Source organism: Coregonus lavaretus (assembly GCF_964263955.1).
Source record: "Coregonus lavaretus genome assembly, chromosome: 25".
Classification (NCBI taxonomy): Eukaryota; Metazoa; Chordata; class Actinopteri; order Salmoniformes; family Salmonidae; genus Coregonus; species Coregonus lavaretus.
The window spans coordinates 16,595,035-16,650,637 of NC_140012.1; the positions used below are offsets into that span (position 1 = coordinate 16,595,035).

Genomic DNA, 55,603 nt, shown 5'->3' on the forward strand with positions numbered 1-55,603 from the left:
CAATCATATGTTATATATTTCTCATTCTGTAATATACAGTATGTTGGAATGTATTTAAAATGTATACTTAAAAAATTAAATATTTGGCCATTTTTAAATATTTGTATCCTAAAACATTTACCAAAAAATATATCCAGATAAACAGAGAGCTCAGTAAAGCAGTAGAGGGCTACTGCAGAGCAAACAGGAGTTGCTCTACACTAGTGCTGATCGATTAACTGACATTTAGCATATTTTTCATTTTTTAAACAACTAATTGACCTGTGATTCAATTATTTGAATTCCATTGTGTTCTTTTTTTCTGTAAGCTCATTGCGCAGTTTCTCTAGAGATAAATCAGATCAAGCCCGAACTGCGATGTAGCAGGGAGTTTGGCACAGAAAATGTGGTAATTAACTACAATGACCGGTCTGTGTTACTTTTACACCTGCTATGTAAAAGAGACTGAAGATCTAAGTGATTGATCGTTTTTATTCAGCAGTCATAAAAGTATGCCTTATTTACTATGAAGAACTACTAAAATTGTGATTTTGTCAGACAGCATAGGCAGCAGCTTTATAGAGATGAGATGACTTGGAATTAAATAATACATTAATTAAATAAAACAAATGTAATATACAGAACTTAAACATTTTGTAAAGTAATGTGAATAAATTATGGTTAATAAGTGCTAAGCAGTAATGGGCTGTCACTACCATCATGGGACTTTTATTAATTGTTTTATTCTGTTACATAATTCAACCCACATAATGCATAGTGCATTTAATGTTTAATGTTTCTTTTTTTTTTTTTATAATCGAACCAAAACCGAACCGACCACTAATCGCTTAGCACTACTCTACACTTAACCCTGCTAAGCACATCATGACTTTCGGGCATATAGTTAATATTAAAAGCTCCCTTTCTGTGTGGTTCCTGATTGTGCAAGGTGTTACCAGGCAACTGGCTAACACAGCTTCCCCTAAACGCCTTCACGTTTTTTAGGAAAGTAGTCATGCTGCCTGTGCTGTGAGTTGTCCAGCCCGGAGTGCTTACACAAACTGGGCGTTTCAGAGTCAGGGTTTTTTCTGGTTAAGGGAGTTGTACTCCAGTCCAGTAGGTGGCGGTAACGCAACAAATTGGATGCCACCCGCCGTTAAACCTCATTGAAGAAGAAGAAGAAGAAGAAGAAGGGTGATCGAAAGATGAACGGAGGTCCACACTCCAGTCCAGTTGGTGGTGGTAATGCACCTTAAAGTTGGTTGCCAACCGCTATATAAAGTCAAAAGAAGAAGAAGAAGAAGCCTAACGAAGGCGAGAACTAGAAACTCACTCGGTTTACCCTTTTATCTGTGGATTAATTGTCGGAGTAGAGGACCTTGTGCATTTCAGGTAAAATAACAACCCAATGTCTATATCCCAGGACAAATTAGCTAGCAACAGCAACAATACATATTTAGGTTTTCGACCTGTCCCAAAGTTAATATAGTTGGTTCAGAGTTCGTTTTGATATTTCAACCTGCGTGTCCTGATCGCGTCTGGTATGGGTGGACAGAATCAACATGCGCGCGATGGCGGAAGCACGCGCGGTCCCGTCAGCAGTTAGGGTGGAGAAGTCCCAAGGATCCCCAGTAGCTGTAACCAGAAAAGAAGCGACGCTTCTGACGTAATTATCTGGAGAAGTGGCGCCAATGCAATTTATGGGCGTTTGATCCTTTTGCTAATGTAAACCAGATGAAGAGACAACCACCACCCTCCCTCAAAGGCAGATTTGTAAATACAGTTGCCACACCCTGTAAGCATACCCTCCCGAGTTCTTCGAATGGCTTGCATGGAAGTTACCTCTCCCGCGCTTCAAATAAAGTTGCCTCAATTTGCCTGTTTGTTCATTTCTTACGAGGAATAGCGTAGCATACGTATTTTCGTATCGAGGTTGTTCATTCGGCAACATAGACACAGTAGCAACAAGGTAAAACGTTATTTGCTGCAAATTATTCCACAGAGGGTGAAACATTTGCCTACACATTTTAAACGTATTTAACTCATAACGGAATTTGCGTTCTCAGCTATACTGTATTAATACAATAACAATATCAGACATGGTTAGTCGTTGACGCGGTGTGTTTATTAAATACTAACAGGAATGCCCTTTTAACTGGTATTTTAACGTATAATTGTGGCTTTGTCTTCCAACATAGAAGTCTCATGTCCTCCTGAACGAGAGCGCGTGTTAAGTGTGAACATTCTGTGGTCCTGTGTGTTGTGTGCATAAATCTGTTGAATGGGTGACGAATTTTAGTCACTCTACATTATGAATATTATACTTTTACTATTATAAATGGTTTTTTTTAAAAGTTAGAATATTATAATAGTATAATTTGTTATAGCTACAATTTGTTTCTGCTTTGAGTCATCACACTATTTAACAGATTACATACATTCTAGAATATACTTGATTGTTTGAGGGGGAACATACAGCCTAATACAGTACCAGGGTTTTTCTTTATTTATTAAAACTATTTTCTACATTGTAGAATGATAGTGAAGAAATCAAAACTATGAAATAACACATATGGAATCATGTAGTAACCAAAAAAGTGTTAAACAAATCAAAATATATTATATATTTGAGATTCTTCAAATAGCCACCCTTTGCCTTGATGACAGCTTTGCCCACTCTTGGCATTCTCTCAACCAGCTTCACCTGGAATGCATTTCCAACTGTCTTGAAGGAGTTCCCACATATGCTGAGCACTTGTTGGCTGCTTTTCCTTCACTCTGCGGTCCGACTCATCCCAAACCATCTCAATTGGGTTGAGGTCGGGGGATTGTAGAGACCAGGTCATCTGATGCAGCACTCCATCACTCTCCTTCTTGGTAAAATAGCCCTTACACAGCCTGGAGGTGTGTTGGGTCATTGTTCTGTTGAAAAACAAATGATAGTCCCACTAAGCGCAAACCAGATGGGATGGTGTATCGCTGCAGAATGCTGTGGTAGCCATGCTGGTTAAGTGTGCCTTGAATTCTAAATAAATCACAGACAGTGTCACCAGCAAAGCACCCCCACACCATAACACCTCCTCCTCCATGCTTTACGGTGGGAAATACACATGCAGAGATCATCCATTCACCCACACCGCGTCTCACAAAGCCACAGCGGTTGGAACCAAAAATCTCAAATTTGGACTCCAGACCAAAGGACACATTTCCACTGGTCTAATGTCCATTGCTCATGTTTCTTGGCCCAAGCAAGTCTCTTCTTGTTATTGGTGTCCTTTCATTGTGGTTTCTTTGCAGCAATTCAACCAAGAAGGCCTGATTCACACAGTCTCCTCTGAACAGTTGATGTTGAGATGTGTCTGTTACTTGAACTCTGTGAAGCATTTATTTGGGCTGCAATTACTGAGGCTGGTAACTCTAATTAATTTATCCTCTGCAGCAGAGGTAACTCTGGGTCTTCCATTCCTGTGGTGGTCCTCATGAGAGCCAGTTTCATCATAGCGCTTGATGGTTTTTGCGACTGCACTGAAGTAACTTTCAAAGTTCTTAAAATGTTCCGTATTGACTGACCTTCATGTCTTAAAGTAATGATGGACTGTTGTTTCTCTTTGCTTATTTGAGCTGTTCTTGCCATAATATGGACTTGTTATTTTACCAAATAGGGCTATCTTCTGTATACCCTGTATACCCCCCTACCTTGTCACAAGACAACTGATTGGGTCAAATGCATTAAGAAGGAAAGAAAATCCACAAATTAACTTTTAAGAAGGCACACCTGTTAATTGAAATGCATTCCAGGTGACTACCTCATGAAGCTGGTTGAGAGAATGCCAAGAGTGTGCAAAGCTGTCATCAAGGCGAAGGGTGGCTATTTGAAGAATCTCAAATATTTGTTTAACACTATTTTGGTTACTACATGATTCCATATGTGTTATTTCATAGTTTCGATGTCTTCACTATTATTCTACAATGTAAAAATAAAGAAAAACTCTTGAATGAGTAGGTGTGTCCAAACTTTTGACTGGTAGTGAATGTCAAAGTAATGGAAATTAGTTTGAATATTTATCCAAATGTTTTTACATTTTTCTCCCATTTTAGCGCAAAAAGTCACTGCATCAAACAGCTGCAAATTCAATCGCAACCCCATGGTCGGATGGATTAACCTCTAGATAAACCTGACTGGATACTCCAGGTGTGGGCAGCACCCAATGTGCTCACCAGGTGATGTGTGACTTCAGGAGGGCTCTGGATTTGTTAGACCAAGTCGTGAACACCTCTGGACTCTACCACCTTTGTTTCTCCCTCTGTTTGCAGCAAGTACGGCACAGGGACTGACATGAAGAAAGTGGCCCAGTGGTCAACGGAGGACGTGCTCCTGTGGCTGACCGATGAGGGAATGCAGGAATACTCAGAGGCCTTACGCCACCTGGATGGCCAGGGCCTCCTGCAGCTCTCTAAGGCGGACTTCCAGACGGCCCCTCTGGCCCTTGTCACCTCAGACGGAGGCAGACAGCTCCTGGACAAGATGGAGACTCTCAGGATAGAGCACCACATTGAAGCACATAAAAACGGGCATGCCAACGGACACGCCATCTTGGCTGTCAACAGTGAGGTTAATGGGAACAAGCCCAAGAGGAACGGTGTGGTCAATGAGTTCCACAAGGAGCGGGTCCAGATCCCCATGCCTGAGATCACCCACTCTCCGTTTCCTGAGGAATGGGGAAAGACAGGCGTGGCATTCGTCTACGCCATAATCTGCTTCATCTTTACCACCATCATGATCTCCGTGGTCCACGAACGCGTGCCTGCCAAGGAGGCCACTCCACCCCTGCCAGACAAGTTCTTTGACTTTTTCGGCAGAGTAGACTGGGCCTTTTCTATATGCGAAATCAACGGCATGATACTGGTCGTCCTGTGGCTTCTACAGTGGGCACTGTTAAAATATAGGTAAATGACCAAGATATACTACAAAAATTGATAACGACTTGAATTATAACATCCATAACTTATTGATTGATCCACTCCATGTTAAAGTATGTTTTGAAGTGTTTTAGGCTGTGACAGTCATGACATTTTGTCAGCCGGTTATTTTCATGCAGATGACTGCCGGTCTCATAGTAATTACCCATTAATTAATATCAACAAGTTTAGCATCTCCAGGCCTCCACGTATAGGCCTACAAGCCACATACAAACCGCTGATGCGCACCTTTGGAACATCTACATTACTGTATGTTATCTGGCTATGCACCATGCCATAGGCTGTAAGCTAGTTAATTTAGCACTGTTTGAGGAGCATGCAGCCTCTCGCTGCATGAAAGGTTATATTCCGCCCAAACTCTGTGTGCCATGGCCTCTCCAACCCTATTCCTGCAGCTACCCAGTGCTTAATTTGTGAAACCAAGTGAAATCTGTTCGGGAACATTGATAGTAACATGGTTTCAAAGCTAAACATATTTGATTAAACTGTTGACAGCCCCTCTCTCTGTGCGCTCGAGAAAGGAGGAGATGGAAATGCATCGTGGTGAGATTCTGTAGCTAAAGGTAATGTCAGCCTATTACTAGGCTATTAAAAATCAAATACAAATTCACTATAATTGTAGGCTAACTCTGTAAGCCGCCCTACACAATCAATGAACCAACAGCATCGCCTAGGCCTATATGTTCTCTCCCAGACTCATTGATAGAACGTTTGGAGTGTAGCATACAGTAAGGCAACCAGTCCATCCAGTATGCATAATAATACAGTCCACACTCAAAGACGGTTACTATAATTTGTTTAATTTTGGAGACTAGGCTAGACCAATCTTAAGTATGCGGTAGGCTATTAGGCTATGTATTGTATAACAGCACAGTAATTATTTTAATTGTATGGTTTTTTCGGGCTTGGGCTCATATAGGCCTATGCATATTCATAAGCTCTAATATGCATGTGGGTGTTTTGAGTTCATCATCACCTTAGAATGCGCTGTCCATTTAGTTGTGTTAGGCTTTGAAACAACATACACAACAACCATGCTTTCCACTCAGTTTCAACCTGTTGTTGAACTTCTTCAAATTGATCAATCACAGTAAGGTTTGTTTTAAAAAGCATGATACTGTTTTGATTATAAGTTTTTGATGTGATTTTTGATTGCGTTTGTATTGATTTCATAGTGATTAGAGGGACAATAGAGCGCTGTGTACCATTTGGGTACTACCAACGCATGTCCAAAGTACATAATAGGATATAACCGTGACTCATCGGTCATGTGGAATTTTACTGCGGCCATGACTCTTGACTGCCGGTGTGGCGGTAATACGGTCACCGCAACAGCCATAGTAGTGTGCTGGTTAAGCACTCCAGCAAGTCTTGATTCTTAATGTACAACTTTCTCATCCTCAGGTCCATCGTTGGTCGGCGGTTCTTCTTTATCGTTGGCACACTCTACCTATACAGGTGTATCACCATGTACATCACCACACTCCCCGTGCCAGGGATGCATTTCAAGTGCTCTCCTAAGGTACTTACCACCTCTCCCATTATTCCTTTATGCAAAAACATAGCATACTAAGTGACATGACTGTGTAGTAGCCTTATGTCTTAAAGAGAGAGGAACTGCACCCGCTGATTTGGCCTAATTCTTTTGGCTTGTTCCTCAAGAAATGCTTGCGGCAATGACAGAAGCCAAACGTGAGTTGGGTTGAGGGTGTGGTTTGATGTGGGTGTTTCTTGAGTGTGTCCATTTCACCATCAAGACACAACCGTATGTCAGAACCTTGACCGCATCTGTTTTCCCCCACTCAATCACAACAAACCAATATCCTGCAGGTTGAGTTCAAAACTACAGGTAGATGTATGGTGAGGTGCCGGAGGAAGCTTTGAATAGGGCAGTAGCCTACAGCATAATATGAGAAGAATGCAATTGCTGAATTTAGGTAGATATTCTAAAGTAAGTGTTTTGATAACTTTCAAATGTAGTAATACCATAGAAGCAGTGTTCTGCTAATATAGCAATGTGCACCTTTCATTGTCATTCCTAGCAGATACAGATACTGTGCCTATCGGCATTTTGTCTGGTGGTAATGGGGCTACCTTGGCAACATGTCAGAGTGGTCATACCTTCCTGTGAGGTGTCCCATATACAACAACAGGAGTTCCCTGATCCTGGTGCAGAATACTCAGGGTTTCTCCCTCCCTATATTGGCTGATACCATCAATTCAATAATAAAAAAACTCAATACAAGTGAAAGTTGTCTAGTAAAATGTTAATGCAGAGTGCCTGGTCTCTTCATTCAGAGACGTCAGTATCAAGCCTGTCTGTCGGTCAGGACTCAATCACATCTTCTTGCAAGTCTCCAAGTTATGGCTCCATAGATGCATCTGTGAACATATACACACATATTCACTGTTCTATTACTAATGGCAGTTAGGAGAGGTGATATCTGACAAACAAACATATACTATGTTGAAGTTTGAACAGGTCAGACTAAACCTACCTGATTCTGGCGCCGCATTAATGGGCATGACAGCGTAGATCAGCTTCTGGCCCATGACAGCGCACATCAGCTCCTGGCCCCTCATCAAAGACACTGGTCGGTCACACACACAGAGCACTGAGTACGTTATCGATGGTGGTTATGATTAGCCTGGTGGAACCAACCTGATTGCTGCATTCACCTTTCTATTTCACATGATATGTGAAGTGAAATAGAATGGTTAAAGCAGCGATCAGGCTGGTTCCACCAGGCTAGGTTATGAAGGTGAATTGGGTCAAAACTCTAATCTGTTTTGACCTTTGACCAGGTCAAATGTCACCAACCTGATTCAAGTGTCCTCCCTGTTCCATTTATAGGAATGCTCACAGTGAGGGCATGTTTGTGTGATGCTGAGGGTCCCCTTGCTGGTCTTCTCTATGTTGCATGTTCTGCTGCAAATTGGATATCTCTCGAACAATTGCTCAGGAGTATTTCAGTATTTCTGTCTGTAATAAAGCCCTTTTGTAGAGAAATAACTCATTCTGATTGGCTGGGCCTGGCTCCCCAGGGGGTTGGCCTGGCTCCCAAGTGGATGGGCCTATGCCCTCCCAGCCCCACCCATGGCTGCTCCCCTGCCCAGTCATGTGAAATCCATAGATTAGGACCTAATGAATTTATTTCAATTGACTGATTTCCGTATATGAACTGTAACTCACAAAATGTTTTAAATTGTTGCATGTTGCGTTTTATATTTTTGTTCTGAATAGTTATCTAGCTAGCTAGCTAAGCTAATGTCAACTAGCCTGCCTCGCTAGCTAACGTTAGCTAGCCTGCCTCAAATCGAACAGTAATCTGCTCCACTCGGTCATGTTGGCAGCATGGTGAATCGTTCAGAAACAAGTTTAGAGCAAAGTTAGAGTGGTCAATCAAATCTCCTATGCGGAGGCGATTAAAAAAGTTGAAAAAACAAGTGACGCTAGTGAAGATATAGTAGTGGATGCACCACAGCCTGTAGTAAATGTTTGCTGCCAGTCAAAAGATACCTTGTGTGTTAAAAAGGTGAATTTTGTGGGGTTCATTGCCACAGTTATAAACATTACGGCTCAAGTCTCATTCAAGTCTCAAAGAAGTCAAAGAAACTGGACATTATTGTGGGTGCAGCAGAAACGTTTTTGGGACTTAAGTATTTTACAAGGGGCGCCGGAAGACTTGCAAGGGGCGCCGGAAGACGGCCCGCCCTCCCAGGCTCTTCTTGAGCCTGTGTAGGGATCAGATCGGTTTTATTTTTAACAGAACAGTTGTTTGGTAGTTTGTACATTTTGGGGGGTAACTTGTTTCCGTCCCGCACAATAGGCGGCGGGATGCACACTAAATTGTGCGAATGCCAATATACCATAGAATAATTGTAAATGCCTACTGCTTGCAAAATATGTATTTTCAACTATAGAAAATGGATTTTGCAGGACAAGGATTGTCCTGACTTTTAATAATGCCCGTGAAAGGCTTCGCCTTGCTTTTCTGCTTGGCTGTCAAGTTTCACCATCCAATTATTTCAGATCTATAGGAGGGCAAGTTTCACTATGGCACAACTGTGGCGATATGTTGACACGTGAGAGTTATTAGAATATGGCAAATATTAGTCAATTATTGCATTCTATCCATGCTGGCTTTCACAAACTACCTGAGACATGAAACAGATAGGTGGGATGACATAGGCTACAGGCTGTCGCCATTTTATTAGGCCTAATGCGCAATTTGCCTAAATGGGTAATGGAAACACTTCAACCACTTCATTTCTATTAGACACTGTAGGTTAGTTTTTTTGTTTCTAGCAATTTTTATCTACACAAGATAGTTAAATGGAAATGCACCATAGCATGCAATTGTCGCATTTATTTAACAATTTCACTGAACAAGTGAAACATAGCTAGTGCCGGTTAAAAAATAACTGGAGATGTTCTCACATTAAACAACAACAGACAATGTATGCCTCTTTGGAGGGTTTATTTTTGTTTGGCAACGTTGGTCACGTTTTAGTCGACAGCATTTGTCAATATGACTTAGACTCATTTCTTCAGCAGTTTCGCCTCAGCCATGCTATAGTAAAAGCTGATATACTGTATGCCCTCCCATTAAGACATCAATGTATCTGCAGCCAACATTTAGAATGGTTTCGAGACTCAAAGGCTGGAACATTTATTTGACTGCACATGACGACTTCGCCTACTGTGGCTAACCTCAATGTTCCCCACCATTAGCACATCTGTTCAGTGATATCATGAAGCAGTGGTGTGGTGTTTCAGTGTGTGTACCTCATGAGAGTCCCCCCCCCCCCCCCTAAAGTTTGTGTGAGTCAGACAGTATAGGCCTAGTGAACACAGTAGGGTTGAGGCCAGGATATGCATCACCTCAGCCCAGCACAGGTCAGGAATGGTGTCCCCTCCACAGTCTAAACTCTCAGAGGAAACCATACGTTATCAGTCTGAATGGGCCCGCTCGCCTGTTTCTGACAGCGCCAAATTTCCTGTGAATCTAACTAAAATCAGCAATACTTTTCCAACTGTTGGAACCGTTTGGCTAGGGGCCAGCGTCACTGATTGGAGGCCTTCTTTCAAGTTAGTCTCATCACATATGATCAGCTTCTAATCGGCAGAACAGGTTTGATTGATTGATTTGAATTTATTTGACAATTTGTCAAATACATACATAAGGGCGCTCCAGCCGATGACGCCTCCACATACAATTTAAGAAAGTCATCAAGGATAACACAATAAAGCTTAACAGCTTATTTCCATTGTGTTCCTTTTGAAGAGGGAAGGGGGAACGGGGAATGCAAGGTTAGGCGGCAATTGTAATGGCAACAGACAAAAATTGTTGTTTGTTTCATAACATGAGATAATTAGTACAATTTCCTTCCCTAATAAACAACTATGGGCAGGTACATCTCCCTTGTCTCACATGCCCTTAATATATAAAACAATCAATACCGAATATATACAGGGCAATCACAATATAATTAACAACAGGCACCAAAAGGCAGACCATATGCGATCCCAGGGATTTCCCTCTTAGCCACGTACTATAATCTTATACTTTTGAGACATGCTACTATTTAGCCATTTTTTCATTGAGAACTTGAAACTACCTATGGCGGTTATACATTTCTAATTCTTCGGAAGACTATTTCAAAGAATGGCAGCTGAGTATAAAAAGGTTTATTTCCCCATACCACTTTTAAATCTAAAAGGAACAACGTCAGTTTCACTCCTTCTAGTGGAATAGTTATGGTTATCCCTTACTAAGTTAAAGTAGTTACGTAGGTACCTGGGGACCATACTGTGGACAATCTTGTGTACAAGACGCAATTTAATCTGAGCGACTCTCTCTTCCACTTTGAGCCATCTAAGGCTTTCAAAGTGGGAATAGTCAAGATGCGTAAGTGCTGGAAGTTTAAGAATAATCCTTACTAATTTGTTCTGAAATGTCTGCAATTTATTTTGTATTATCTTGGGGTCACTATTGTACCAGGAAGAGCATGCATAGTCAAAGTGGCACTGAACAAGAGCCCCTGCCAATGCCCCCATTGCGTTCTTATCCATATATTTGAAGGTTCTTGCGAGAAACCTAATTTTATGGTTGACTTTGGAGATAAGATTTTGTGCCATGCTCTCCCCTGTCAGATGTTTGTCTAGCACACATCCAAGATACTTAAGAGTATTTTGCTGCGACTACTATGTCACCTACTACCACCTTAAAATCATTGAATTTCCTCAGTTTCACCTTGGACCCGAACAAGATGGACTGTTTTTCCAAAGTGAAGTGACAGCTTATTGTCATATAGCCATTTACTGACATTCAGAAGTTCAGCACTGAGGGCTTTCTCAACCACCATTTTGTCTTCGTGGGAAACCAACAGTGCAGAATCATCTGCATATAGGAAAAGGTCACATGTACAGACAGATTTCAGATCATTTATATACAATAGAAAGAAATGTGGACCCAGCACACTCTCTTGGGGTACCCTGCAGTTCAAGATTTTGGGTTTAGACAGGGTCCAATCAACATCCACCATCTGTTTTCTTCCTAGCAGGTAAGAGCTAACCCATTTTACTGCTAAGTTGTTAAAGCCAATGGCTCTTAGTTTGATTAACAGAATCTCATGATCCACTGTATCGAACGCCTTTTGAAGATCTAACATAACCATACCACAAAATGTACCTCATCTGATCCTTATGTGGTCAGTTAGATATAGTAGGCAAGTGTCGGTGGAATGGGATTTCCTAAAGCCAGATTGGAGCTCATAGAATAGGTTATGTAAGGAAATATAACTGTAAATCTGCTTGAACATAATCCTTTTCATTGAGAGGCCGATAGTTTCCATGATCTAACGTATTCCCTTTTTTATATAAAGGTATGACCCTTCCCAGTTTTAGTTCACTGGGAAAACACCCAGTTCAATAGACAGATTTACAATGTGAGTTACACAGGGGGTGATAATTACCGCAGCATACCTTTGAAATCTAGCAGGAATGTTGTCAAGGCCAGTTGCTTTGGAATAGTCAAGTTCTTTCAGCTTCTTAAGGACAGTTGACTCAGACACCTTTTCAAATGAAAAAGCATCTACTCGAATCCCCTGCTGTGAGTAAAACTGCTGGACATGACTCTCCCCATAGCAACCCGATTGACAAGGTAACTTGCTAATTAATGTATTAGCTATAGTTGTAAAATAGCTATTCAGACTGTTTGCAACCATGGACTTGTCTGATGTAACCTTTCCTCCAATGTCCAAGCTAAGATTTCGAGCTTTGGTCTTTAATTTGTTACTATAACCTAACAGCTTCAGACACTTCCATCATTTACTCGGATTGTTCCTATTTTCAACTATTTTGTCATTAAAATAATATTTCTTGGCCTTCTGTATCATCCGGTTGACCTCATTTCTTAATTTCTTAAAATCTATAAATATATCATCTGTCCTGGATTTCCTGAACTCCAGAAAGCATTCATTTCTACGCTTAATTTCCTTTAAAATGTTATTGTTTATCAATGGTTCTGTTCTTTGCTTAATTCTAACATTTGGTACTGGAGCCTGCTTATCTACAGCATCTAAAAACAATGATTTCAAATTGCTCCAGGCATTTTCCACCTCATTGCATTTCAGTACAGCAGACCAGTCCAATTTGCTCAAACAATTAACAAAAATATCTGCACTATAATTCTTCATAGACCTAATTTTTATTAAGGAATGACGATTAAAAACTGTTTTCTGAACCTTCCTACAATAGAAAATGATGGAATGATCACTGAGCCCATAGTGTACAACCCCACTGTTTGATATCCTTTAACAGAGTTAGTTCAGTTCACGCTGCTGACAGTAGGCTAACACTTCCCCTTTGGCCCCTTACACAGACACAAATGTTGTTACTGTATTGTTGTTGAATAAGTCTGATTATGTACTTATGGCTTTCTGGAGCACACTAACTTCACACACTTTTGTGATGTTTTTTTCTGTTGTAGCTGTTTGGTGACTGGGAGTCCCAAATGAGCAGAGTGATGAAGATGATTGCAGGAGGAGGCCTGACCATCACTGGCTCCCACCACATGTGTGGAGACTACCTTTACAGTGGCCACACAGTCATGCTGACACTCACCTATCTCTTCATTAAAGAGTGTAAGTAGGCTACGCAACACTACTGCATAGCCTCTCTTAGTAAAAACCTGTCTGTAATGTTTATTTTGGGGCAACAGAGACACCTGGTGGTATATTAAAAGAACTATTAAATCTGATATCTGACTGTTGAAAAAACATGTTTGATTGGTCACATTAAATAAAAGGTATTTCCTATGTTTCTCACAGATTCCCCAAAAAAGTTCTGGTGGTACCACTGGATCTGCTGGCTGCTCTGTGCTGTGGGACTCTTCTGCATTCTCCTGGCTCATGACCACTACTCCATAGACGTGGTGGTGGCTTACTTCATCACCACACGCCTATTCTGGTGGTACCACACCATGGCCAACCAGCAAGTAAGTCTATATTTGGTCACACTTACCAGTGGAATAACCAATTTAATTACCCTGTAATAGACTAGTATTACTTGTATGTTCAACGTGGATCAACAATTATGGAATGGTGTTATTCCATTTTATTTGTTTCACAGACGCTAAAGGCATCATCGCAGAGCAACTTTTTCTCAAGGGTGTGGTGGTACCGATTTTTCCAGTACCTTGAACAGAATGTCACAGGCATCGTCCCTCGGAACTACCAGATGCCACTGTCATGGCGACCGGCCCAGTGGAGTCAAGTGAAGTACAGCCGGATCGACACTGAGTGCCCGTGACAGGAGGAAGAGACACCTCCCAGAAGGACATGGTGGTAGGACTCTTAACGACACTGCTCAAAGTGCCATATCTAATCACAAGAAGATGCCCTATCAATCAAACTCTGAAGTTGTTCCATTTCCCTTTAGCATTCTCCTGTAACGCACACTCCAGTCCAACTGGCTAGCACTGTGACCAACCATAATTTCAGCCAAAACATTTCACATTGGAAAAAATTCATTTTATCATCTACTCTGAAAGCTATAAGGGTTTCCAGTGGGTGGATTGAAAGCATTTCATTGGCAGGTCAAGATCTAGTTCAGCTAACAATAGGACATGTAAGTCTATAGGTCAATGCCAATATCTCCCTCTGTAATTGTTACACATACTCTGTTGCTGAAATTGAATGAAATAATCATGTTTGTCACGGCAATTGGGCTGTTCCAAATGTTTGGTCTTTCATGCTAAAATGTTTTACCAAGTTTTGGTTCAAAGACGTGCTGTAGTGTTGAGAACTGACCTGTCATGAAGCAGGAGGCACCTTTTGTAGTGCAAACCATTTTTAAAGTATATAACCAACGTGGTCTCGTAGCATTTCGTATTATTCTGTATGTAAATCCGAGACACTCCATTTAGTATGGGCCCTCCTGTAGCTCAGTTGGTAGAGCATGGCGCTTGCAACGCCAGGGTTGTGGGTTCGATTCCCACGGGGGGGGCAGTATGAAAAATGTATGCACTCACTAACTGTGAGTCGCTCTGGATAAGAGCGTCTGCTAAATGACTAAAATGTAAAATGTAAATGTATGATATTTTACGTTTCGTATGGTATGTATTATTTTGTGGATGTTCAGCATCCATTTCTTATTGTGTTCCGAATTACAATTCGTATGATATGTTATGAATTGCCATTCGTAAAATATGTTACGAATTTACAAAATGTATGATATGTTACGAATTCCAATTTGTTGTGGATTCCAATAACGTTAGCTAGGTGGCTAGGTTGCTAACGCTAACGTTAGCTAGGCTAGTGGTTAAGGTTTGGGATAGGGTTAGGAGTTAGGTTAAAGGGTTAGGGGAAGGGTTAGCTAAAAGGGTTAGGGGAAAGGTTAGCTAGCATACTAATAATTGCAAAGTAGCTAAAAAGTAGTAAGTAGTTGAAAAGTTGCTAATTAGCTAGAATGCTAAAGTTGTCCGTGATGAGACTAAAACACGCAATGCTAGACGTTTGCGTTATACGCCCATCCATCCACCCCGACCAACCACCCTCCTTTCGTTTTTCCTTAAGTAACCTTCTATCTTATGTAACCATACCAAACGTAACATATCATACTCATTTCAGTGTCCCAGATTGACATTTACTATGTTACGTCTAGTCTATGAGACTAGTCTGATATAACAGATTTATTTTTCAAACTAATGCTTTAGATTCCTACAGTTGGGAGACAAAAGAGAGTGAAAAGGAGATAAGAATTAGTAACGATGTTCCTCAGTGCCTTTCTTGTTATGATTGTATAGTAAGTGTACCAGTGTCCTCACTAATGTATTTATGTTGAATTAAATGACCGTTTTGAAGTTATACATCAGTATTTAGACTTGAACAGAAAGGACGGTGCTTGAATGATCCTGACGCTGATCACCGAAATAGCACACACACTTGAACAATTATGACTCCATTACATTTTCTCCCTGTTTCTGAATGTAAATAATAATGTACTTATTTTAATCCTGTCAGTGTCTTTCCAAGGCAATCATGTTTGCAAAAAGAAATCCTGACTAATTTCTTACTTATATTCTATTGATTTATTTATTACATTGATTATTGCTTGTGTTTTTCTCTGTTAGAGGAATATTAGATTCCCTATGTCATGTAATTTCTTGCCTATTATGCCAAATAGCTGCATTGTGTGGGCTGTCCCTTGACCAAATTGTAGGTCAGTGATGGAGAGAGAGGTTAACACAGTAAGGTTTTATCAAGGGGTCATGACAATGTCTCTGCTTACTGATGAAGACTGACCCAAATGCCCCTCTCCTCAAATGAAATGTATACCTCAGAACTGTCCTGTTAACCACCCAATGAGAAGAGCTGATTGTGGTGTAACCATGGGAGAAATTAATCCGATAGGAAATAAATAATATTTAGCACACCTTCATCTGTGATTGTTTTAGTTATGTACTGAAGAAGTGATCTTTCTCTACTCAGTTTGGTCACGTGTATAATATTATTTCACTCTGTAATCAACCATATGCATCTATGACCTTTTGGAATGAAAAATACTTCCAAGTGATATCTAATAGTTATGTAACAAAGCCACCCTTGGACAAGGCTGAGATGTATTTTATTGTACTGTTGTTTTCAATACAGGCTGTAAAACAATATCAGTCATGTTACCTTTGTTCCAGGACTCTACACTATAACCTTGTCGGTCTATTAGACACCGTTCCATTTGTGTTGTCCTTTTCTCCTGAAGATATTGAGCCGTCGCTCAAGGAGCGTGTAAACAATATGTGAGTATGACATGCGTTTACCATGTTGCTTTGCTACGTTGAAATTGGATTCTTATGTATGGGTAATGGCATTTTCTACTCAATGACAAACAAACATTATGCTCTCGTGGTGTGCTATGACATGTCATTCTGCAGTGAACTAGAAATTATTCTACTATTGACTTGTTATCTTGGAATATCATTCAATGTTAGAAAGAATTTGAGCTTCAACAGTTGTGATTGCTTTGGGAATGTTGTCAACTTAGACAGTTTACACTTTCTGTCCAGTTGCAAAATGCATCCATGCAAAAACATAATGAAATTATGTAGCATTAACTGATTTTATTACATCAAGGACTTACGTTTTTCAATAACAATTTATTTCTTCTATTTGCTCTAATTTGCTAATACAAGCGTATCATTAGTGTGCATCTGTCAAGGTTTAAGCTGAATGACTTTCATTCATGAAACACTTCTCACATGTCCAAGAAGTGCTTTTATTAACACCATGTCTGTTATGCTCAGTGTTGGGCCATGGCTAGGAGGAAAACCGTGTGCTGTGGCCTGAGCACCCTCGAGGTCACCCTCATGGTCCTGTTTGTGGTCATGACCGCAGTATCTGTGGGGCTCATCTCAGTCATGGCCATCCACTGGGAAGACCGATCACGTAAGAGTTGATCTCCGTTTGTCTCCTTTTGCACATGTGGGTAGTAGTTATTTTAGTGCTTGATAGCAGGGGTTTATCATGTGGTTTATTTATGAATACGAGTAAACGTTCCTGCACACATGACTGCCAAAAATGTAATCTTCATTCAGTTTATTTCTAATAGTCCAATTCAGAAGGATTTGTTTATTTTTGATGGTATGAACAACTGATGTGTAATGTTTTTTGACTACAGAGGAACCAGAGCCTACAGTCAGTCCTACTGCAGGACCACATGAGAACCCATACCTCATAGGGGTGGGTAGAGCAGACTGCACCGGACCCCCTGGGGATGTCCCCCTGGTGAGTGGCAATGGTCCTTCAGGACTCCGAAACGGAAGTTTATTTATTTTTGTATTTTCTTGACTATTTCACAGAGTCATGGATGCTTCTTGCATTACACTAGTGGCATCTCTTGTATGCTCACAAATCATTGTTATAGAGATGTGGCCGAGATTGACCCATCCACATTGAGAAATACCTGATAAGAATCTGTGATAGCATTTATAATGAGACAATGAGATGAGATCTGTGATAGGAAGTCATCATTTTTAGTTGTTTACAGTTTGCAGGTACAATGCATTAAACCAGGGAAGTTAACGGTATATCTTTATTCCAGATGGGCTATGCGAACTTGGAGCAGACTGCTGCGGGGATCCACACCCGCCTCTTCAGTAGGGCCTTTATTGTGGATGATGGGAGTAAGAGGGTGGTGTTTGTGACCGCTGACATCGGCATGATCTCTCAGAGGCTACGGCTGGAGGTGAGTTCCAGTATACCGAAACACACACACACACACACACACACGTTAAGCTCGATCAGCTTTCAGAATCATGGAGGAGGCTGACGGAAATGGAGAACGCAAATGCACTGTAAAACACACACAAAAAATGCATACGTTTGAAGAAGTAGTCAGTGTTGTCTCATCCAATGCAATGTGTTTTAGGTGCTGAAGGAACTTGAGGTGAAATATGGTAACCTGTACAGACAGGACAATGTGATTCTGAGTGCCACCCACACACACTCTGGTCTGGGTGGGTACTTCCAATACACCCTCTTCATGATCACTAGTAAAGGTTACATCAAACCCTCCATCAAAGCCATCGTCAATGGAATTGTCAAGGTGCCTGTCCCTATGTCACTCTTGACTGCAGTATATAAATCCATATATCTTACTGCCTCAATTTGACTATATTGATAATGTTTTATGCATTACACTACTTGAGTTACATTATTTTGCTATACATGGTATCTAATACAATAAAATGGATGAACTAGTGAAAATGGGTAGGAGTTTGCGGTTTGACAATAAAACCTTTATGTCTCCACTTAGAGCATTGATATAGCACACAGGAATATAAAACCTGGGAGAATCTACATGAGCAAAGGAGAGCTTGAGGAGAGCAACCTAAACAGAAGTCCTCACTCCTACCTCAACAACCCTGCAGAGGAGAGGAACAAGTATGTTTGTACCATTTATTTTATACAGTAGCTCACAAAGTATAAATACAGGATATACAGTGGGGAAAAAAAGTATTTAGTCAGCCACCAATTGTGCAAGTTCTCCCACTTACAAAGATGAGAGAGGCCTGTAATTTTCATCATAGGTACACGTCAACTATGACAGACAAAATGAGAAAAAAAAATCCAGAAAATCACATTGTAGGATTTTTTATGAATTTATTTGCAAATTATGGTGGAAAATAAGTATTTGGTCAATAACAAAAGTTTCTCAATACTTTGTTATATACCCTTTGTTGGCAATGACACAGGTCAAACGTTTTCTGTAAGTCTTCACAAGGTTTTCACACACTGTTGCTGGTATTTTGGCCCATTCCTCCATGCAGATCTCCTCTAGAGCAGTGATGTTTTGGGGCTGTCGCTGGGCAACACGGACTTTCAACTCCCTCCAAAGATTTTCTATTGGGTTGAGATCTGGAGACTGGCTAGGCCACTCCAGGACCTTGAAATGCTTCTTACGAAGCCACTCCTTTGTTGCCCGGGCGGTGTGTTTGGGATCATTGTCATGCTGAAAGACCCAGCCACGTTTCATCTTCAATGCCCTTGCTGATGGAAGGAGGTTTTCACTCAAAATCTCACGATACATGGCCCCATTCATTCTTTCCTTTACACGGATCAGTCGTCCTGGTCCCTTTGCAGAAAAACAGCCCCAAAGCATGATGTTTCCACCCCCATGCTTCACAGTAGGTATGGTGTTCTTTGGATGCAACTCAGCATTCTTTGTCCTCCAAACACGACGAGTTGAGTTTTTAACAAAAAGTTATATTTTGGTTTCATCTGACCATATGACATTCTCCCAATCCTCTTCTGGATCATCCAAATGCACTCTAGCAAACTTCAGACGGGCCTGGACATGTACTGGCTTAAGCAGGGGGACACGTCTGGCACTGCAGGATTTGAGTCCCTGGCGGCGTAGTGTGTTACTGATGGTAGGCTTTGTTACTTTGTTCCCAGCTCTCTGCAGGTCATTCACTAGGTCCCCCCGTGTGGTTCTGGGATTTTTGCTCACCGTTCTTGTGATCATTTTGACCCCACGGGGTGAGATCTTGCGTGGAGCCCCAGATCGAGGGAGATTATCAGTGTGTATGTCTTCCATTTCCTAATAATTGCTCCCACAGTTGATTTCTTCAAACCAAGCTGCTTACCTATTGCAGATTCAGTCTTCCCAGCCTGGTGCAGGTCTACAATTTTGTTTCTGGTGTCCTTTGACAGCTCTTTGGTCTTGGCCATAGTGGAGTTTGGAGTGTGACTGTTTGAGGTTGTGGACAGGTGTCTTTTATACTGATAACAAGTTCAAACAGGTGCCATTAATACAGGTAACGAGTGGAGGACAGAGGAGCCTCTTAAAGAAGAAGTTACAGGTCTGTGAGAGCCAGAAATCTTGCTTGTTTGTAGGTGACCAAATACTTATTTTCCACCATAATTTGCAAATAAATTCATAAAAAATCCTACAATGTGATTTTCTGGATTTTTTTTCTTCTCAATTTGTCTGTCATAGTTGACGTGTACCTATGATGAAAATTACAGGCCTCTCTCATCTTTTTAAGTGGGAGAACTTGCACAATTGGTGGCTGACTAAATACTTTTTTTCCCCACTGTAGCTTATAGACCAGGCTTGGTCATATTCATGAATGTTTCAGAAATTGGTTTGTATTGAAGACTCCCAATCATACAACCTTTTACAGGTATAAATCCAACACAGACAAGCAGGTCACGCTTCTGAAGTTCACAGACCTGGATGGAGATGGTATGGGCATGCTCAGGTAAATGGAAACACATTTCCACCTCTTATGTGCATCATACAAACCCAACCAGTGGCCCGTTGGTGTCAACATCTAGCTATAATGACTTATGAGAATGGCAGTGAGATGTCCTCTGTCTTCGAGGCCCTCTGACCCATTGGTTCTTTGGCATTCACATTTATCAGACACATTGACATATGGCCCCTTCACTTTTAGCTGGTTCGCTGTCCATGCTGTCAGTATGAACTACACCAATCAGATGGTCAGCAGTGATAACGTGGGCTATGCCTCTTACCTACTGGAGCAGGAGAAAAACATTAACTTCTTGCCTGGAGAGGTGAGGTTTCATTATCCTTATCTAAACAACATTTTAATATTTAGGATAATAGATATGTGTGGTGGCTGTTGGATGTTTCCCCAGTGCAACTACAGAATGATTGAATGTGCGTGTTGGGAGAGTGACTCAAGAGTCTGTTGAGAGTTGTGGTGTAACAAATAAATAGAGCCAATCTAAACGTTATTTTTCTGTGATGTTGCACTGAATGTGTAACAAACTTGGCTTCTGTAATTAAATCATGTTAATGTAATTTTCCATTATGCAAGTTGATGAAACCTTGCTCTCCACAGTCACTCAAGAGCTGAGCTTTGATTTCTTTCTTACTTTAACAAAAACAAATCTTTCAGACTGCTTACAGATGCAAAACCTGGCTTTGATAAGCTAAATTGGGGTATTAGTTCTTTAGAGCTGGGAACATTTCAAGTATTGATTAATGAAGTGATGTTGGAAACTTAAATTCATGGGACATGAAAACAAAATAAATATGTATATGAAATATATTACGTATATTACATTATGTGTAATATATGGAAGATATATGTGACGGATACCTTACTCCATTTGACACTGTCTTGTTCCAGGGGCCGTTTGTGGCAGCCTTTGCCTCCTCTAACCTGGGAGACGCCAGCCCAAACATCAGAGGGCCATTCTGTGCCAACACTGGACTCTCCTGTGATTACCTCAACAGCTCCTGTCCCATCGGAGGGGTGTGTACGGCAGACACAAAACAATAGCAGTACACCATGGAATACTGTAGCAGACATTTACTGAACAGCATCAAAAACACTACAGCTCCAACCTGTGTACACCACCTCTTTTGTGATGTTTTCCAGACAAAAATGTGTATTGCGCTGGGTCCAGCAGGATCTGACATGTTCAACAACACCAAGATCATAGGAGAGAACATTTACAAAAGGGCAAAGGTAAGACATCTTACCAGTCACTATGAGTGATATGCCCATTTTAATTCCATGGTCTGTGAAACAACTTTGCCTCACTGAGAAACCAGTTACGTGGATAGATGTTTATCTTCTTCATCAAGAGATTAGTTGAGTTGGTCATCCATATCTAGGTAGCCTAAAGGTCAGGAGCGTTGGCCAGAAACCGAAAGGTTGCTGGTTCGAATCCCTGAGCCGACTAGGTGAAAAATCTGTCTGTGCACTTGAGCAAGGCACTTAACGCTAATTGTCCCTGTAAGTAGCTCTGGATAAGAGCGTTTGCTAAATGACTAAACTGTAAGTGACTGTTATATTGTTGTTTGCCCCCTAAAGGATCTGTATGGTAAGGCCAGTCAGGAGGTGCGTGGGCCCCTCCATGCAGCCCATCAGTGGGTGAACATGACTGATGTGACCGTCCAACTAAACTCTACACACACAGTGAGAAACCCTAACCTTAACCTCTGCACCTGTAAGACCACACAGGGAGCCAAACCGAAGAGTGTGTCACAAGTAACAAAGTATGCCCTCGATTCAACTTCTCACCTCTGCCTCACTCTTTATCTTAAAACACTGAGATGATGTTCTTGGCATTTACTTTTATGGTGCCTTGCTTTATCAACATCAGAGATAATGCTGGAAGTACTTTCAAGGATAATATAATTCCTTGATGTCGACTGCAGTGTGATATAACTGAAAAATCTGCCGATGTGCCCTAGAGCAAGACACTTGACCCTAATTGCTCCAGGGTCGCTGTTGATAACGGCAGACACTGGCTGTGACCCCACTCTCTGAGGGTGTCTCAGGAAGAGTTGGGATATGCAAAAAATACATTTCCAATTCACACATGCGTATTAATACACACTTGTACATGTATGAAATAGGACAAATATAAGCACCCACCTAATTATTATTATTATTATTACTATTATTACTATTATTATTATTATAACTGTAGAAGTTTGACCCAGTTGATTTTGATACAGTATGCATTGAATTTTGTGGTTCTGACCAAGCTTGTCTCACAATCAGGGCAGAACCTGTAAACCAGCCCTGGGCCACAGCTTCGCCGCAGGGACTACAGACGGAGGAGGTGACCTCAATTTCACACAAGGTTAGAAACCCTTCTCTGCTTTTCATTGTCCATTATACACTGAGTGTAGGAACACATGCTCTTTCTATGTCATAGACTGACCCGGTGAATCCAGGTGAACACTATGGTCCCTTATTGATGTCACTTGTTAAATCCACTTCAATCAGTGTAGATGAAGGGGAGGAGAAGGATTTTTAAGCCTTGAGACAATTGAGACATGGATTGTGTATGTGTGCTATTCAGAGGGTGAATGGGCAAAACAAAGGATTTAAGTGCAGAACCCAACAGTTTCCCGTGTGTATCAAGAATGGTCCATCACCCAAAGGACATCCAGCCAACTTGACACAACTGTGGGAAGCATTGGAGTCAACATGGGCCAGCATCCCTGTGGAATGCTTTCGACACCTTGTAGAGTCCATTCCCTGACGAATTGAGGCTGTTCTGAGGTCAAAAGGGGGTGCATTAGGTGTTCATAATGTTTTGTACACTCAATGTATATTTCTGTACTATATTTAGATAATTGTCATGTAGATAACCACTCCTCAATGTACTGAATTGTTCTGAAATGTACATGCTGTATGTATCCAGGGGCTGTTGAGGGTGACCCATTTTGGGACGGCATTAGAGATGCACTGCTTGGAGCTCCCTCCAATGAGACACAGGACTGCCACCAACCCAAACCTATTCTCTTCAGCACTGGAGAGGTGAGCACGGTTCTCTTTCTGCCTTTTTCCATTGCAGACCCAGTGCGACCTGAGACTTTCCATGGGCTTGAACTGTGGTGTTAGACTAGGGAAATTGTGTTTCCATAGCTAGGGCTGTGTCAGTGTACTGTACATTATGTAAATGATGTAAAATGTAAATGTAAATGTCACCAGCGGTGAGATGTGACTGGAACCGTGTCGTTCTCTCTGCCTTAGATGACCTGGCCCCTCCCCTGGCACCCAAGCATTGTGGACGTCCAGATGATCACCATAGGACCTGTGGCCATTGTGGCTATCCCTGGAGAAATGACGTGAGTTTCCACTACAGTGTGTACGTGTGTGGGGGTATTTGACCCTAATAGACCCTAATTTGATTTTCCTCACTATGCTGTCATGGAAAATGTGATTAAGCAACAGTGAGTTGGACTTGAGATGGAACAGGTCGTGACTCTGTGGTCGCTGGTCACGCATTCAGGCGCACATTGAAAGAACAATGCAAATCAACCTTGTTTTGGAGAGAACACAGCACAAAACAGACAGGCCGCAGTGTTTGTTTAGCTGACGTGTTAAAAGACATTGATTGAATTCTGTTTACACGTGTGTTGCAGCACGATGTCAGGAAGGAGGATAAGAGAGGCAGTCAAGCAGGTGAGAATCAAATATCACAAACACACTGCATGCATGTACACCCACTCATTAAGGCAAATATTCTGTTAGCATTTTTTATGTTTTAAATGTTCATGGCTGTCATACAAATCACATTTTATCAAATCACATGCTTCGTAAAAAACAGGTGTGGACTGACAGTGAATTGCTTACTTACAGCCCTCCCCATCAATGCAGAGAGAAAGAAAATAGAGAAATAATAGAAAAGTAAAACACGTAATAATAAAAGTAATAATAGATACACAATAAGTAACGATACCTTGGCTATAGACAAGGGGTACTAGTACCGAGTCGATGTGCAGGGGTACGAGGTAATTGAGGTAGATATGTACATATACAGTTGAAGTCGGAAGTTTACATACACTTAGGTTGAAGTCATTAAAACTTGTTTTTCAACCACTCCACACATTTCTTGTTAACAAACTATAGTTTTGGCAAGTTGGTTAGGACATCTACTTTGTGCATGACACAAGTAATTTTTCCAACAATTGTTTACAGACAGATTATTTCACTTATAATTTACTGTATCACAATTCCAGTGGGTCAGAAGTTTACATACACTAAGTTGACGGTGCCTTTAAACAGCTTGGACAATTCCAGAAAATGATGTCATGGATTTAGAAGCTTCTGATAGGCTAATTGACATCATTTGAGTCAATTGGAGGTGTACCTGTGGATGTATTTCAAGGCCTACCTTCAAACTCAGTGCCTCTTTGCTTGACATCATGGGAAAATCAAAAGAAATCAGCCAAGACCTCAGAAAAAAAATGGTAGACCTCCACAAGTCTGGTTAATCCTTGGGAGCAATTTCCAAATGCCTGAAGGTACCACGTTCATCTGTACAAACAATAGTACGCAAGTATAAACACCATGGGACCACGCAGCCGTCATACCGCTCAGGAAGGAGACGCGTTCTGTCTCCTAGAGATGAATTACTTTAGTGCGAAAAGTGCAAATCAATCCCAGAACAACAGCAAAGGACCTTGTGAAGATGCTGTAGGAAACAGGTACCAAAGTATCTATATCTACAGTAAAACGAGTCCTATATCGACATAACCTGAAAGGCCGCTCAGCAAGGAAGAAGCCACTGCTCCAAAACCGCCATAAAAAAGACAGAGTATGGTTTGCAACTGCACATGGGGACAAAGGTTGTACTTTTTGGAGAAATGTCCTCTGGTCTGATGAAACAAAAATAGAATTGTTTGGCTATAATGACCATCGTTATGTTTGGAGGAAAAAGGGGAAGGTTTGCAAGCCGAAGAACACCATCCCAACCGTGAAGCCCGGTGGTGGCAGCATCATGCTGTGGGGGTGCTTTGCTGCAGGAGGGACTGGTGCACTTCACAAAATAGATGGCATCATGAGGAAGGAAGATTATGTGGATATATTGAAGCATCTCAAGACTTCAGTCAGGAAGTTCAAGCTTGGTCGCAAATGGGTTTTCCAAATGAACAATAACCCCAAGCATACTTCCAAAGTTGTGGCAAAATGGCTTAAGGACAACAAAGTCAAGGTATTGGAGTGGCCATCACAAAGCCCTGACCTAAATCCTATAGAACATTTGTGGGTAGAACTGAAAAAGCGTGTGCGAGCAAGGAGGCCTACAAACCTGACTCAATTACACCAGCTCTGTCAGGAGGAATGGGCGAAAATTCACCCAACTTATTGTGGGAAGCTTGTGGAAGACTACACGAAACGTTTGACCCAAGTTAAACAATTTAAAGGCAATACTACCAAATACTAATTGAGTGTATGTCATTTCTGACCCACTGGGAATGTGATGAAAGAAATAAAAGCTGAAATAAATCATTCTCTACTATTATTCTGACATTTCACATTCTTAAAATAAAGTGCTGATCCTAACTGACCTAAGACAGGGAATTTTTACTAGGATTAAATGTCAGGAATTGTGAAAAACTGAGTTTAAATGTATTTGGCTAAGGTGTATGTAAACTTCCGACTTCAACTGTAACTAGGAATAAAGTAACAGATAGTAAACAGCAGTGGCGGACAGTGCCGTTTAAGATTTGGGAGGCCAATTTTAGTTTTTTTGATCTTGGCCTTATTTCTATTACAGCATATTGGATGACTGTCATTCATATTCCATTCACCCAGCTCAATGTAACAGCGATAGGTTTAAGCTACTACATGATACTCACATTTTCCCTATACCCATCATAAGGTTGCTACAACCTAGCCTATGAATGAAAGTTTACAACGTAGGTGCAGATCGAGAGATAATTTTTTGTAATCAAGGTGTCAGACAGTGGCACATTCAATACCGCCTTGCACATTCTTGCCTGCATCTAGCTGATCTAGGGTGTAATCATTAGTCCAAACAGTTGCAAACAAGTGTATTGGAAAGATTCTGGTATGTTTATCCCCATTTCGTTCCGTTTGCTTCTGTTTAAGAAACGTTTTTTATTCAACAGAATTGGAGGAATGAATACACCCCTGATCACCAGCAAACACATTTCACTTTCATAGCAGCCACATACTGTTTGCATGATCATTTTGCTCGTTGTATAATTCCTTCTTGCATCTAAGCGCTCTTCTCCTCTCACCTTTTCGCTTGTGGACTTCATTGCACAACACAACAGCTATCTGTGACCAGGTGAAAAAACCTTTCCAAGCCAAACCTTCATACCATAACCGCTACACAAAGCCTACATCGTTGTCCCCATATTAGCTAACATCATAGTCAACATAGCTACTAGAACTAACGCATTAGTAAACCTGCTACAATCATGCAGTACAGTGTACAGCAAGCAGTTTAGTAGTTACACCGGTGGGCCGCGGTGGAAATAAATGAATAAAACCAAAAGCTAACCTTGACTTGGAAGAGTTCCAGTGTTGAATAGCCATAGCCAGCTTGCTAACATAGCATCCCACTCTGTTTGAGCCGGGTGATTTAGTAGGCGAAAGTGAAAAAAATCCTAAGATATATATATATATATATATATATATATATATATATATATATATATAGCTATCTCTCTCTCTCTCGCTTCTCCTTCATTTTTGAAGAAATGTAATTTGTTCAAAACTGTTCAACTATTGTCTTTCTCTCTCTTTGGGTCAACTACTCACCACATTTTATGCACTGCAGTGCTAGCTAGCTGTAGCTTATGCTTTCAGTACTAGATTAATTCTCTAATACTTTGATTGCGTGGACAACATGTCAGTTTATGCTGCAAGAGCTCTGATAGGTTGGAGGACGTCCTCCGGAAGTTGTCATAATTACTGTGTAAGTCTATGGAAGGGGGTGAGAACCATGAGCCTCCTAGGTTTTGAATTGAAGTCAATGTACCCAGAGGAGGACGGAAACTAGCTGTCCTCCGGCTACACCATGGTGCTACCCCAGAGAGTGCTGTTGAGGCTACTGTAGACCTTCATTGCAAAAGGTGTGTTTTAATAAATTATTTGGTGAATATATTTAGTATAGTTTTATCTATTTTTATTTTTTATGAAATTCACTGAGGGGGATGGTCCTCCCCTTGCTCCTCTGGGGAGCCTCCACTGGTAAACAGTAGCAGCAGCGTATGTGACACTGGTGAGTCAAACAAGTTAGTGCAAAAAGGGTAAATGCAGATAGGGTCAATGCAGAACTAACGATTTAAAAGTCTTATGGCTTGGGGGTAGAAGCTGTTTAGGGTCCTCTTGGTTCCAGACTTGGTGCATCAGTACCGCTTGCCATGCGGTAGCAGACAGAACAGTCTATGACTTGGGTGGCTGGAGTCTTCGACAATTTTTATGGCCTTCCTCTGACACCGCCTGGTATAGAGGTCCTGAGGATCTGAGGGCCAATGCCAAATCTTTTCAGCCTCTTGAGGGGGAAGAGGCATTGTTGTGCCCTCTTCATGACTGTGTTGGTGTGTTTGGACCATGATGAGTCCTTAGTGATGTGGACACCCGCTCCACTTCAGCCCCATCGATGTGAATTACATGATGCTTGTGAATGTGTTTGTTGATCAGGAACTGGAGGCCCAGGGAACATTCAGTAATGCAGAGGTGGTCATCGCTGGCCTGTGCAACATCTACACTCATTACATCACCACCTATGAGGAGTACCAGGTACGAGAGAACAAGCGATTTTGAGTGGTACCTGATCTGATCACAAAAGGGCCCATAGTCACTGATTAGTATTGTTTTCCACAGATCCAGCGTTATGAAGGAGGGTCCACCATCTACGGGCCTCATACGCTTTCTGCATACATCCAGAAGTTTAGAGGCCTGGCCAAGGCCATTGCAGAGGTGAGGACCACATACTGTACAGTACATGTACCGGCTCCTGTTACAGTGAATGTCCTTTTCCAGCTGACTATATTTCAACCTCCTATGCTCACAGGGTAAAGAGCAGGAGCTGCCCAAGGGTCCTGAGCCCCCTTTCTTCAAGGAGAGTCAGCTGTTCAGCTTGCTTCCTGCTGCGGCTGTAGACAAAAAGCCAGTCAACACCACGTTTGGAGAGGTTTTAGAGCAAGTGGACCCAGAGTACAGGGTTGTAAGTCTGACTTGGTCAAAAGGCTATGAGCTGATGTTTTTTTTACTTGTTTACAACATCAATGCTGAATCTCCTCAGCATATGAATGTAGTTCAAGGGATGTTCATGTATTCCTGTAGGGGGATGTTGCTTCTGTTACATTTGTTGCAGGGAATCCAAGACACTCAGGAGACATGGTGAGAGCGCAACCTTACACTTAACTAGTATCATTGATGGTATTATACTTCTTCATATACCTTGGTTGTATAGTATGTAGCACATCACTGATGACACCACTGATACCATGTCATTTCAGAGAGACAAGACCTTTGTCACTGTGGAAAAGTATCACAACAGCACAGCAAACTGGGACGTCGTTCACACAGATGCATCTTGGGAGACAAGGTAGAGCCTTTCCTGTTCATTCAAATTCCTAATTTCAGACGCACAGTATATCGGACACAATCCATTTTATTAGCAGCGCCTGGAAAAATATCTGTTCGGTTTGATTATTTTATCTGACAAGCACAGAATGCTTATTTGGCATTATTCACATCAGGCCTTATCTCTCAAGGACCTCTCATTGATAAAGTTGTGATGAGCCAGCACCTTGTAGCTGATTATCACCACAGCTTAACACACAGGCTGCTATTAAAGGGATATTGCGAGATTCTGGCATTTAAGCCATTATTCTACTTACCCAGTCAGATTAACTCGTGGATACCATTTTAATGTCTCTGCGTGCAGTATGAAGGAAGTTAGCGGTAGTTTCCGAGCCAATGCTAACTAGTGTTAGCGCAACGACTGGAAGTCTACAGGTACGCTAGCATTGCTATTGTACCTGTAGACTTCCAGTCATTGTGCTAATGCAAGTTAGCATTGGCTTAGTTGTCTCGTGAAACTACCACTAACTTCCTTCATAATGCACGCAGAGACATAAAAATGGTATCCACAAGTTCATCTGACTCTGGGTAAGTAGAACAAGGTTTTAAATGCCAGAATCTCGCAGTACCCCTTTAAACACAGGCTCAAATCCAGGTTGAAAATGACACTCAAGATGCGTCTAAAGAAATCATAAGGATGTAGACAGTGTATTTAAATTGACAGAGATTATTGATGGCCGAGTAGGTCGTTCATTGGCACAGTTCGGCTACGATGTTAATTGCAAGCATAACAAGTATTTTTGAGAGGAGCATTGGTAGGTTGTGCAGTATGGTTGCTTGGGGGTGGTCTTTAGAGCTTGTATAGCCCAAGGAATAGTGAATGGAAGGTGACACTGATCCCTCATGTGCCTTGTGTTCTTGTTTTCTTCTTTTCTCTCTCTTCTCTTGTCTTGTAATTTCTCCTTCTCTACACTCCTCTTGTCCCCTTTCCCAATAGGTTTCACTGGGTAAAGAATGGAGCGGAGAGCAACGCTACCATTGAGTGGCACATCCCTCTGTCAGCCCAGGCTGGCTCCTACAGGATCCGACACTTTGGACACTACAAACAGCGGAAGGGAATCCTAGAGACTGTGATCACAGCGTATGAGGGTGTTTCAGATGTCTTCAGAGTCTCCAAAATAACGTATTATTACTAACCACTGATCATTGAATACGACTAGACCAGCAGTTGAAATACGGCAGATTATAGTGTACACTTCTAGTGGCCCTGATATGATATGATATGATAATGAGTATGAAAAATGTATGCACTCACTAACTGTAAGTCGCTCTGGATAAGAGCATCTGCTAAATGACTAAAATGTAAATGTAAATAACGATTGTATGTTCTCTATTTCAATGCAATACAATGCATGTACAGTACTAAAGCACTAAACAAGTCCCATGCTTCAAAACACAACCAGCTTTTGGGTTGACGTGCAAAAAGCCCATGTGCCAAATGGGGACTACACTCAACAGGGTGTGAGGGAAAATACGTGTGGTTTTGAATCCCGGGCAGCTTTAGTGCTATTCTATATCTCATCTCCCATGGAAGTTAAAATAATTTGTTTATGATCAGTTTATTCACATGTTTTTAGCATGTAATTATGTGCAGTCCTAATTTTTTATATAATTAAATTATTGAAGTATTGTGGCACTTTTCTTAGTTATATGTAAAAAATTAAGTTGTAATAAAGTGAAGAAAGCAATTCTCAAAATGCAATTTGTTTATTTATCATGGGCAATTACAGTTCATGACACGTTATAATTACCCAAGCAGTACCACATGTAGTTTCACAAAAGTGTACCCATTTCTCCTTACATTTCAGATTTGTATTTTTCACCCCTTTACGATTTGCTTTTATGGGATTTAAGATAAATTACTGAGGCACAGAGATTTTGAAATATCCAAAAACAATATAACTATACAAATAGTGTTGGATTTCTGGTATAAAAATATGTTCTAAGTGCTATACACACTTTAATACTGTCACTGCTTAGGCATTTTCATATTTATCAGTGTTGTTTTGTGCCCTGATAAGTGTGTTCACACTTCCAATGTCCATGTTCACAGGCCTAGGTTGGGTGTGAAGTAATAAGGAAAATAAGCAAAATAGAATGACATCAATCTCTGTCCAAGATGATTGTCCATAGCTAACACTCCAATGTAAAATCAGACATTTTGACAATAAATATCCCATGACTAAAACAGACACGTTTGCACAGACTTCCATAGACAACAAAACCTTAAAATATTAAAATAGGCAGTTCAGCTTCACAGCTTGGGGATGGTTTTCATTTTCTGCACACTATAACATCGGAAAAGAGAGGGAAACAAATTCTGTGTGTGCGTTTGTAAATACTGACACACAAATAGCACAAAATAAATAAACCCACGCCAGTGTTTTTAGTCTAACAATGTACAACTGTGCAACAACATCAAAAGGCACTTGCAGCACATGTAGGTAGAAATTAAAGGTCACCATTGAAACTATGGCAGAAATGGTATCCCTGACATTTGCAAACTCTATTTCTATCAATGATTTATGAGGAAATGTAAAGAAGACTTTTAGGGAAAATTGAATAAACTTGAAAGGGACACCACAACCTCTATTGGGTCAAAGGAAACCACTAGTCCATCACTATGAACCAGCAGCTGTGTCATAAAAATAATGAGTTGAAAAAAGACTTGGCTGTCAATATAATGATAAACTACATCATAAACAATCTACTTCTGACAATTTGCTAACTCTATAACATTTAATTGTGGTCCTCTACCACTAAATAGATCAACACAATCAAATGACATTTACATAATGGATACTACATAGTTTTACACAGTCTGAGAATGTATATACTAAGAAAGAATGCTGGTGACTGAGATGAAGATCCAGGATGGCCCTAGAATTTAGAACACTCCATAACCGTCTCCACGGGTTGCCACGGCGAAGGCCGGATATCCCTCGTAGGTAGCGTATGCTGTCAGGTCCTGGCCCAGGGCGACAGCCTGTTTGAGCTGGGAGGCAGCTACTGAGGCTGAGGTGTTCGCTATTGTGTAACCTGCAGATCAGGAGAAAGGACGTGGATTGAATGACCATTCAAATTAATAAGTTTAAGTTGTTTCATCTCATATCTTGCTGTTATTGTGTGTATGATAAATGTTTTCTAGAACCTATCACAAACTCGCACTTGCCAGCATATGTAATTAATGAACTGCCTTTTGGTTTGGTTAGTATTTGTAGTGTATACCTTTATGTGGTTCTAGGCTAGCGACCTACTGTAGAGAAAGGGTTGGATGATGGTTAGTCTTATGGACCTTTACAACATACCTGGGAATGCAGCTGCTGCTGCAGAGGAAGCCTCAGCGCCTTCTGTCTGCAGCCCCAGGGTCTGCAGGGCATGCTCCGCAGCATGAACCTTGGCCTCATCCATAGCTGTACACAGCTTGGCTGGGGTGAACGGATGCCTGGAGGAAGGAAAGAAGGGAGGAAGAAAAGGGAGAGTAGGTTAAAGGAGAAGTTGATGTTGTAAATGCAAATAGCATGTAATAGAAGTGCCCAGCCACTCTTTTTGCGTTTTCCACTTGGTTTTGAGAAACCTACCCCACTAGCGATAGACTTCCTCATGCTTATTCAGCAGTTGTGTCATTACGAACTTCATCCACAACGTTATATTCCATGTTGTGTGACTCGAGCTATAGCCTACCTTTCCGTGTGCGCGGGCTACACGGAAGAAGTATCGCTTGAGTCGCACACACAACATGCATAACATGGAATATAACGTTGCGGATAAAGTTCGGAATGACACAATTTCATGTGTACAACATCTAAAGACCTGCATCACTATACTGAGACCGTTGCTGTTTCTAAAGGGTCAATATCTGGGTGTTTTTGGAGTCTGTGTTAATGTTTTATCTGTGTCCTTGCAACTGCTTAACGAGCATGAGGAAGTTTATCGCTGGTGGATTACGTTTCTCAAAACCAAGTGAAATCGCAAAGAAAGTGCCTGGGCACTTCTGTAACAAGCCATTTACATCCAAAATACAGATTTGGTTAAAAAAAGTGAACTTCTCCTTTAAAAGGTTACGTTATCCAAAGGGGTCCTTCGATATAGGAAGCCACTACTGAAAACGTAACGGATGTGTGTACAGTAGACTCCAAAGTGGCTGTGTTTCTTACACATTAGGGTATTGGTTGGCCAGAGCCGGAATGGTGACTTTGTAGAGGAACAGTTGCCTTTGATCAAGTCCGATGGCAGAGTGAAGCTGGTAAACTGGCTGCCCCCAGTTGTTCTTCTGACACACGTCCTCCAAGATCTAGAAGATGATGCATGAATCAATACATATCCATAGATCAATCAATGATATGACATTGTTGTTCTGCAACATTCAATTATTGAGTGAGCAGAATTCTGAATATGTTATTTAGGGCTAATAAGTAAGTGTGTGTGTGTGTGTCTTTTTGTTGTTCCTCATTATGCAGTTCTCATGCATTGCCTCGTCTGGGAGGTGTGTACCTGTGGCGCATGTTTGATACCGGGAGGCTTCATAGACACAGGGTTCATGGGCGTGAGCTCCATGCCCGGCAGCAGGTCAAAGAGCTTGTCGTCGGGGCGCTTGTCTGTCTTTAGCTGGTAGGTGGCACAGCCTCGGCCTACACCTGCATAGGCAAGGTATCCGCGACCACCCATCCCGCGCACCCCCGCTGCCCCTACAGGTACATTCATGTAAATTTCTAGGAATGCAAGAAGGCATTAAATCAAATCAAATCACCAGAAATCACCTGGGGGTCCATCAAGACTACGTAAACACTGATTATGGTGTCATCCAGGCCGGCACAGTACAGTGATTCTCATTTTCACTGCTTAAAGCTGTGGCGTTATTTTGATTTTTTGGTAGTCATTCAATGGTTCCATTTTCGACACGTTCAATTCCCCCCAAATCCAACTTGATTGAATGTTTGCACTTGTCACACTAGACTGTAATATGCAGCCATGGAGAGCACATTTTGAATGACAGTCAGACATCCTAAATCTCATACTACTATAAATAAATCAGGACAGCATAATAGTGCTAAATGCATGAAAATTGATAACTTATCTCTATTAGGAGATCAAACATAGACATTAATGAAATAACATATACTGTATCATTGCAAAATGTGGATTTGGCTCCAGACTTGTTTAACATTTGAATCAAGTATTTTATAGCATGCTGTGATTCAAACGATTCATTGCAATTTAGACCAAAGCAATTTCAGTTTAATCTTTCAGTGAAGTGTTGATGTTGGAAGATACCCATCGAGGCTGGTTGGATTTGGATATCTCAAGTGATTATATCAGATACCATTGATCAAATCAGGTACTCAAAGACAAAGATTGGTAGATTAATGGCCATATCTATCTGTGTCTCACTGATAGGCTATGGAGAGGAAGCAGAGAGAGGGTACCCACCTCTAACCGATGGTGTGCGCACGAGGCCACGGCCACCCACATGCCCCTTGGCACTGGGGAAGCGGAACTGATTAGGAATTGCAGCATATGCCTGTGGGGCGTAGAACACGGGGGCCCCCAGGTAGGCTGCTGAGGGGTCATACACCTGGCTCAGTGTGTAGGCGTACTCCCCCTGGAGCAGGGCCCCACCTCGGCCACCTGTACCTCGGGTGTAGCGCACGTAGCTGTCCTTATCCACCGGCTTGGCCAGGGTCACCTCCACGGGAGAGCCATCCACCAGCTAGGGGAGGAGTTGACATTTAGGAACTATTCAGTGTAGAGGATGGTTGTGTGGCTGGATCATGCATTGTTGTGTGATATTGCTTGGTTCTGATGGCTCAGTGGCTGGAGCCTGATACTGATGTGAGTTTGATTCCCACATGAGTTGCATGTATTGAATATGTGTTAACTGGGAGTCACTTTAGATAAAAGCATGTGTCATCATGACATTACATGTCCTGGGATAGACCAGTGCGAGAGAGAGGCCAGTGAGAGAGATCGTGTTAGAGATCACACCTTTCCATTCACTGCGTCCATGGCGCTTAACGCGTCCTCTCTCTGGGTGAAATGGACAAAGGCGTAGTCTCTGATCTTCTTCACTCTCTCCACAGCACCTGTGGATCATTAACATACATCCGCATATTAACCCCATTACAACACACAGTCACATACAGAAACTCGTCGTTGAACCCAGATGTGACACACTATCCGGCTGTACTGTAACTGAACCTGCCTGGTTTGATACTGTTGAACTCCTTCTCAATGGTCTCTTCTGTGGTAGCCAGCATCAAGTTCCTCACATAGAGAATTTTCACCGTTGCCATGGTGTCCTCGTCCACTTCCACTTCAGGCTCCGCCCAGTCCACGGCGATGGCGTGTCCCCACAGCTGGATCCTCCCTGGGGAAGAAGATCAGGAAGTTCAACTCTTCAGCCAATCAGCCCACCCAAAGTCAAAAGATCCAAATTAGTTTTCATAGGCAAAAGTCTCAAAGTCATCATGATCCAGTATTATATACTATATCCTTCCATAGGGTTATGTTACAATGATGTTGTTTTTAGACTGACTGTGATTCTCAGTACTATGACTGTTAATAGTATAAAATAAGGGTCCAGTACCTGGCAGTAGTTTCCTTCTGGCCATGGCTGCAGCGCGGTGACTGTCGTACTCCACAAAGGCGAAGCCCCTGTTCTTGGTCTTGTCCGCAGCACTGGGGTAAACAATCACCTCCAACACCCCATCTGTCACTTTCTTCATCTCCATCAGGATCTCCTCTCTCTTCTTGGATTTGGGGATACCCCCCACAAACAGACGACAGTTGTCCACACTGGCACATACGCCTAGGAGCCTTCCGTTCCTGGAGGATAACCGGATTGAATTGAATGGAAAGATTGATTTAGTTTGTCAACAATACACACAATTAAATCAGATATTGTTGCTGTATGATGATGAAGAGAGTGTTGGTAGTCCTGCAATGAGTTTTCCATGACTCAGGCACAGGTTTCTGGTAGCTGACCGTAAGGCTACACAGGGCTTTTTCTCCATTTCATTTAATTGTGTCATGATTGCTTACCTGATCTCATAGTTATTGAGCTGTTTCATGGCGGTCTTGGCTTCATTTTTGGTGGTGAAGGTAACAAATGCATATCCCCGATTATTGCCATTGAAGTCCATCATCATCCGAACCTCATAGATCTTCCCAAACTGTGAACAGAAAGGGGATTTATTTGAAAACAAGGACATACAACAGGTTACACTTTGGGAACTGTTATAATTGGGCAAACATCTCTTACTTTAATTGGGCAAACATCTCTTACTTTCTCACAGAGGGGGACCAGCTCATCCTCGAAGAGGTCCCTGGGTAGCTTCCCCACAAAGATCTCACTGCCCCTCTCTGGGGGATGGCCTTCCCAGCCTGGAGGGGGCCCACCGTACCTCCTCTGACCATTCTCCTGTGGAAACAACCGGAATGAGTAACCAGTGGTACAGGGCTTGTAAGGATATCCTACCACTTTAAAGCCCTTTGTAACGCAGGTTTCATTCCGAATTAGAGATTTGAGCATTCATATAGAAATCTCCCTGATATCTTCATTTGGTATGATCTTGTAGTTGTGCACAAATTTCCCACACAATCCACATAACAATAAAGTATGAGCTGTAGAATCCCCAACCAAATTAATTTGCCAGGGACCAGACTGCAGCAAAAACAGACAAAGGGATCCAGTTGTTTGTCTCTTCCACCACAGGGTGGTGCCCCATTATCACTTGTCATGACCGAGGCCAAGCGAAAGAGCTCACACACACATAAATAGGTTTGAAACTGATGGAGAGGCATTGGCTTTTATCAGAGCCACACATTACACATAAACTCCATAAAGAAGGATGACTTTTGTGTGGGGGCCATATGATAGTATCCAACACTGCATTGGTCATAGACTGGATAAAGCACTAAATGCTTGGGGTCTGGTTCCTACCTGAAATAATTGATATCCTGTGCGCTGAATGAGTGCACGCAGCGACACCTCTTTCTGCATGCCCGTCAGTCCATCCCCGGATTTTTGATTAGATTCCATTGAGAGCGATTGGCAGCAATAAATCAGCAAAATTAGGGGTGCTCACTGAAATTACATCACAGTTCAGAACACATCAGTGACATCGCTAAACAACCCATACATTACCTGACTGAACTGGAGCTCAACAGGTCAACAAATCACACTGTTACCATGCCTTCTTTTGCTACTATTTTTACTTTTTTGGCATAAACTCTTGAACTGCTTCAAATCAAATTTTATTTGTCACATACACGTGTTTAGCAGATGTTATTGGGGGTGTAGCGAAATGCTTGTTCAGACCTTCAGTAATGTATCACATTTGCTCATAAATACACTTTGGCCTTTACAGAATGAGCAGGTATGATTTAGGCTGATTAGCACCTCCAACATGTACTCAGTTGTTATGCACTAATGCCATTGCTCCATGTTATGACAACATGTAGAGAGAAGCCTATTTCATTCAGTTCCTGGTCAAGGACAGCTATGTAATTATTAACAGAACTCAGCCAACCACAGGAACAGCAGACCACCGCTGAGGCCCCTTTTGTCTCAATCTATTCCACCCACCACCCTACACATCTTCCCCACTCTCTCACACTCATGTACTGTCACATAAGAAATACATGAAGTGTTTATGCAACAGCTTTGAATAAGGGTCCCTTAATCAATCCTTTGATTTTCAATGGCCAATCACAAGACACAAGACGCCCAACGCTAGCACACTATAGGCTACTTCAAGATAATCCCCTTTTGTTGGTAAGAGGTTGATTAAATCAGCAGGAAGATACAGTAAACAGACAACTGAGTGTTGCAATCATTTCCATTCTGATTGAGAGGCCTTTCTTTGTTTCTTTCCACACATATGGATCAAAGAGAGAGGTGCTGCTTGTGACGACAAGGCCCCACTCCTCCAGATCAGAAGGGGTCAAAGGGTACGTGAGGGGTGACGGCCACTCAAACGATCTTCAAACGTTCTCAAGTGCTAATCATGACGGAAATGATGATATCATGCACACACTGTCTTCTTCACCTTGAAATGTTTCCAAATATAGTCAAACCTACCTCTCCTTTCAGAAAGTGAATTCTGCCAACACACACAAGCCCACAGATGGCTTTGTTTTCACTGTTCACTCCTCATCACTCTCCTCAACGGCTGTCCGGGAAGGCTTTGTTGTAAATGTCAAGACGCCAGGCAAAATAAGAAATACTGGAGTTGACCTGCTCCCGGGTCGAGCACCATCATTCACGACAGTCAAGCCAGATGTGATATGGTTTCACTCTCTCATTTCAGATTGTTTGTTCACAATGTCATCAGTAACAATACTGGGACCCAAGTCATGTATTTTCATCTGTGAATTCAATATTAGCTGCCATTATGATACTCTCCAAGCCTGTGTCTAGAGAGATGAGTTATTGCGGAATCATTCACTAGCAGAACATTAGCGTAGGCAGCCAGCCATGGCAACATCACTCTTCTATTCCCCGACCAAGAAACACCCTCAATGAATCTCTACTGTCAAAGATGAGGTATTGGGTTACGCGGGTGCCACTTTAAGCCTAAGTAAACACCTGGGGAGGAAAACGGACTTTAGGTTCTATTTCTGTTCCGGGTGGCTTGGAGAGAAGGCGTTGTTAGGAGGGTAGGCCCTTAGTGGACATAATACTACAGGACTCCATTACTCTCTCTCTCTCTGTCTGGGGTTCTCTTCATGATAGCCTGGTTACCGTTTGCGTAAACAAGATAACTAGACGGAGGCTTATCTGGCGGTGATCAGTACCTGCTTTTTGGAGCTTTGTTGACTGAGGCTAAATACACACAGGGCTGAAGGCCACTGGGTTGGCTGCTGTTGCTGCTGGAAAAATGAGTCCGAAAAGATTTATAATACAAATTATATAAAATAGTTCAGACTTATGTCCCTTTTGGAGTCATTAGTCACACGTTTTATGAATTATCTTTCCTTTCAAGAAGAGCCCCTTTAAAGTTTATTTGGTCACTTGACTAAGGTTCCATATGTTTATTGGCATCTGGCCTACATACCATACCTTACGGTGTATTTCATAGGATTAGATTTCAGTTGAAAGAGCTACTGTTAATCAGTTTGTCTTATATGAAACTGTAAGCACCCTACTGTGACTACTACGCCCTTACTGTCATAGAATCAACAATTGACAAATACAAATGATTGACCGGCTACAAAAGTATAAACGACTGAATTAAAATGACTATTTTAAACAAGGCTCTTCCCCGTCTTCAACATCAACACAATTAACAGAAAATGACAACCCACTGGGCACACACTGGTTGAATCAAAGTTGTTTCCACATAATTTCAATGAAATTACATTGAATCAACATGGAATAGGCATTGAATTGATGTCTGTGCCCAGCGGGAACCAACCATCTACATGAAACCATCTGACCATGCCCCCCTCCCTCTGCTTTCTTACCTTGACCGTGTCCTCAGAACCATACAAGTCACCCAACACAACATTTGACCACAGGTGATCAGTTAGATCTGTCACATGAAAAGCATCCCCAGTGCTAAGAGAGCAGATCTCCAAGGGGAGATTTTTTACAAGACTCCAAAGCAGCAGACACACATGAAGGAAGAGTTAGGGAGCTAAGCTTACCTGAGCAATTCCAGAGATCACCACCCAGAAGACTCAGTCCTTCATTCTGGTGAATTTAGCAACGTGTTACTGGGGTGATTCTGTAATCACATCATATCAAACTCCAAAGGTCCACTGTCCCGCAGCTGCTTTATGAGCCTGCGGGGTTAAACTTTAACCAGCCCTATCTCTCTCTCTGCCTCTCTGCCTGCAGAGAGAGGAGCCCTTTGACCAGGCACAACAAGATCATGGTGCTCTCACCCAGACACAGTCTCACTGCTCACTTAAATAAACACCACATTATATACTTTCAAGTCAATATTACTATTTTTAGTAATATTAAATCACAGTATTAACCTTAAACTTTTGACTTAAGAATATGTGTTTTTCTGTTTAAGAGATAGGGCCACAATTACATGGGTGTAAAGTAAAGTAAATGACTGGGTAGTACTCTGATAGCGAGAGCTATTTATTCTGTTATTATGTGTCATCAAAAAGAATAACATCAAAGTGACACATTATCCTCCATTTGTCAGTGAAAGACCTGCAGGTAAACAAGCTACTGAGATGCCATGTTGTCGTGCCACGGAGTTTGCTGTTTCATCTTGTTTGTTTGTGTGACATATCACCTACATTCAACAGGCAGGCAGAGTCTTCCTGCTTGGTACACTTTTACCCTCTCAGGGTTTTTACCAGGTGTTTCTCTGTCTAGCTGTTCACATCAACACCACTAATCAGAGTTGGCCTCCTAGCTGGGATGAATAAGAGGTAGGGGAGACCGGGGATGATTGTAACACGGGATAGTTGTAACACTCAATATCTCCAATCAGGAACTAGCTAAAATCATGTGACTCATTGCACATGCTCAGTTTAGTCTTCAACCCTCATGTGAAGAAGCAAGAGCCTGTGACAAACTGAGGTAAGAAAGTAATTTTTTGGCCACATTTGTTTTTGTGATGGCATCTCCTGCTTTGTAGTTAGAGTCACCAAACTTATTTCAGGTTTATACCCAGTTTGTGTAGATATATTTGATGTAAGTTAGCAATGCTAATGTTTGAAGCTAGCTAATGGCTACAAGGGTCAGGGTTAGATGTAACAAGCCTAATGAGGTCTGGGTGCAGTCCTGGGAATGCAAATGATGGGCCCACCAAGACTGTACCCCAGGACTACCATACCACTGTCACAACTGTGACTCTGATTGAGTGAACATGTCCAACATTCACACACACACACACCACCGCTTTATCTCGCTCAAATTCCCTCACACACACACACACACACACACACACACACACACACACACACACACACACACACACACACCACAAACATTCAGTTGTTTAGTTCAGATGTTGTTAAGTTGTCAGATGGTGTTGTTTAGTTGAGAAGGGACAGTTAATGGAGTGTAAAAATAATAAACATTTTATGATTTGTATTATGAATTTATAACAAAATGTTTAACATGGCAATATTGTTCTCATGTTCTCAATAAAGGCTTTCAATATCTTGTTGCATGTCATGATTTAAGCATTTTTTCAAACGTTTACATTTCACCCCAAGCCCTGTTACAACTGACCTGGGAGGTGAGGTAAATTGTAACATTTCACTCCTTGCATTTGAGACAAACTCACACCTTGTCTTTTGGATTTAGAGCGATAATACCAATACCAATATCACATTTTTAATGTAGTAGCTCAAACAATCTCTGAGAAATCGACAAAAAATGTGTTACAACCATCACCGGTCTCCCCTAATATCATGTCACATAACCCAGGTTTTGGTAAACAATATGTAATTATAAGAGACCTATCATTCGAGCCAAACCTTGGTATCCATATTTGGCCTAAACAATTGTGAATTTAATGAAACATTGGCAGTGCCTTTGAGCTATGTTTTGTGCATAATTGCTTTTGCCTATTTCTTTCCACTGGCAGACAGTTTTCCTTTTTTTTTTTTCAGCACAAATAATTGGTTTGTGTTTCACAAGGCTGTGTGCCACTCATTCCATTACTGATGTGTGAAATAAATTGTTAATGTCAGTGTTATCCTGTAGACATGGAAAAACATTGCATGTCACATTGTTTGTCCAGACCTCCAGCAGTCTGTCACGTCTTATCGACTCTCTAGCGCCACTGAGTGGTTGAACAGATAAACCCATAAGCAGTGAGTGGTGGTACCTTTACTGGTGGTTCACTTGAACCAAAAAGTGAGAAAGCTGGCTTAAACATTTCCCCAGCATTACCTCATTTAATCGGAATTAAGTAATAATGAGGCAGCCTTGCGAGAAATTTGGCCCCTTCTGTAGATCCCAGATCCCATCTGTCCTTTGGAGTGTCTGTTGTTTTCCACTTGGTGTTACTGAGCATTTGTCTCTGTAGGGATGTGGCATTATTATTCTGGGTGACCTCCTCTAGCGCCATGCTCATTCAAACAGAAAACCACCACAAGGACATCTCTGACCAGGCATTGTTTATCAACTCAACCGTGTAGTTAGACGTCTTCTAACATCCATGAAGGCTGTGTACATCTCAGCATTTCATACACTCAGGAAAACATCAACATTTAGATACTATGAATTCTGTATACAGTAATTGTTAATGTCCTCAGAAAAAAGGCCTTGCACTCAATTTCTGCCGTGTGTTTCATCCATCTTTTGTTTGATGTTACAGATATACCAAAATGGAGCCATCCATCACAGGGCAGAGCTGATATCAAAGGAAGTGGCATGGGAGGAAGTCAACAGGATGTTAGATGACAGCTTCCTGTTTATTAAGGTACTGTGTGACAGATGGTTATAATGGTTCCCTCCTGGCCTGTCACAATACAACAGAACACTGCGTGTCTGTATGTCCCAGTGAAGCAAATCTACTGGGCATCTCGGCTCTGACACACGGAAAACAAATCAGTCATTCCAGAGTGTCCCTACCTTGGAAAATGTTTCCTGCATATAAACATCATAGATAAGAAACAGGGTTGGCTTGCAGTGTGACTCTCTGGCAGTGATAAAAAATAAAATAAAATAAAATTGCCAATCACTTATCTGACGGACACTTAATCACTGTTATCTGATGGTGTGAGGAAAACAGGTCACATTAATCAACCTGTGAGGAAACTCTGAGACTAACAAGGGGTAAGGTGTATTTAATCAAGTTTGTCCAGCATGTGATCAGCCCTTAGTTTTTAAAAAAACATTCATTAATCACTTATCTCGTAACATAAAGCACTGCTGTGTTGTTGCACTGTGTAAATGCATTTTGACATTTTGCATTCATAAGTGGTGTCCAGTCTGAGGGGGTTGTTGGAGGGTGTCCCTGGACTGGTATCAGCTGCTCTGGGTGATAGCTGGAATGACAACCTGGCACTAAAACACTGACATGGAGAAATCCACCGTGGCCGAATGGAGCAATTTGCCACATTCTCTCAGTCAGCTCTATCCTCTTTGGTCAAAGATAGCTTGATTTATGAGGTTTTTAAAGCCCATGGTGTGTGGGACAGACTGATGACTTCGGGTCAGAAAGCAGACATTTACATTACATTTTACATTTTAGTCATTTAGCAGACGCTCTTATCCAGAGCGACTTACAGGAGCAATTAGGGTTAAGTGCCTTGCTCAAGGGCACATCGACAGATTTTTCACCTAGTCGGCTCGGGGATTAGAACCAGCGACCTTTCGGTTACTGGCACAACGCTCTTACCCACTAAGCTACCTGCCGCCCCAGACAGACGGGATTAAATAACTCAGGATGAACAACATTTGTTATGATGTGGTGGAGCATCTTTATTGTAATTTGGTAGAATAATGAGGTTAGTTTGAGACAATTACATTTGTTTGAACCCAAAGTTAGAGGAGATTTGTATTTATTAGGGATCACCATAGGCTGCTGTCAAGGCAGCATCTACTCTTCCTGGGGTCCAAACCCATTAAGGCACTTACAGTACATCACACATAAAACAAAATATAAAACAGTACATCATATAACATTATTACACCACTACATATCTACAAGACAAAATGTATAATACTACCATATAACAATATTACAATGTACACTACCGTTCAAAAGTTTGGGGTCACTTAGAAATGTCCTTGTTTTCGAAAGAAAATATATTTTTGTCCATTAAAACAACAACAAATTGATCAGAAATACAGAATAGACATTGTTAATGTTGTAAATGGCTATTGTAGCTGTAAACGGCTGATTTTTAATGAAATATCTACATAGGTGTACAGAGGCCCATTATCAGCAACCATCAGTCCTGTGTTCCAATGGCACGTTGTGTTTGCTAATCCAAGTTTATCATTTTAAAAGGCGAATTGATCATTAGAAAACCCTTTTGCAATTATGTTAGCACAGCTGAAAACGGTTGTGCTGATTAAAGACTAGTTGAGTATCTGGAGCATCAGCAATTGTGGGTTCGATTACAGGCTCAAAATGTCTAGAAACAAATAACTTTGTTCTGAAACTCGTCAGTCTATTCTTGTTCTGAGAAATGAAGGCTATTCCATGCGAGAAATTGCAAAGAAACTGAAGATCTCGTACAACGCTGTGTACTACTCCCTTCACAGAACAGCGCAAACTGGCTCTAACCAGAATAGAAAGAGGAGTGGGAGGCCCCGGTGCACAACTGAGCAAGAGGACAAATACATTAGAGTGTCTAGTTTGAGAAACAGACGCCTCACAGTTCCTCAACTGGCAGCTTCATTAAATAGTACCTGCAAAACACCAGTCTCAACGTCATCAGTGAAGAGGCGACTCCGGGATGCTGACCTTCTAGGCAGAGTTGCAAAGAAAAAGACATATCTCAGACTGGCCAAAAAAATGAAAAGATTAAGATGGGCAGTCTGAGATATGGCTTTTTCTTTCAATCTCATGGGCATGCATTATAATCTTGCTACCTATTTATGTTAGATAATGCCTACAAAACAATTATAATTGTATTCAAAATGTATCAGTGTCATGCTAGGTACAGTGCTTCAAGCGTAGGTTCAAGGCATCAAGTGTCACAACAACTTGTCTAAAAGTATCAGCAACCAATTAGTCCCCCATTGTGCTCAGCAATATAGGGACACTGAGGTAGCTTCCTATATTGATCTTCCTCCGCATCTTTCTATTTCTGCTCCTTGAGGCATCTCTGAATATTAATGTGCTCTTCTAAAAAGGCAGTGAGAGGAAGGCTGGTCTTTTATGTGATGTTTATTGACTGGAGGAGGCCGCTGTGGTGATATGAAACAGTTCTCCTCTCTCTCTCAATTCAATTAAATTTCAATTTAAGGGCTTTATTGGCATGGGAAACGTATGTTAACATTGCCAAAGCAAGTGAAGTAGATAGTAAACAAAAGTGAAATAAACAATAAATATTAACAGTAAACATTACACTCAGAAGTTCCAAAAGAATAAAGACATTTCAAATGTCATATTATGTATATATACAGTGTTGACTCTCTCTCTCTCGCTCTCTCTCTCTCTTTCTCTCTCTCGCGCTCTCTCGCTCTCTTATCCCTGTCCTCTGAGAAAGAGGAGACAAGCATACTGTAAGCTACAAAACCACTTTTTTTTTTTATTGGGATGAATCTGCCTCTCAGAGTGAGTCAGTGAAATAGGAGGATGATGAAATGCTTTTGATGCCTTAGGCAGTATCTCACTGCTGAGCAGCTGAAGCAGTGGTAGAGGAGAGGATGGTTGCTAATTGCACTAGAAGTCTGGTTCTCAATTACTGCAGTAAAACGACATGGGTACTAATGGGTCATAGGTGATAGTGTGTGAGTATATTGCACACCAGAAGGGCTGTCATTTAAGTAAATAAATTATACATGACATGACATAATGGTTGGCTGCTACTTATCCTATAATGGTTCTTCGATGGGGGAGGGACAAACTGTGTGCTTGGAAATCTGTCTAACTCTATTGTTATTATCATACCTACTGGTAGAGAGCTCTATGCAGACATAAACATGAGATATTATCTAATCATCAGATATTATCTACAAACACTGTAATATTTTGTACTGAGGACCTATCAATGCAGTTCAAACTCCAATAATCAAAAACAGGTGACTCAAAAACAGACTGAAAAAAGCAGCATGGTCAAAATATAGAAAGCAAGCCAGTAGCCTATAAGTAGTTTGATAAAAGTGTTGAGTATCTTTCTTCAAAAAGCCTTCATACGTACAGTACAAACTATAGGGTTGTTCTTTCTTGCTGCACTTCTCAGACAAAAGTCAATTGTAGGCTGAGTAGGGTCCTAATGACTCCAAAGTAGCCGCAGCACTGTTGAATGGGCAGTAGTGGAATAGATCACATGGGAGGTCGCCCAGCCCTTCCTCTCAATAGAGCGTGTGTAGAGTATATTATAGGAAGGAGAGACAGGGTGGCACCATTACTGAGCTCTGACTGACTGAACACTGTGATGTGAGTCTGGGCTCAGAGTGGCACACCCTTCTTTATCACACACACACAGATGGACAAGGTATTACTGTATGTAACAATGCAAATACAGTATGTGCACAATGCACATATTGTTTCAGTTTTGTGATTCATGTCTTCCCATTGATAATTCAACAGTGACGCCTTATATAATATAGAATAGAGCTTAATCTTTATAAGGTTGGTGAGGACTAAAATGAAAGTCATGATAATAATTTATGCATGCAATTATGATTACCATTATGAAAGGGAAAACATGACTCAGCATAATAATAATGTATTACATGAATCATCAAGCATATCAGTAACCCCTGTAAAGTATTCAATATGTAAATCTTTGTTTGTTATGTAAAAAATCGGAAAACTCCTAATTCAGCAGCTGCTCCAAGAGTTGATCTCTATTTTTCAAGCGATAATCATTTCTCCCTCAGAATTTCTCCAAATTCATCTTACATTTTATGGCTGCCAGCCCAATATTCGTATTTTATTCGCCGGCCCCCCTCTCTCCTAGAGAGCTGCACACTGCAGCTTATCCTCCCTGACAGTTTCTTATTGCCACATCTAAAATAATATGATACAAGTGCTCTGACCTTTTCAGCTGTGCCCCATTCTTTACATGCAGACAGAAAGAGTGAGAGGGACAAAGAAAAGAGAGAGCGAGAGAGAGAGACAGGGACACAGGAAGAGGGAGAGAGAATGAGAAGGGCATACACACAAGAAAGAAGGAAAGAGAAAGATAGAGGGTAAGAGAGATAAGAGCCAGATAAGGAAGAGAAAAATAAATGGAGATAGAGAAATTGAGGCAGAAAGACAGTGGTAGATGGAGAACTAAGGGAGGGAGGATCTAATTTTATACAAAACCCCATCATCAGGATAGGTCGCTGATGGTTTCAGGCACAGTTTGTTGTCTTATAGGCTCATTGCAGTAAAATACGTGTTTTCCTGTGTTTTCAGATATATTTCCACATTGCGAGGTTGGAATAATACTGTGAAAATGTGAAAATTATAGTGCAAGAGCTGTTTGAAAAGTCTGCCTGAAATGTCTGCCTGTTTTGGTGTGATGGAGTTTTGGCCTGCCTGGTGACATCATCAGACGGTAAATTAGTGAATTGACCAAGAAAGAGAGTTCCAAACCTCTCTGCCAATAACAGCTCGTTTTCAGTTTTCCCCTCCCCACTCAGACCACTCCCAGACAGTCATAGCAAAATTCTTAGCTAAAAAGCTATTGTTGCTTATTTTTATTGAAAACAATCACAGTAGGGTACTTAATTGTTACCCAGAACTGATTTGATATTGAGGACCCTTTTTTACTGCCTGTAGCTCAGGACATGCATATTCTTACATTTACATTTTAGTCATTTAGCAGACGCTCTTATCCAGAGCGACTTACAGTTAGTGAGTGAGTGCATACATTATATTATTTTCATACTGGCCCCCTGTGGGAAACAAACCCACAACCCTGGCATTGCAAATGCCATGCTCTACCAACTGAGCTACATCCCTGCCAGCCATTCCCTCCCCTACCCTGGGCCAATTGTGCACCGCCCCACGGGTCTCCTGGTCGCGGCCGGCTATGACAGAGCCTGGATTCAAACCAAGATCTCTAGTGGCACAGTTAGCACTGCAATGCAGGGCCTTAGACCACTGCGCCACTCGGGAGTTCTTCATACCATTTGAAAGGCAACACTTTAAAGTTTGTGTAAATGTGAAATTAATGTAGGATAATATAACACATTAGACCTGGTAAAATATAATACAAACAAAAAAACATGCGTGTTCTATTTTTTGTTTTGTTCCATCATCTTTGAAATGCAAGAGAAAGGCCACAATATAATATTGCCGTTTAGGCGCAATTTAGATGTTGGCCACTAGATGGCAGCAGTGTGTGTACAAAGTTTCAGATTGTTCCAGTGAAGCATTGCAATACTGGACTATTTTGTGTCAAGTCTGCCCAAATGTGCCGAAATGGTCAATTGATACATTTTCAAGTACATAACTATAGAGAACATACAAAAATGATATGGTAATACAAAATGTAAGTTTACACACTCCCAGGAATGTCATACATGACGGATCATTAGCTTATACACTAACTTTCACACATCTATGTCACGATCGTCGTACGGAATAGACCAAGGCGCAGCGTGATGAACGAACATGTTTATTTATCTATAGTGATAAATACTGACAATGAACAAAACAACAAACGACTCGTAACGTCCTAGGTAACATAGACCAACACGGAACAAGAACCCACAAACACAAAGGGAAAAACAGACAGTTTAAATATGGCTCCCAATCAGAGACAACCAGCCACAGCTGACACTTGTTGCCTCTGATTGGGAGTCACTCAGGCCAACATAGAAATAAACACACTAGAACTCCCAACATAGAATTACACCACATAGAACGAACACACCCTGGCTCAACATATAGAGTCCCAGCGCCAGGGTGTGACAGTACCCCCCCCCCCTAAAGGCGCGGACTGCGACCGCGCCTCAACCAGAGCAAAACAGGGGAGGGCTGGGTGGGCATTCCTCCTCGGCGGCGGTTCTGGCTCCGGGCTTGCCCACCACCCTCCAATAATCCCCCCATAACGCCCCTGGTCCGGTCTGGCCCCGCTGGCTGGAGCTGAACTGGACGTAGTATGAGCGGATAGCTTCAGCTCCGTTGTGGAGCAGTTGACTGGTACCTGATTAGGCACCGGTGACCCAGGCACGGGTTGTGCCGGACTGATGACGCGCACCCCTGGCTTGGTGCGTGAGGCAGGAACGGACCGGACCGGGCTGACGATGCGCACCCCTGGCTTGGTGTGTGGAGCAGCAACGGGCCGGACCGGGCTGACGATACGCACACCTGGCTTGGTGCGTGGAGCCGGAACGGGCCTCACCGGACTGACGACTTGCACCCCTGGCTTGGTGCGAGTAGCAGGAACGGGCTGGACCAGGCTGACGACTCGCACCCCTGGCCTGGTGCGTGGAGCCGGAACGGGCCTCACCGGACTGACGACTCGCACCCCTGGCTTGGTGCGTGGAGCCGGAACGAGCCTCACCGGACTGACGACTCGCACCCCTGGCTTGGTGCGAGTAGCAGGAACGGGCTGGACCAGGCTGACGACTCGCACCCCTGGCTTGGTGCGAGTAGCAGGTACGGGCTGGACCAGGCTGACGACTCGCACCCCTGGCTTGGTGCGAGTGGCAGGAACAGGCCGGGCCGGGCTGGCGACGCGCACCGTAGGCTTGGTGCGAGTGGCAGGAACAGGCCGGGCCGGGCTGGCGACACGCACCGTAGGCTTGGTGCGAGTGGCAGGAACAGGCCGGGCCGGGCTGGCGACGCGCACCGTAGGCTTGGTGCGAGTGGCAGGAACAGGCCGGGCCGGGCTGGCGACGCGCACCGTAGGCTTGGTGCGAGTGGCAGGAACAGGCCGGGCCGGGCTGGCGACGCGCACCGTAGGCTTGGTGCGAGTGGCAGGAACAGGCCGGGCCGGGCTGGCGACGCACACCGTAGGCTTGGTGCGAGGGGCAGGAACAGGCCGGACCGGGCTGGCGACGCACACCGTAGGCTTGGTGCGAGGGGCAGGAACAGGCCGGACCGGGCTGGCGACGCACACCGTAGGCTTGGTGCGAGGGGCAGGAACAGGCCGGGCCGGGCTGGCGACGCGCACCGTAGGCTTGGTGCGAGAGGCAGGAACAGGCCGGGCCGGGCTGGCGATGCGCACCGTACACTTGGTGCGAGGGGCCGTAACAGGCCGGACCGTACTGGGGACACACACCACTGGCTCTACCCCGGGATCTGGAACGGGCCGGACCGGACTGGTAACACACCCCAGTACCTCTCGCCGTGCCTCTAAACCTTCCTTCCCTACTTTGACCAGTGGCCCCCGTAACCTGGTGGCCTTCTGAATACGCCCCTTTTCTGCCTCCGTCAGCCCCGTCGTCCATGCCGTGTGCCCCCCCCTAAATTTTTTTTGGGGTTGCCTCTCGTCCGTCCGACGACGATACAGATTACGCCGTTGCTCCTCTCTCCGTCGCGCCTCTACCGTCTCACACCATGGCTGGCGATCCATCCCGGCCAGGATTTCCTCCCAGGTCCAGGACCCCTGCCCGTCCAAAATCTGCTCCCACGTCCAGGCTGCCTGCTCCTGGACACGCTGCTTGGTCCTGTGATGGTGGGTTCTTCTGTCACGATCGTCGTTAAGAGAGGAGGACCAAGGCGCAGCGTGATGAACGAACATGTTTATTTATCTATAGTGATAAATACTGACAATGAACAAAACAACAAACGACTCGTAACGTCCTAGGTAACATAGACCAACACGGAACAAGAACCCACAAACACAAAGGGAAAAACAGACAGTTTAAATATGGCTCCCAATCAGAGACAACCAGCCACAGCTGACACTCGTTGCCTCTGATTGGGAGTCACTCAGGCCAACATAGAAATAAACACACTAGAACTCCCAACATAGAATTACACCACATAGAACGAACACACCCTGGCTCAACATATAGAGTCCCAGCGCCAGGGTGTGACAATCTAGATGGCCGGGCTGGGTGGGTGTGGAGCCAGACACAGCAAGTGTTCAAACTGTAGAACCCAGTTCCTACATTTGAATATAAAAATTGATTTTATCAAACAAAACTATGCTACATTTTATCTCTGGGACCGTCAGGATGACAAATCAGAGCAAGATTACTGAATGTAAGTACATTATTTACCTTCAGAGGTGAATGTATCAAACCAGTTGCTGTGATACGTTTTTTGTTGTTGAGGTACACTCTCCTCAAACAATAGCATGGTATTTTTTCACTGTAATAGCTATTGTAAATTGGACAGTGCAGTTAGATTAACAAGACTTTAAGCTTTCTGCCCATATAACACATGTCAATGTCCTGGAATATATACGGGACACCGATCCCGTATAGGTTAACCATTTGCCTTGAGAGATCTCCTTCAGTGACCATCTGGAAAAGTGCCCATTAGTCACTGCACAGTGCTGACAGAGAATAATTCCTCTCATAAGCTAAAGAAGGTCAAGCTACTCTAACAGTTATGCTTTAAATACCTAGAAAAATGTTTAGTAATGTATGCCAAGTTTAGTTAAAATGGCATTAGAGCCTATCTGGACAATGTCTGGCTGTAGCTTTGAATCTCCAGACTTCTGTCTCTACTCTCTTCAAAGCCTTGTGAGAATAGCATACATCCAGGCATGAATAATATCACGTTTTTCAAGAGCTTTATCAATATGGGGAGCTGTGATGAAGAGGCATCTGTTTCATCCCCTGGTACAGTGATTATACCAGATAAATATGTTACAGCTCAGAGAACAAAGTGAGAGAACAGTCCTAAAAATAAACACCTTCCAATAACCTCTGACAAATTAATCAGAATGTGTAAAGTGAATTGTGTATGTACCGATAATATGTGGGTTATTCCACATAGGGCCTTTTGTGTGCCTTTGACCCCCCCCCCCCCCCCCCCCCAATGAACAAGGACTTGCTAATGAACAAGGACTTGCTAAAGTACCCAAAATCTGCATTTTGACATGTCCCTCATCATGTTTTTCTGACACTTCTAGGAAGATTTAAACCCACTTAACCCCAAAATGTTTTGGCCATTTTCGGGTGTTTTGTGGTGGAAAATTGCATAACACATCAACCCTGTTACCCATAGATAGATAGGCTAGAAATGTTTTAACAATGTACTTTTTTTGTGAAGCTTGCATTCAATTGCCCCTCCCTGTTGCACACAACATGCTTCCATTCCCCTGTTACAAGGGGATTTATGGCTGATTTAAGATGAAAAGGTCAACCTTGTTACGGTCAAACCTGTTACATAATTGGTGCTTAATTGGCAGATAGACAAATTTGGTGAAATAAATATATTTTTTAATTACACTTCCCAAAAGGCACTTTAATGGTGGGAAGATCCATGTGTGTCCATCACTCTTTACTGTGTGTACTGTATTGGTGTCCATTGCTCCGTCCTGTATTGTGTGTATACTTTATTTTTGTTCTGTCCATTGCTCCCTCAAAACAATTGACCTGTACCACACCTTTAACCTCTTTGCCCCTTTGTCTGTCCAACAGTATGGGGCCTTGGCGTGAGTGCTCTGCTCTGCTGTAGTCCATCCGTCCATCATGTCTGCTGGCCAAGCGAATGAGGCAAACAATATTGATTTTGAAACATCCTGTGTGTGTTCCCTTAGAGACACTCTCTGGTTTCAATGAGAGAATCTGTATGCATTACAGGAAGGAGGTGACTAATGTCTGCCCTGCCTGACTCCTCTGAAACACAATACCCCCAGTGGAGATAAGGATGGGCCAGATGATCTATTCTGGAGTGATAACTGCCTTATGCTCACATTTTGTCAATCATAGTAGTATCCCCTTTGTTAGATGTGCTGAATGACAAAGTCAGGTTGACCGGTGAGTGAAATTTTCTTTAGTAGGATAGCCAGAGGCAAAGTAATTATTATCCGTCAGGTGATTGGTTGAGCCTTATTGGGGGCGTGACATCATTCTGAGCCCTTACCAAAACACAAGACAATGACGGACAATTTCTCTCCCCTCGGATCTAAAACCAGTAGTAACCACCAACTTCAATGACAGTTATCTTAAAATGAAAAGGCATCTAATATTCCCGCACCCCAATAACATACTATCTTTTACATTGTAGAATAATAGTGAAGACATCAAAACTATGAAATAACACATATGGAATCATGTAGTAACCAAAAATTTTTTAAACTAATCAAAATATATTTTTGATTTTAGATTCTTCAAAGTAGCCACCCTTTGCCTTGATGACAGCTTTTCACACTCTTAGCATTCTCTCAACCAGCTTCATGCGGTAGTCACCTGGAATGCATTTCAATTAACAGGTGTGCCTTCTTAAAACTTTATTTGTGGAATTTGTGCGTTTGAGCCAATCAGTTGTGTTCTGACAAGGTAGGGGGGGTATACAGAAGACAGCCCTATTTGGTAAAGGACCAAGTCCATATTATGGCAAGAACAGCTCAAATAAGCAAAGAGAAACAACAGTCCATCATTACTTTAAGACATGAAGGTCAGTCAATACGGAATATTTCAAGGTCCTTCATGGTCGATTCTGCTGCAAAGAAACCACTACTAAAGGACACCAATAAGAAGAAGAGACCTGCTTGGGCCAAGAAACGAGCAATGGACATTAGACCGGTGGAAATTTGTCCTTTGGTCTGGAGTCCAAATTTGAGATTTTTGGTTCCAACCGCCGTGTCTTTGTGAGACGCGGTGTGGGTGAACGGATGATCTCTGCATGTGTAGTTCCCACCGTAAAGCATGGAGGAGGAGGTGTTTTGGTGTCGGGGTGCTTTGCTGATGACACTGTCTGTGATTTATTTAGAATTCAAGGCACGCTTAACCGGCATGGCTAACACAGCATTCTGCAGCGATACGCCATCCCATCTGGTTTGGGCTTAGTGGGACTATCATTTGTTTTTCAACAGGACAATGACCCAACACACCTCCAGGCTGTGTAAGGGCTATTTTACCAAGAAGGAGAGTGATGGAGTGCTGCATCAGATGACCTGGCCTCCACAATCCCCCGACCTCAACCCAATTGAGATGGTTTGGGATGAGTCGGGCGGCAGAGTGAAGGAAAAGCAGCCAACAAGTGCTCAGCATATGTGGGAACTCCTTCAAGACTGTTGGAAAAGCATTCCTCATTAAGCTGGTTGAGAGAATGCCAAGAATGTGTAAAGCTGTCATCAAGGCAAAGGGTGGCTATTTGAATAATCTCAAATATAATCTCATATATTTGGATTTGTTTAACACTTTTTTGGTTACTACATAATTCCATGTGTTATTTCATAGTTTTGATGTCTTCACTATTATTCTACAATGTATAAAATAGTACAAATAAAGAAAAACCGTTGAATGAGTAGGTGTGTCCAAACTTTTGACTGGTACTGTACATAGACATGTCACATAGGCTTCAGGAGCCAGCAGGTTAGATATGTTTCCACCATAGGCAACAACAACTGGCTACTAGTTTGTTTTTACCTAAATATGTTCAACTCATAGCTAGTTTATCCAGTGACCACCGCATTATTTAGAAGGATAGCTACTGACTGAAATGTAGCTAGCTAGCATGCTGGCTCACACTGGCCAGGCAGTAGCCAACTAGCTAGCTAACAGTTACCTAATCGTGGACACCAAACGACTCCGCTAGCTAGACTCGGGGCTAAAATAGCCATGGGCAACAATAACTGGTGACTAGTTGGTTTTCAGACAAACATGTTCAACTAATAGTTAGTTTATCCACTGACAACCGCATTTAGGAGGCTAGCTAAATTACTTAAATATAGCTAGCTAGCTTACTGGCCAGGCAGAGGCCATGACTAATGAAATTCCATTTCATTAATTTTCTTCTGAGCTCAATGCGCAGTTTCTCTAAAGATAAATCAGATCAAGCCCGAACTGTGCAATGTAGTAGGGATGTGTAGTTTAGCGCAGTTTAGCGCAGAAAACTTAGTAATGAACTACATTGACCATAATCCATTGCTCACCTACTTGTCTGGTCTAAGCAGGGCGAGCAGAAACAGAGTGGGAGAGAAGAGACAGAAAAATGCTGGATCGGGAGGGATAGTGAGCAGTTGCTTCATGAGGTATCTCTGTCTGAAAATACATGATCTAAGTGATCGATAGTTAGTATTCAGCAGTCATAAAAGTATGCCTTATTTACTTTGAAGAACTACTAAAATAGTGATTTTGTCACACAGCATAGGCAGCAGCTCTGTGGAGATGAGTAGAGATGAGATGATGACTTGGAATGAAATAATAAAGTCATCAAATAAAACAAATGTAATATACACCACAACTGAAATATTTTATTGAAGTAAAGTAATGTGAATAAATGATGGTTAATAAGTAATAAGCAGTAATGGGCAGTCACTACCATCATGGGACTTTTATTACTTGTTTTATGCTGTGTTGTTACAGCAATTAACCCACATAATGCATAGTGCATTTAATGTTAAAAAAATAATTGAAATAGAAAACCGTGATTATTTTTTAAATAATCGAACATAAATCGAACCGACTTCAAAAAGCACAAATCGCTCAGCACTAGCCACTATTAGCCAACCAATCGTGAATTTTCTGTTCTTTGATACATTTGGGTCAACTTGCTCATATCAAGCAACAGATTTGTGGAAAGGTAAAAATAAATATTAGAGACTTGTTTTATGAATAATAGGACAGTGAAACTAAAATAGATTGGTAGCTAGCTGCTGAGGTTTTCATTTATTTCACAATTAATTAAGCCTAAAATGTTCTATTATATTGACAAGGTATTCGAGTGACCGCTCTAACAATGGAAATACATGTCCTCAAAGATGGAAGGCAGGCAGGAGGAGGCGAGATCAGGTGGGACCATTCTAGCCAATGAGAGGGCAGATGCACGTGTGAACAACTCTGATATAAAGTGTGAACAACTTATATCAGTGCATTCATAACAACCTAACTATTACGAAACTTCTATTTGATCAAATAAGGCTCATGTAGCAAATTAGCAATTCAATTTTTTGTTCAACAAATTCGACACTCTCTCATTGACCTCCATACAAAAATTCCTCACTTCGTGGTCTTATTTTCGTGGACAGATTTTGGGTGGAGTAAATAAACCCTCTCACTTCGCCTCTTCCTC

At 42.1% G+C, this 55,603-nt stretch overlaps 3 protein-coding genes and 1 long non-coding RNA gene across 6 annotated transcripts; 3 read left to right on the forward strand and 1 right to left on the reverse strand.

Moving 5' to 3' along the window:
- Positions 1-1,272: 1,272 nt before the first annotated feature.
- On the forward strand, positions 1,273-15,888 carry sgms1b (sphingomyelin synthase 1b). Its single transcript, XM_084142230.1, has 6 exons — positions 1,273-1,371; positions 4,078-4,926; positions 6,364-6,481; positions 12,954-13,107; positions 13,294-13,460; positions 13,595-15,888. The coding sequence occupies exons 2-6, from the start codon at positions 4,316-4,318 to the stop codon at positions 13,772-13,774; spliced, it is 1,230 nt and encodes a 409-aa protein (XP_083998356.1). The 5' UTR covers positions 1,273-1,371; positions 4,078-4,315; the 3' UTR covers positions 13,775-15,888.
- Positions 15,889-16,772: 884 nt separating this feature from the next.
- On the forward strand, positions 16,773-30,482 carry asah2 (N-acylsphingosine amidohydrolase 2; the record flags this gene model as incomplete). The annotated part of the gene is made up of 20 exons (XM_084142217.1): positions 16,773-16,905; positions 17,138-17,244; positions 17,561-17,704; positions 17,888-18,064; positions 18,275-18,402; positions 20,148-20,225; positions 20,421-20,541; positions 21,123-21,248; positions 21,375-21,464; positions 21,813-21,917; positions 22,509-22,590; positions 23,158-23,273; positions 23,490-23,584; positions 23,882-23,921; positions 27,915-28,013; positions 28,098-28,193; positions 28,288-28,440; positions 28,560-28,616; positions 28,736-28,824; positions 29,800-30,482. The coding sequence occupies 20 exons, from the start codon at positions 16,773-16,775 to the stop codon at positions 29,996-29,998; spliced, it is 2,235 nt and encodes a 744-aa protein (XP_083998343.1). The 3' UTR covers positions 29,999-30,482.
- A 68-nt stretch (positions 30,483-30,550) lies between these two features.
- LOC311101148 (APOBEC1 complementation factor-like) lies at positions 30,551-39,621 on the reverse strand. 3 transcript variants are annotated; one of them, XM_084142221.1, is made up of 12 exons: positions 39,513-39,621; positions 36,805-36,948; positions 36,148-36,282; positions 35,904-36,034; positions 35,449-35,687; positions 35,065-35,229; positions 34,848-34,945; positions 34,293-34,572; positions 33,357-33,550; positions 33,020-33,156; positions 32,171-32,307; positions 30,551-31,901 (listed from the first exon to the last, which is right to left on the reverse strand). In XM_084142221.1, exons 2-12 carry the CDS (start codon positions 36,901-36,903, stop codon positions 31,750-31,752), a joined length of 1,767 nt encoding a protein of 588 aa, XP_083998347.1. In that variant the 5' UTR covers positions 36,904-36,948; positions 39,513-39,621; the 3' UTR covers positions 30,551-31,749. The 3 variants fall into 3 exon arrangements, with proteins under 3 accessions (XP_083998347.1, XP_083998346.1, XP_083998348.1); XM_084142220.1 differs by having other exon boundaries at positions 33,357-33,574; XM_084142222.1 differs by lacking the exon at positions 36,805-36,948 and having other exon boundaries at positions 33,357-33,574; positions 39,513-39,608.
- A 574-nt stretch (positions 39,622-40,195) lies between these two features.
- Positions 40,196-52,562, forward strand: LOC311101161. The gene is made up of 3 exons (XR_014609886.1): positions 40,196-40,410; positions 42,161-42,265; positions 52,006-52,562. It is a non-coding gene; the product is annotated as an uncharacterized lncRNA (long non-coding RNA).
- The last annotated feature ends 3,041 nt before the right edge of the window (positions 52,563-55,603 follow it).

Bases quoted from the DNA above. Each gene is read 5' to 3' on its own strand.
- sgms1b (XM_084142230.1), top strand. From the start codon at position 4,316: ATGAAGAAAGTGGCCCAGTGGTCAACGGAGGACGTGCTCCTGTGGCTG. The intron at 4,927-6,363 runs GTAAATGACCAA...TCTCATCCTCAG, and splicing joins TGGGCACTGTTAAAATATAG to GTCCATCGTTGGTCGGCGGT. The intron at 6,482-12,953 runs GTACTTACCACC...TTTCTGTTGTAG, and splicing joins ATTTCAAGTGCTCTCCTAAG to CTGTTTGGTGACTGGGAGTC.
- LOC311101148 (XM_084142220.1), bottom strand. From the start codon at position 36,903: ATGGAATCTAATCAAAAATCCGGGGATGGACTGACGGGCATGCAGAAA. The intron at 33,575-34,292 runs GTGGGTACCCTC...TTGCATTCCTAG, and splicing joins GCGCACACCATCGGTTAGAG to AAATTTACATGAATGTACCT. The intron at 32,308-33,019 runs GTAAGAAACACA...TCCTTCCTCCAG, and splicing joins GCCAACCAATACCCTAATGT to GCATCCGTTCACCCCAGCCA.